Source organism: Pinus tabuliformis, chromosome 9 (assembly GCF_031772625.1).
Source record: "Pinus tabuliformis cultivar Carrire ecotype Pingquan chromosome 9, CPIR1, whole genome shotgun sequence".
Lineage (NCBI taxonomy): Eukaryota > Viridiplantae > Streptophyta > Pinopsida > Pinales > Pinaceae > Pinus > Pinus tabuliformis.
The window spans coordinates 1,222,892,182-1,222,964,270 of NC_142307.1; the positions used below are offsets into that span (position 1 = coordinate 1,222,892,182).

General features: G+C 37.2%; 1 protein-coding gene and 1 pseudogene across 3 annotated transcripts; one reads left to right on the forward strand and one right to left on the reverse strand.

Annotated features, from left to right (window-relative positions):
- Positions 1 to 22,874: 22,874 nt before the first annotated feature.
- Positions 22,875 to 52,505, reverse strand: LOC149152940 (uncharacterized; annotated as a pseudogene).
- A 15,406-nt stretch (positions 52,506 to 67,911) lies between these two features.
- On the forward strand, positions 67,912 to 70,329 carry LOC149152941 (uncharacterized). 3 transcript variants are annotated; one of them, XM_089439632.1, is made up of 4 exons: positions 67,912 to 68,398; positions 69,521 to 69,912; positions 70,068 to 70,183; positions 70,278 to 70,329. In XM_089439632.1, the coding sequence occupies exons 1-2, from the start codon at positions 68,187 to 68,189 to the stop codon at positions 69,729 to 69,731; spliced, it is 423 nt and encodes a 140-aa protein (XP_089295758.1). In that variant the 5' UTR covers positions 67,912 to 68,186; the 3' UTR covers positions 69,732 to 69,912; positions 70,068 to 70,183; positions 70,278 to 70,329. The 3 variants fall into 3 exon arrangements, with proteins under 3 accessions (XP_089295758.1, XP_089295759.1, XP_089295757.1); XM_089439633.1 differs by having other exon boundaries at positions 70,143 to 70,183; XM_089439631.1 differs by having other exon boundaries at positions 69,521 to 70,183.
- Positions 70,330 to 72,089: the final 1,760 nt, after the last annotated feature.

Genomic DNA, 72,089 nt, shown 5'->3' on the forward strand with positions numbered 1-72,089 from the left:
ACTGTTTGACTTCACATTGGGAAGCCCTTGTGCCACATGGAGAATTCAACCCTCATTAGGATTTCCACTGCTACGCCACTTGTTGGATCACTTCTTCATCGGTATTTACTCCCAAATATTAATAAATAAACCCAAGAGCTCTCATTGTCTCATGGTTGGGAAGCTAATGCTTGGGTATATGTTGTGATTTTATTATTGCACATGATAATAAAGAAAAGTCTTTGAAGGTCTTATCTTGGCATGGTGTTAGTGATCTTTTCTTGATGCAAGGTATATTTGTGTTTTTTGAATTATTTTTGTTGCATTTCTTTTTGTAGAGCAAGGCCCAAATAGGGGCACTATTTCCTAGAAAGAGGTAGACAAGTATTTTACTATCCTCTAATAGTTGTGAAAATTTGAATAGATTTCATTGTGTGTTTATGAATAACACAAGTTATTTTTTTCTCTTTTGCAAATCCATTCCTTGAGTTTATTAATTGTTGGATGCAAGTATATTAAGTGAAGCACAGGTTACTTTTGAAAGTTTGAAGGTTTGGGGAAATTGTTGGTCATATCAACCAACCTTCAAGAGCTAATGAAGTCATGATCATGCCATCATTAGGGGCAGCCAAACACATCCTAAAGGAGAACATTGAATCTAAAAAATTCTTCCCTCATTATTCTAAATATTTTCTCTTGGTTATATTATTTATGGATTCACTAAAAATTTAAGCTATTTGAAGGCTATTTAGTGGCTGATCTAAAGGCCACAAATCAGCCAAGAAGAGTTGGTTTAACCTAGCATTACATGGTTGCCACAGGGTATAGTTTTATTCAAGTTTTAGTATAGTTAATTTGTTAATTTTTTCTAATTGAGTTTGATCACTAATCTAGTGGGTGCCCAAGTAAGCTTGGCCTCTTTCACATTGGATTTTTCTAAAAAAAATTGCAAGTATCAAGTGTCTCCTAAAGTTGATTTGTCTCTCCTCTTTTGGACTAATATTGGGTAGCAAGGAACTTGCTTCTTGGCAGATTTCCTCTACCTAAGAAAGTTGATTTTCATCGCATTTGAGTGGCCACATTTGCCCTTTTTTGGATTGATATCTGGAAATTGTACTAGAAGACCTAAAACTTCATTTTGAGATGATTTTGGGGCATCTTTTGAAAGGGAAATAACATTTGTGGATTTGGACAACAAGGACAAGCAAACTGTTTAACTCTTAGACCCTTTCATTGTACCTTCTAGAGTGGTTCTACATTCCAAGGATTCTTCATGGATTCCCTATTTTGTAATTCATTTAGACTTCTCTTCTCATCCATAAAGGGAGTTCTAAGTTTCGTTGGGTTTTGATCTTATCATTGAGTGAAAGATCAAACCAAATTTTGTAACTATTTCGAATTTACATCTAGTTTGATTTTTTAATCACTTGTTACTATTGGAAGGAAGTATCTCTCCCTTTTGAGGGATCATGTGTAAAATTGCTCCAAAAACAACTTCCTTTCCATCCCTCATTTCATAAGAGGGATCTAATATAATACAGAGGCACTTGTTCTTGGGAGGTTGGTGACCTTTTCCCCTTGGCATCCCACTCTTCCTTGTTTGCGGAAGGTCTCCATGTGATTGATTGAGTGGTTTGTTTTTGTCACTTAACACTAACTTGATTAACAGAACACTAATTAATTTCATTTTCATTGTCTTTTTTTCTTCCATTTCATGCATTGTAGTTCATACGCTCTAAAATTTACATGCAAAATACTTAGATGAGTCTTGTAAACTGTTTTAATTTATTTTGAGCATTCCATTTTCTTATAGTTTGTATCTTGCTCTATTGCAATTCCATTTGCTTATTTGCATAATTTTCTCTTGTTCCCTTTCTTAAAGGCATAATTTATTTATAGAGACATCTTTATCACTAGTTTGGAAATTGCAAATCCTTTCATCTCCTTTTGAGCAATTAGCAGATTTGAATCTTTTTTGCACTTAGAGGAAATTAACCTCTAGCTTAATTGGTTGTATAGTTTTATAGGGATCCTCTTCACCCATTTCTTTTTCAAGCTTGGAAACGGTAAACACTTGACTTGCTAAATTAGTTTGGGCATGCCCAATGTTGGATCTAATTGCGACTGGGTTGACTTGAAAAAATAGTTAGATACTCATTAATGAAGCTAAGCTTCTCCATGTTGGATCTCCTTGCAACCATCCTTATCTTTGCTTGGATAAAGTTTTGGATCCTCCAACCTCAATTCAATTAAGAACCCTAAATAGCCAACCGAAAACTATGTCTAATGGGAGGCAAAACGTTCGAAGGTATTTTCCAATGTTAAGGGATACAATAACTGTCTCAGATAATCACCAATTTCTTCTGCTAGAAGTGGCTAGCTAACAGAGTGTCTACAATTCCCTTTCCCTAGGAAAAAATAATGCTAACCTAGCAATAGAAAGTTAGGGCTTATAATAATCCATTCATTAACAATACTGAAAAATAACTCTATGCACAGAAATTTTAGGGGATTCCATCAGTTGTTCACATAATGTGTATAAACAACACAGACAATGTCAAAGTTGGTGAGGGTAAGTTCAGATGGATCAACTAACCTCTGTGTTTCATCTTTCTAAGCCATGCAGATTTGTCCCACTACCTCCCCGACCCGTGCACTTTCCTTCTCTCCTGCCACCAATAGCTTCAATCTATAGATGATCTGGTATTGCTGGCCATTTTTCATTCCACCATGTCTTTTTCTATTTCTAGTTATCCTCCCAAGCCCCCTCGTTTCACCCTTTTTCCTATTCCAAATCAGGGTTTTCCCAGAGTGAATGATTTACGGTCATAATATTGAAGATGGGAGCGAGATCCATAGGTTCCAACATTGGCCCTTTTTCATTCCCACCGCATCATTTTCTAGTTATCCTCCCAATTCCCCTCCTTCTACCATTTTTCCTATTCGAAATCAGGGTTTTCTGGAGTGGATCGGGGTTTTCTGGAGTGAATAATCTATGATCAGCACATCGAAGATCGGAGTGAGGGTCATAGGTTCCACATTTTTTTGCTGAGTGAATGATCTATGGTCATGGAATTGAACGTGGGAGTGAGGGCCATAGGTTCCAACGTAGTTCGGGCAAGCAAAAAAAAAAACCTATTTATTGGCCATGTATATTTATTTCTTGAAATTACAATAATCCCTCATAAATTCATAAATAAATATATATACATATTCATCATCTCTAACTAAAAACTACATATTAAGCAAGTTCATGCACTCCTATATTGATAAACATGCATATTATCCTTCATGAGTTTCATCAAAGATTTAACATATTATTCATCAACTTTGGATATTCATCATCTCTAATTAACAACTATACATTAAGCAACTTCTTGCATTCTTATATCGATAAACATGCTTATTATCTTTTATGAGTTTCATTAAAGATTTAGCATATTATTCATCAACTTTAGATTGGGTGAGGATGAATTCTAGTCTATTACCAAGTGTATGTTTCTTTTCAATTGTAGTTTTTACTTTCACGATTACTTTGGTTGTAGTTTTTACTTCCATGATTAATTTAGTCTAAGTTCTCTAGGTAGTCATTAATGATTTATTCTGTGCTATTTGGGGATTTTACTTTTCAACAAATATGTAGTATCTATGTTGCGTTGGGATCTAGTGACCTTGTTGAAAAACCCTAGCAAACATCTTTGAAACCATCTACTAGCACTAGTTGAACTTGAGATTTCCCAAAAACTGAAAGGAACAAATAAGGGTTGCTTTTCCAATCCACTCATAACCTAATCCACTTTCGTGATGAAGGGAAACCAACTATAAGATATCAAACACCTTCCCTCATGCACAATGTGCATAGAGGGTCTACCCCTGTAAAGGTTTGAACATGTGTTGTTTACATTGTAGTGCCCATAGTTGTACCATTTATATTTTACTCCTATATCTTTGGGAGGAATATATCACTTAGGCATCATTTTAGGATTTATTGATTTATGCAATAATTATTTTAGTCATTATTGACTTAGGTGGGAAATGCCATAGTGTTTTTTTTTCCAATAAGAAAAAAATATCATCTGTGTATTAATATTAATGCAAAGGTGTAATTTAGATCATCTAACATATATTAAATATGATTCACATGTATGACATGGTATTATAATATGTGCAACATCTAATGTTCGGTAAATATCGAAATCTCCATAGGATTCAAACAATTTCATGAGAGTCTAGTACCGCTATGTTCCTAATGTACATTCAAACTAGATAAACAACTTGATATCCACGTTAAAAACTAGTATCCAAAATTCAATAGATATGACCCTAATAATTAGAAGTGTAGATATGCATGAAAAGTTAAGTCTTCAACTCGGGTTCAATCATTATCATAAGAGTGTCACAACAATGGTGGAGAATTTCATAACTGAAAATGCAAATAACTAACATGAAAATTAGAATGGTTAAAATAATGGAATAAGAAATAAGACTATAACAATTCCATAGATGACTTTAATAAAAATTGCTATCATTGTTGTGTATTGCAGGTGCTAGGAGAGGCCATGGAAACAAATGAATTTATTTGCAATGAAGACACACAACATGATTTAGGGTATCAAATACTTAAATATTACGTTAATTTATGAAATATAATAAAATGAAATTTAGTTTCCGATCGTTGTTTTCCTAAACCTAGTAATTTATATAGTTGATTATTCAAACTTGAAAAAACATAATGCATGTCGTTAATTATTTTAGGTGGAAAATGTGTTTGCAACAAATAAAATGTTGAACCCTTTTACTGTAAAATAAACAAAATATGTACGCAAGGGTGGACCCCATACTATAAAAGCACATCGCATGAGAAAGTGGGTGGAAGAAGATATGACAATTGAGTCTCCAAATACAATAGAAATTGGTGGCAATGAACAAGAGGTTAGTTAGGATGATAATACATGGAATGAATACTTTGATACATTTTTTGTAATTTTTGGGTGTTATAAATAAGTTCAGCTAGAAATTAACGGACAATATAAGTACATTATACAGTCCAATCTCTAACCTTGGAAAAAATAATGCATGTATCAATTAATTTAGGTTGGAAATGGAATCAAAACAAATGAGGAATTTAATCATTTTGATATACCAATACAAATACCTGCATATGGACATGGCCTATGCCATACAATTAAATCACGTGAAAAGAAATGGGTGGAAGAGGATATGGCAATGGAGTTTGTAAATGCAATAGAAAATCAGCACAATGAATAAGAGGTTGGTCATGATGATACTACATGCGTGGATGAATAATTTGAGACATTTGTTTTTTTTGGATGTTCCTAAGGTAGAAAATCTAAGAATATGAAATTGAAGTGGCTTGTTTTTAAAATATTGTGTTCAAAAATAACATTTTTAATTTATTGTATATATCTATAATATTTTTTTGTTGAGTAATTTATTGTGTATATCTTTGAAATGGATCCATGTTTTATATAGTAATTTCTATCTAACATTAAATAATGGTTTCATTTAATTATAGGTAAATGATGTTGATGATACACCTACTAATGATCAAGATCCAACTAGACCATTAAGAGTTCAATGAGATGATCCAATTCATCCTTTAAACCATACGATGAGAAGAAGAGAAGCATTGAAGAGATCACTACCATGTGAAAAATTTGAGGAATTGATGAAATTAGCATACATTGATGACATGCCATCCACTGCTCAGAGTAGAGATGTTGATGGAAAAGTAATGCATGAAGAAGGATTGAAAAAAATGCTCACAAGTTTCTTTGGGAATGGAAACAATGATGAGGGTGATGATCCTATGCATAATAACGATGATGTTGATATAGAGGGAAATGACCACCAACATAATTATGATGATATCAACATCAATGAATCAATTAAGCAAGCAACAAAGATAGTGGTGTTAAAATCGGGTGCAAGTACAACATCCAAGCTTTCATTCACATTAATATTATTGGAAATCAAGTAATTATTTGGTTGGTCAAAGAAGAGCTTGACTACCTTACTAAAGTAATTTGAACTATTTTTCTACTTTGGCACTGTCAATTGGTGTCCTCAATTAGAATATAAGTATTAACTTCATTTAATTTAATTTTAGGTGGATTTTACATTATGTTATGTAAACAACGTTATAAATGGCATTTCTAAACTGTGGGTATGAAAAAAAACTTATAGGGCTCTAAAGGATAAAATATTCCCTGAAGATAATGTGTTGCCATCAACTTGTACAAAGGCGCGTCAATTGTTAGTCAAGTTTGGGATTAAATATATGAAAATTCATGCATGTAAAAATGATTGCATATGATATAGATATGAATATAGAGACAATGAAGAATGCCTTGTTTTCAAAGAGAAAATATATCGTACGGATGTACAAGGTTCTACAATTCCAAATAAGGTTTTACGACACATGTCAATTATTCCTAGGGTACAACGGATGTTTCGTTGTAAACCTCTTGCACAATTGATGGATTGGCATGAAAAGAATAGGAGTAAATAGGGATTCATGTGAATTCCTATGGACTCCAAAGCAATGAAACATATAGAGGAAAAATGGCCAAGAAAATTCAAAGATGAACCTCGCAGTATTAGGTTAGGACTTGCAATGGATGGAGTGTTCCCTTTCTCTTTCCTAAGCTCAAATTATAGTGTTTGGCCAATTGGACTAATAGTATACAATATTCCCTCATGGATGAATGTTAGAAAGGAACACCTTATGCTAACTCTCATCATTCCAGGAAAACATCAAGTGAAAAAAATGGATGTTTACATTGCACCTTTTATTGATGAGATGCAATTGTTATGGAAAGGCATAAGCATGTATGACATATCATGTCCTCCATCAAATATGTCCTTCATGTTTTATGGCATACTATGTTGGAAAATTCAAGATTTCCTAGGACTTGGTGTTTGTTCTGGTAAGAGATCAAATAATTTGCATATTCGTAGTACATCATAATTTATTTTCAATTCAAGTTGTATATAAGTATTACATTATTATTGTTTTCTTATGTAAGCTAGTTATTGATTATAGGGCTACAAACAAAAGGGATTTTTGCATGTCCAAGATGTGCAGAACAATTTGAGGGGTGATATTCTAAAGATCTACACAAAGTTATTTATGCAAACAATAGGGTTTTTCTACCACCTAACCATAAGTTCAAAAACCGCCTAAAGAATCATTTTGATGGAAAAATTGAAAATAAATCTCCTCCCAAGGTTATTGGTCCAGCTAATTGGCTTAAAATGTATGGAGATGCTGAATCAAAAGATTGAAACCATTTTTTTCGTCCTGATCATTCAATTGAGTAACCAGAACAAGTTATGGTTGAAATGCCAAAAGGAATGAAAAGGAAATCCATATTTTATGATCTCACTTACTAGAAGAATCTATTAATATCTCATTTATTAGATCCTATGCATGTTTTAAAAAATGTCCCTGATTCTATTTTTTGACATATATCTAGCAAAGATAAAGACACTTTATCATCAAGGAGGAATATTTCTCTTTCATGTACCAAATTTGATAGAATACATTTGTGGCCAAGTAAGGAAAATGAATCATATGAAAAAGCTCCATGGATACTAAAAAGGAAAGAGTTAGATGAGCTAAAAAATGTGATTCGTTCAATAAGAACACCCACTGGATATGGATCATCATTGAATAAAGATGTTACAGTAGAGGGACATATCACATGATTCAAAACACATGATTATCACAATTTTATCAAGGTATTAACATAAATTAATTGTTATTCTTATCATTTACTTACTAAAAATTATTTTGATATATTATGATAAATCAATGCTAACGAACTATACTAATTTGGTTGGGTATCATATCATGCCACTAGTAATAAGAGGGGATTCATGCCTTACAACTAACTTAAGGAATGCCATATTTCTATTGTCAGCCTTTACGAGATATGTGGTCGCTCGATATTTACAAGGTTTTACGTGGTATGAAATGTCCTCTATATGATAAAATGATATATTATATCTCATTCTTAATTTCACTAAAAATTCATACTAACTTAATGACAATATCTAATTAGGTGGGTGACCTCTAAAGAGATCCATTGGTTTCAAGTGCGAATATGGAAGAAAGAAATCACAGAAATTGTATGTGTATTTGAAAAAGAGCTCCCTGCAAGTTTCATGGACCTACAGGTCCATTTACTTATACATCTAGTTGATGACATTGAAATGGCAGTTATCATTTCAATGAGATGGATGTTTTTCTTTGAGAGATACATGAAAACCCTAAAAAGATATGTCCAGCAAAAGGCACATCTAGAGGGTTGCATGGATGAAGGGTATGTACTAAATGAAGCATTTTTATTCCTATCTGAGTTACTTGGTAAATATTTTGAAGATGGGGCACAATTTTGGGATCAAGAATGTGCATCCGATATTATAGATGGAGAAAAGCCTCAAACTAGTGGTGTTCAAGAAGTAATTGGTATGTAAAATATTCATTATTATGGCTATTTTAGAATCATTTACTAAATAATTTTGTTCTTCCTGAGTTGAAAGAATAATATTTTAAGTTTGAATTATACATGTTGATTTTTAATAGGTGTTGATGAAAGTGTTGTGCTCAACAAGTTTGTCCTCTACCAATTGGAATTCATGAATAAATGGATTGATATGTATGATATAAAAAGGAAAGAAGTGTTATAAGCAAGGAAAAAATTTAAGATATCAATCCCAAGGAATGCCCCACTTCCCACTGATATTTCTAGTCAATGGGGAAAAGGATGCACAATAGAATAGGTTTCTAAACAAATTCAAAACCGAATAGATGAAGAAGGAATAGATGCAAACATAATAGAGATGAGATAAACATGTGCAGAGGATGTGAAGAAAAGGTAAATTTTGAATTACTACAAAATGTTGCTTGAATACATTAATCACATTGTTAACTAGTTAACTATGCACAATCATATTTATTTTCACTCAAGTAAATGACTTGTCACGGGTGAGGAAGTATCCTGCAATGTGGGCATACGATCATCATTACTGTGTAGAAAGAGTAGATGAAAAAAGATGATCCTCCGATTGTGGGGTCATGGTTGATTTCAAGCAATCAAGTCAAGCGGGTTCAAAATATAAAAATGCTATTGAAGGGAATCTTCAATACGTTGGAAAAATACAAGAAATTATTGAGTTAGATACCACTCTTTCAAATGTGTTATTTTTAAATGTAAATGGTATGAAGAATTTTACAAGACAAAGGGACATGATATCCATAGTGAATTGTTTTCTATAGATTCATCAAAATACCTACCACAGGATAAGGAGCCTTATGTTCTACAAATTCATTGTGAGCAGGTATTTTTTTCACTAAAACAATATAAGAAATATAAGAAATAATGGTCTTATGTAATTTTTTAAACCATTTTTTATTGTGGATATATACATTCTCATTGGTAATAAAAATTGATACCACTAGAGATCTAATATATTTATCTTCTTCACATGTAGGTTTCTTTGTATGTAGATATTTTGGATCCAAAATGGATATTTGTCATTCATTATGATCAAAGGTAAAGGCATATATTCGAAGATGCCTTAATCAATATAGAGAAAAGTAATGATGACCAACCAAATATAGTTCAAGATTCAGGGAACATAGAAAAAATTAGCATCAATGATGATGTTCAACCAGAAGACTATGAACTAGATGATGGTGACAACATTCCTTGAGCAGTATGGAGAAGCGGGACTAGAGGTGTATTTTTACAAAAGGATAAATTAGATGAGGCAATTCACCATGACAACCAACAATTTCCAAAGGCAAATGATCTTATAGAAGAAGGCAATATTGATGATATACAAAATGAAGATCAAATTAATAGATCTGGTAACATTGATATTCTTTATCTAGAAAGAACTTTTATTGATACAGAATATGATGAAGGTGAAGATGAGGATGATCACAATATTACTTTAGTAGAATGGTTTAGGAAGAGTAATACTAATTTCCTGCAAGAACATGTTAACATTGACAAGGAAGCATTCGAAGACATAGATGCAAATGATAACATAAATCAAGACTTCTAGATAATTTACAAGGTATGTAATTAATATTTAAAGAAGGAAAGTTATTATGTCTCATTTTGAAATGATTCATTTTTATTTTGTTGTAATAGTCATTTAATTACCATGTTTAGAACTCACAATCTAAATTGGTGTTTTTAATATTCTTATAGGTATACTCATTTATTGATGCAATTAATGTCATTAAAATGTATATTAGTTAATATGGTTTGTTGGTTGGAAATAACAAGCTCAATTAGTCATATAAGAGTTGTTTTTTTTTGGTAGGTAAGCACCCACGGGGGATTTGAACCAGTGACCTATTGTAAGGAGTGCCTAAATAGCGCACCCATTCATCATCAATCCAAAGCCCCGTGGGCTAGTTAGATAAGAGTTGTTATGGGTAGTTTCATCTATTAGTTGAAAATGTTTAGAAATGATATGAAGTTATGACCGAGACAAAATGAAAATAATTTATGTGTGTGTAAATTGTCACATATTGTGCATATAGAAAAATATAACTTAAGACACAAATATAACTTGTTAAGTTTAATTTATGGAATTAATTAACACAAATATATTAAACTACACTACAATAAAAATTCGAATTATTAAGGATCTTTGGATGGGTAATGAAGGTGAATTAAAATTGTCTAATGAGTTTATTCATTTTTGTAATCAATAATAACTTTCCCACATGCAGGTAATATTTTCCCCATATAGGGAATCCCTGATGGCATAGGGTCCCTATCATTGTATTGTTGTCATCGTTATCATCATTTAATCATCATCCTCATTTCCATTGTCATCGTCATCATATTCACCATCACCACCACTATCATAGGTCATTTTTTGATGAGGATTATCATCATATCTTCCTTGGCTTCTAATATATATCTATATATATATATATATATATATATATATATATATATATATATATATATATATATATATATATATATATATATATATATATATATATATATGATGCTGATGATGATGATGAGAAAAAAAAATCATTGGTCATAAAAGCTTACCATACATATAGTATCTTTAAAAGTAGATCAAATTATTTTTTTGCACATTTCCAAAACATATGGTTTCTATTCCAAGGTAGATCGTGAACACATTGATGAAGCCAACTTTGGCTTTGTCACACGGAATCAGTCAAGGGTGCGGACACAACTGACCTTCCTAGAAGTCTAAGACATTCTAATGACAAACAAAACAAACTGGAGCTATCCTTCTCTAAACATACATTATGATATGAGAAATCAAGTGTTTCGTTCTTACCTTTGTCCAAACGCTGTTGTAGAAGTCCAAGCTTTGTTGATCTAGATGAGCTCCTCCTTTTCTCCAAAACCTGCAATCACCAACAGTCAAACAATTAAATAGCACTTGATTATAACATAAAACAAAGCATATTCAACATATAGACCAAGGAGTACATGAAATAACCCATAAGCAACAAGTTATTGAGAAGAATGGACCAATTTGCATTAAAGGTAATCAAAAGGAACCATTACAACCTGAGCCTTGGTGTTGTGCAAGCTCCTTCCAGGGTCCACAAGAGTCTTCCTCTACTTTGACAAAGCTCACCCACTTCCAAATAGAACAAGTAAAGATGGCAATCTCTCCTCACAAGCTTCTAAATGGGAGTCCTAATTCCTGCAGCATTTACCCTTAGAAATGTATAGCTTTCAACCTCTCCTCCTTCTGGCCCAATGCCTGTATTTATAGTGCTCAAGAGGAGGTTAATCAGGTCCACCATCAATGGGATAATCCCCTCTTTGGGTGGGATAGCTCCCTTATTGATGGGATAAGTTCCTCTTTGATAGGAGTGCATGAACCATGTGGAGGCGCCCAATACACATCGAACAACCTTCTAGAATGCTCTAGAAATGACCACAAGTAACTTTTAAAGATGAAACTTGCGCATTCTAACCTTTACAGGGGGACGCACCTATCCCTTTGCATACAGAGCGTCTTTGGACGCAGCTTTTGTGAACATTGGGAGCGTCCCCGCAGGTAAGGTTGAGAGAACCTGCGTCCCCAGAGATAAATACATTTATACAAGACTTTCTCTCTTTTTTGAAGTTTGACATGGAGAGCAGAGGCATAAGACTTGCCTAAGAGGGTAGCATGATTGTTGATTGAGCCATACTAACTGTAAATAGTCATGGTGACATTTTTTAGTGTAACAGATTGCCCCCTAAAGTGCGAAGCCTGGAATAGATTAGGGTTTGTAATATCTAGGAAGCGTGAAGCGCTTTATCATTTCAAGGATTATCCCGTGGAGAGCCTGGTCAGAACCTGCAATTTTCAACACAAAATACATGTATAAGATTATATCATCACTGAGGTAGGCATTCCCATACTCAGATCAAAACTTTAACTAACAGACTAACTACTCTGATACAGGAATGATCTTGCAGTACATCACAATCATAGACTTTTGTAGACACAGTATGGACGCAGCCATCTGTTTATGATTAGTCTACTTAGATAATGAATACAAAACTCCTCGCAGCCTGGATGGTGGAAACTAGATCCAGGGTCTTCATTTCTACTTCCCGAATTGGTACGATTCTAGCCATGCGAATAAATGAGTTGATGTCGAACATGGTAGAAACCACTTGATTACCAGTCGATGATGTAAACTGTTAACAAGAATGAGAGAGACCACCAGTAACATCAATGGTTCTCAAAGTACCCAGTACAATCCATGAGATGTGAATGAATGAGTTGATGTCGAACATTTCACGGAATCCTTCGATCGAAAGTCAATGATGTAAACTAACGTCAAAGGCGAGAAACCTGCCATTGATGCATGCAGACTTCAAGGTACTGACGATTTCTAAGTCATCTCTCTAGATAATGTGCTGATGTCGATAGAAAGCGACCCGTTGCAGGCAAGCCCGCAACACGAAATCATTGTTCAAGTTGAAGAAATGTTGCTATAAGGACTGACTCAGGGATGGTCAAATGGATGACAAGTATTTTGCAGATGAAAGTTTTGCTTGCAGACCTCTTGAACACATAATGACACGACAGATGGCTTGGTGACGAATAACTCAAAGTTAATCCCCGGAACCCGGTTAAAGACTTTCAAAGTGGTTTGATCAACTGTGAGGTAAAAGATTTCCCAACCCAGGCGAATGAAAAGTGTCGTGTTCAAGAGTGGTAATAAAGTTTCTTTTGAGACAAAAGGTAACAAACAGGTTCATTCTTCTCTCTTTTCCCCCACCATTTCTGGCAAGTACCTCTTTATTTTTAACAAGCTTGAGGAGGATAACATATGCTTGATTATCAGCTCATCCTTCGGATGAGTCCAACCTAGTTTTGATTCGAACCCTAGGAAGGAGTGGTTCGTTCCTGTTTGTAATTGAACAGGTCCTTTACTGTGAAATGTTTAACGAGTCCAGTATAGGAGAAACTCGGTGTTTTTCAATTTTAGAGAGTCTGAAAAACTTAAGAAGACTCCAAGTTGAACTTTTTCGTAGATTTGTGTCCCTCAAGCCCGAAAAAGTATAAAATAATACCTGGGGGAACCGCTTGATCTTGCGACCAAGGAGTACTTTCATAGTTAGTGCCACTGACCTGAAAAGTAAAAAGCGATCAAGGACACGTCGTTTTATTTCCAGTTTCGAGTTTGAAACGACAAAAACCCGACAATCTTTTCCTGTTTTTCCGATCAGAAAAGGGCTATAAGGGGACCGTCTTTTAGTTCCGTTTTAACGAGTGTAAGAGAAACGCTCGGCAATCTTTTCATGTTTTAAGAGTCAAAAAAGGGCTTAAAAGATGACTCTAAGGTTTCACTTTTTCGTAAGTTTTAACGAGTTCAAAAAAATGATAAAAATGTACTCATAGTTTTCACTTTTTCGTAAATTTTAATGAGTTTGAAAAAGGGATAGAAATGTACTCATATGGCCGACTTTCAATTTAATTTACGAGCAGGAAAAGATGGAAAGAACTCGGTATTTTCATTTGTTTTACGAGAATGAAAAATAGCAAAATAATCTCGGGATTTTCATGAGTTTAACGAGTCTTGGAAATAACCGAAATTGACTCGAGATAGGTTTCATTTTTACAAAAGCTTGAAACAGAGAAAAACTATGCTTCCGAGTAGTTTCATTTTTACACAAGCTTGAAACAGAGATAAAATTGTGCTTGATGCCCCCTAAGCATAACTGCTAGAGCGCATGCCCCCCAACTTCATTTCATTCAACTAAGTACAAGCTGGATGGAATGAAGATTCATGAACGAGATCGTTTGAAAGATTCGACCTAAAACTGTAAGAAAATTATGCAAAAACTGAAATAACTAACCTAAAAATACAACTTAACATCTAAGATCTAGTCAAACTCTCGACTCAAGTAGAGGAGGATTTGTTTTATTTTTTAACGATCTTGACACAGGAAAAGAACTATGCTCAGACTCAGTTTCATGTTTATGCAAGCTTGAAACGAAAAACTATGCTTGTTATAAGTTCACATGCCCCCAGCATAATGACGCAAAACGAGGTTCATGCCCCCCAAGCTTCATTGCATTCAATGAGGTGGATGGAATGAAGCTTAACTTTCAAGATCATGGAAAGACTTGTGGGAGTTGTTTCATTTTTTAGTGAGGTTGACACAGGAAAAGAACTATCCTCAAAACCCTTGTTTCATTGTTTAAACGAGCTTGACACAAGATAAGGAACTGTGCTCATAACTACTCTCTACAATCTACCTAACAAAAACTCTACTCTAAAAACCGTGATTCATTTTTTAACGAGCTTGACACAAGACAAGGAACTGTGCTCTAAAATCCTTGATTCATTTTTTAATGAGCTTGACACAAGACAAGGAACTATGCTCATGACTACGCTCTACAATCTACCTATTTAACCTACCCTTGTTTCATTTTTTAAAGAGCTTGACACAAGACAAGGAACTATGCTCAAGAAGTTCACATGCCCTTAGCATAATGATGCAAAGCAAGGTACATGCCCCCCAGGCTTCATTGCATTCAACCGGCTGGATAAAATGAAGGTTTACTTTCAATATTTAACTTAAAAAGGGAGTTGTTTCATTTTTAAGGAGGTTGACACAAGAAAAGAACTATCCTCAAACCTGATTCATTTTTTAATGAGGTCGACCCAGTAACAGGAACTATCCTCAAACCTGATTCATTTTTTAACGAGGTCGACTCAGTAACAGGAACTATCCTCAAAACCCTACTTTTTACTGTCTACCTACATAACCTAAAATCTACCTGATTCATTTTTTAATGAGGTTGACTCAGTAAAAGAACTATCCTCATTACAGCCTATTTCATTTTTTAACGAGGTTGATACAGGAAAAAACTATCCTCGTACTCACTGATTCATTTTTTAACGAGGTCGACACAGTAAAAGGAACTTTCCTCGTACCATCCAGTTTCATTTTTTAACGAGGTTGAGAGAGGAACAAACTATCCTCGTACTCACTGATTCATTTTTTAACGAGGTCGACACAGTAAAAGGAACTTTCCTCATACCTGATTCATTTTTTAACGAGGTTGACTCAGTAACAGGAACTATCCTCATACCTGATTCATTTTTTAACGAGGTTGACTCAGTAACAGGAACTTTCCTCACCATCCAATTTCATTTTTTAACGAGGTTGAGAGAGGAACAAACTATCCTCGTAACTCCTTGTTTCATTTTTTAATGAGCTTGACACAAGACAAGGAACTATGCTCATGACTTCCAGTTTCATTTTTTAACGAGGTTGAGACTAGAAGAAACTATCCTCACACACACTGATCATGGCTTCCAACTGGAAGAAAGACATGTCAATGGACACACCTTGATCATGGCTTCCAAAAGGTCTTCATCAGAAGGAAGAATACTTCTTTGGAAGGAACACATGTCAAGGGACTCAAAAGGGATAAGAACATCGTGTTCCAGTAATCCCATAGAGTTTTCCATGTCAATTACCGGATCTAAATCAACAGTGAGAGGCTCACTTACATCGGTAACTGAAAACATGGGACCAGTTGCCACATAATTAACCCGTGGCAGGGTAGATACCACTTGAGAATCAGAAACATTTAGGGCTGTCATATTATTGGTAGTTGAAACAAGACTAGGGAACGAAAGCTGGTCTACAGTCACAATACTGCCATTGTGAGGGAAAGACATCACGCGAAAGAGTGTCGATACGACAGCTTTCATTGCATAAACATAGTCTCGCCCAAGGAGTAAATTGAAATCCAAGGGACCTCGAACTACCATAAGATCAATACAGACAGTTTTACCTTCCAAGGTAATAGAAAACTTAGGAAGGATCCCTAAAGGTTCACTAATGGTTCTGTTAAAAGCTTTCAGATTCTGCGTAATAGGCGCAAGCTGAGGGGAACCCAAAGCTTTCCAAACAGTTGAGGATAAAATACTAACAGAAGCACCTTCATCTACCTGAGTACGATGTATGTCCCTACCACCAGCCTTGACAATAATTTGGAAAGGGATGGAGGAAGGAAGACGAGGTTCTGTCAGTCGATTCCAATCAAAGGAAAAGACCTCAGTACTTGGAGGGGGTTCTGTAGAAACAGGTGAAATGCCCCCCGGCATAGAAGAATCTGATGTAACAAGAAGAACCTGAGCGGTATGAAGTTCACTCTCTAAATGGAAAGTGGGATCGACCGAATGTGAAATTGAATCGACCACTTGATCAACTAATCGATCATCAACCTGAGTGACATGAGTTTCACTCTCCAATGGAAGAGTGTGATTGACTGTACTTGAATTTAGATCAATCACTCTGTCATTTGACGGTAGGTTGGGAGAAGGTTTACGGTAACCAGTTGGAAATTCTTGCTGTGGAACAGTAAGTTTTTCCAACAATGTTGAGGCTTCATCCATGTGAGGGCAAATGTGAGTTTGATGACTCCCTTTGCATAACTTACAAGGAAACCTAACTTTACCCTTTTTCCCAGGAACCTTACTATCACTGGTTGATGGATCAACGGAAAGTTGATGAGATTTTTCTGACCATACTTCCAAGACCTTTGGAATGCCAGGACAATTGACAAGGAAGTGGTCACCCTTACAAAGCCTGCAAGGGTATTTGGGTTTACGATGCATGTCGGAATTTTCCTCAACACAACTAACACTTATAGCCGTGGTTGGTTGGTTGACTTCTTTCTTAGCTTGCTTCTTCTTCTTCTTCTTCTTCTTCCCTTTCTTCTTCTTCTTGGACTCCTGGTTACTAGCATCAAGGCTTTTACCAGGCGAAGAGGAAGAAATGGAGGAAGAAAAATTAGGCGAAGAGGGTAAAGGGTCAACAGAAGGTTGGTGATGTTGAGATGGTGAACTCTTTTGAGGTGAAGCATCCGGTTGAGGTGGAACAATTTGAGTATTTTGGGCCAACGAAGTTGAAAATAACCATATCGGTAAACCTATTGTAAATCCAGGTAATGACAAAGTAGCCATATAAGGAGGACCAACATTTCCAAAGTAAGGAAAAGTACTAGGATTCTCGTTAGGAGGGGTTCCTAGGTTGATAAATTCCGGAACATTTGCCATTATATTCAACTTCAGTGAATTTTATTAACAATTTAAAACTAAAATTAACAATTCACAATTCACACCTAACAATTAAAATTCACAATTCACACCTATGGTCTCTAAAAGTAAAAACAAACAAATTAACACGCGCTATCAAATCTAGGAGTCAAACCACACACAAACAGTAAGCTCTCCGGACCGAAATGGAGTCGCCAATTTGTCACACGGAATCTGTCAAGGGTGCGGACACAACTGACCTTCCTAGAAGTCAAGACATTCTAATGACAAACAAAACAAACTGGAGCTATCCTTCTCTAAACATACATTATGATATGAGAAATCAAGTGTTTCGTTCTTACCTTTGTCCAAACGTTGTTGTAGAAGTCCAAGCTTTGTTGATCTAGATGAGCTCCTCCTTTTCTCCAAAACCTGCAATCACCAACAGTCAAACAATTAAATAACACTTGATTATAACATAAAACAAAGCATATTCAACATATAGACCAAGGAGTACATGAAATAACCCATAAGCAACAAGTTATTGAGAAGAATGGACCAATTTGCATTAAAGGTAATCAAAAGGAACCATTACAACCTGAGCCTTGGTGTTGTGCAAGCTCCTTCCAGGGTCCACAAGAGTCTTCCTCTACTTTGACAAAGCTCACCCACTTCCAAATAGAACAAGTAAAGATGGCAATCTCTCCTCACAAGCTTCTAAATGGGAGTCCTAATTCCTGCAACATTTACCCTTAGAAATGTATAGCTTTCAACCTCTCCTCCTTCTGGCCCAATGCCTGTATTTATAGTGCTCAAGAGGAGGTTAATCAGGTCCACCATCAATGGGATAATCCCCTCTTTGGGTGGGATAGCTCCCTTATTGATGGGATAAGTTCCTCTTTGATAGGAGTGCATGAACCATGTGGAGGCGCCCAATACACATCGAACAACCTTCTAGAATGCTCTAGAAATGACCACAAGTAACTTTTTAAAGATGAAACTTGCGCATTCTAACCTTTACAGGGGGACGCACCTATCCCTTTGCATACAGAGCGTCTTTGGACACAGCTTTTGTGAACATTGGGAGAGTCCCCGCAGGTAAGGTTGAGAGAACCTGCGTCCCCAGAGATAAATACATTTATACAAGACTTTCTCTCTTTTTTGAAGTTTGACATGGAGAGCAGAGGCATAAGACTTGCCTAAGAGGGTAGCATGACTGTTGATTGAGCCATACTAACTATAAATAGTCATGGTGACATTTTTTAGTGTAACAGGCTTGGATGTATCATCCAGACATTTTGTATATTTACAAGTTCATCTCTCATTTTCATTGGTTTTTAACGTGTTAAATATTTTCACACGTGATATATTGAATAGTTAATGGAAAATACAAATAGTTTCCATGGTTGATATTATTATACTAATATTCTCTTTGTAACTGAACAAAATTATTAAATTTGTCTTCAGAATTAGACTTGCAGCACAAAGAACATGGTTGGGAATCATTTAATGGCTATAGCAATTCACAACTACTAACAATTTTTTTTGCTTTCTCCTTAAGTTTTGCAACCCAATTTGACTTAAACATGCTTAACATTGAAAAAAACCATTTGTCAATACTTCATGTTTTACAAAATTTCTATAAACAACTATCTCTACTTGGTATCCTAAAAAATATCAACAAATTCACAATCTCATATATTGGTCAGAAGAGGTTATCATCAAAGTGAATTAAATAACAAGAATGATCTATGCCTACTAAAACCTATAATAACATTGTTTCCCTAATAGTAACTAAAAACTTCTATACACAGCTGTTGAACTTTTGCAAACAATTATAAATATTCAACAAGAAGTTGTTTTCTGATTAGGATTATTGCCATATCTTCCTTGGTTTTACGAGGAAAAAGAAATAAAATTTCATTTATTATCGAAGGTAAACCAAATTAATTATTTGCATACTTCCAAAAACTATGGTTTCGTATCCAAAGTAGATCCTAAGCACATCAATGAAACCAATTTGTTTTTATGTATCATCCAAACATTATGTAAAATTACAGACTCACCTCTAATCCATTATTTCTAAAAATGTTGAATATTTTCACACATGATATCTGGAACAATTAGACAATACAAATAGTTTCCATTGCTATTCTTCCATTTATATGCTTTTTTCAACTTATTTGAAAGCTCAATTTTGTCCGAACAATTAGAATTGTAGTACAAAGAACATGGTTAATACATATGATTTGACCAACAACTAGTTACTACCAAAATTTAACCAACAAAATATTACTGCATAAAAATAGAATTAAAAAAAAAAACAAAAACAGAAAAACAAACAAAAACAAAAACAAAAATTTCGCAAATTAAAAAATAAATAAATAAATTATCAACTTTTTTTTTACCAGAATTTAATGATTTTTTTATTGCTAATACTAACATCACCATTACAACAACATATTTTTCTAGTGCTAATACTGCCATTACAACAAGATATAAGAGGGATATAATGCAAAAAGTTTAATAATAATATGTATGTAGAAGATGGTCTTCAAACAAGTGAATTCATGAAAATTAATGGGACTACAGTTAAAATAATCACATGTTATTTACTTTTTTACATAGATTGTCAAAATAATTGCATAAATCAATTTTTTTAAACCAAAATTTAACAAAAGCTTTTCTGTTTCTAACATTAGAACCACCATTACAACAAGATATCTTTCTAGTGTTGACAACACCATTATAGTAAGATACCTCAAGAGAGATGGAAAATGTAAAAATTATGATAGTAATACATATCCGGAAGATGATATTGAAACTAGTAATTGTTCACGAATCCATAAGACTGTAAGCTCATTCTCATTATCATAATCATTGTCATCATCATCACCATTGTCATTGTCATCATTATTGCCATCATTACATTATCATCATAATCACCATTCGTGCCATCATTATTAGCTCCTTCATCGTCATCGCCATCATCATCATTATAGACATTTTTTGCAATTGTTCATAATTATAGGTGTTGTAAGAAATATCGTCAACCCAAAAAATGTGATCAGTGCTAGAAAACGGTTGTTTAGGACACATTGATATACATAAGAGAAATAACAACTCTATTTTTGAGAGATGATCAATGATGATGATCATCACCACCATTATCATCATAATTATCATTTTTATCATCCCCAGCATCATCATTAATGTAATTTCTATCATCATTGTTGTCATCGTCATCATGGACTCATCATCATTCACGCCATTATTGTTTTTGATGATTACCTAGATGAAAATGATGATAATGATGATGATGACAAGGATGACGACACCAAAGATAATGTTTATGATTATGACAATGACAACATTTAAAAATTTGGAAGATTCACCAAGGTCATTAGCATTGTCATCATCATAATAATTGCCATCATCATCATTGTCATTGTAACCATTATTGTCTTTATCATCATAATCACAATTCATGTCATCGCCATCATCTTCATTTTCATCATTGTCCAGATTATTGACATTGTCATCAATTGCTCATAATTGTCAATGCCATAAGGAATACCATCAATTCAGAAAATATGATGAGCGTTGGAAAAAGGATGCAAAAGCGAACACATAAATGGGAGCAACAATAGAAGTAAAATTGGATGAAAAGTGGATGCAACATAAATAGATGCACAACAACATGCAAAACCTGACACAAAAGTGGATGCAAAAGCAGATGCCATTTTTAATGAAAAGTTGGATGCAAAAATGAATGAAAAAGTGAAAGAAAACATGGGTCCAATGGTAGGCGTAAAACTTGGTAAAAATTGTGGTGAAACAAATATCGATGCAACAACGGATGCAGAAAAGGGCAAAAACTTAAATGAAGAAAAGAGACAAACATGGATGCAAAATAAGATGAAAAATGGGATGTAAACATGGAAACAAACATGGGTGCAACAATGGACACAAAATTAGATTAAAAAATTGATGCAACAAAAGTGGATGCAAAAACATACACAATATTCGATGCAAACTTGAACACAAAAGAGGGTGCAAATGTGGACACAAAAGTGGAAGAAAATGTGGTTACAATGGTAGGCACAAGATATGGTGCAACAAAAGTGGATGTAACAATAGAAAAAAAAAAAAATAATAATAATAATAATAATATTCAAAATGAGATGTAAAAAGCGATGTAAAAGTGGAAGCAAACATTGATGCAACAGGCGAAACAAAATTGGATGTAAAAAATGGATACAATGGAAATAGATGCAAAAGTAGATACAAAATGAGATGCAAAATGAGATGCAAAACCCAATGCATAAACCTGACACAAAAGTGAGTGAAAAAAGAGATGCAATATTTGATGCAAAAGAGGATGTGAACATGGATGCAAAATTGGAAGCAAACGTGGGTACAATAGTAAGTGCAAAACATGGCTCAAATTGTGGCACAACAAAAGTGGATGTAATGATAGATGCAAAAAAATAATCAAACTATGATGCAAACGAAGATGTAAAAAGGGATGCAAAAAGTGGACTTTAAAATGGGTGCAACAGTGGATGCAATAGAAGTCGATGCAAAAGTAGATGCAAAACCAGACACAAAACCCAATGCAAATCCTGATCCAAAAGTGGATACAAAAAGGGATGCAAAAATAGATGTAAAATTTGATGAAAACCTAGACACAAATGAGGATGCAAACGTGGATGTAAAATTATAATCAAAAGTGGATGCAAAAGGAGGTGCCAAACTAGGTGCCAATTGTGGCACAAAAATATTAGATGCAATAGTGGGCATAATAATAGATGCAAAAGAGGATGTAAATATGGATGCAAAACAAGATGGAAAATTGCATGCAACAAAAGTAGATGCAAACTTATATGAAAAACTAGACACAAACCTTGATGTAAAACTTGGCACAAAGGGGATGCAAAAATGCATGCAAAAAAATATTTAAAAAAGGATGCAAAAGTTGATGCAAGTGTAGGAGCAAAATGTGGATGCAAATGAGGATACAAAAGTATGTCAAACAAAATTAGGTGCCAAACTTGATGCAAAACCTAGAACAAAACCTAGTTCAAAGGATGACACAAAACTTGGCATAAAATTTGGTGCGAAACCCAGCACGAAACCTATGCAAATTTTGTGTCAAGTTTTGCACCATATTTGATAAATGGGTGCAAATACCACCAAAAATGGTCTCTAGATGCAAAAAAATAAGTAAAAAGGGATGCCAATCACAGGGATTTATTGTAGTGGCTAAAATTTGAAATCATTATTTCACCTAAAAATTGGAATAAAAATTCACGTTGGTGACAATTAACCATTATTTAGCTCCCTTTGAATCGACAAGTTGTCGCTCTTTGATCTTCTTCCTCTTCCCATTCAATTGAAGCTTGAGGGCCTGTAGTCCATCATTGACCATAGACTCGATGGCCTCCATGGCCCTCAAAGCTTCGCTCATGTAATTCTCGACATTCCTAGCACCCTCGTTGGAGTGGCGGTCACTCTTCTTCATAATCTTCACCTTCCTCTTCAGGTAATCCTCTACAATCTTCTCAAGCTGCATTTCATGTGCCTCTTCCTTCTACTCCTCCAATTTCTTCTTGGCGTTCACATGATGGAGCCTCCTTCCACTCACGTGGTAGCAAGACTCGAAGTTGTTGGTCTTTCTCTAGCCAGCCTTGGTGGCGAGGCCCTCTAGAAGAGATCTGAAACCTCATTTTCCCCTCTCAGCTGAAAGAGGGGATGGACTTGTGGGTACAGACTATCATGGGTGATGACCAAATGGTCATCATCGATGATCTCGTGGGTTGTCGAAATGAGCCGATGAAACTGCAAATGGATTTTCATCATATCGAAGACCATGTGTTGATTTTAATCTACGCCTCACCAATAAAAAACTTAGCTTGGGTGATCATGTGTCGCATGCTGATGTCCGAAATGAACCTCTGGACATCGAGGACAAAAACATCATCTTTGACATAGTGAGTGTAACAAAGAACACCAGATACGTGTGCGTAAGTAGTTTTATTCCTATTTCCACATCATCATCCCCCCCATAATGTTTCGATACTTTATTAATATGAAGTGAAAATTCATATCCTAGGTTATGACAAAACTTGGAATTGCCTACAAGTCTTTGCTCTGGTATTCTTTAATACTCTTCGTCCCACATCAAATTTCTCAGTATAATTTAATAGTGCCAGGAACCTCCTAATCTAATATCCACATTAATCTCTACTCTGTAGAGGTTGACATTCCATTCTTTTCGACCTAAACATCTAAGCCCAAGTACCAGTCGACCACTTAGAGGAATCATGATTTTCTTTCCTTCTTTGGTGATGGTAAGCCTAAATATTGATATTAATGAGTTTCCTTCCCCAATATTGGGTCTCAAATTGTCGCCTTTTGGTGTGGTATAGACCTCCAACATCCAACATGATAGCTTTCATAATTTCAAGAAGAATGAATCTCATGACCCTATCACTCTTCCCTTCATGTGTGACTTCTTTAGTACCATATCTTTTCTGAGTATTAATTATTTTGAAGAGCCATTGGGTGCTTATGTTTTATACATTGGGGATTGAGTGGAAACCAGAACTGTAAGAATATGGCACTGCTCATATCTCCGCCAATGTGAATTGAAAATATCTTATCCATAAGCCAGTTGATATTTTCAAGAAACTTTTGGTACGGTGATTTTCCGTTTGATTATGTGAAAATCCAATTCCTATCAGTTCCCTAAGACTTTTTTCTTGGCTGACATCCAATATAAGATCGGAGCAGTCTACTATCAGACGTTTTTAGTTTCTTGGTGGGAATTCGATAATGAATTTTTTTCTTAGATGGTAAATTTTCACTGTTTGAAATTTGTTATATTTTTCAATGTATAAAGGTATAAGAAATTACAAAACACAGACTTACCATTACAAAAAATATTCACCCAAATGTACGTTTCCTTTGTATATCATCAATGATCTGGTGGGTGCTTGAAACTAGCCTCTGAAACTGCGGAGGGATTTTCATTAGATCAGAGAGTTTGTCCTTCAGATCATCATTGACGATCTAGTGGGTGCCTGAAATGAGCCTCTGAAACTGCAGAGGGATTTTCATCAGATCGAAGAGCCTTTCCTTTATAGATCTGATACCACGAGGTGGGGTGCAGACACCTTCAGGCATTTTGTTCTTCCATCCAAACCCTTGACAAAGATTTGATATATGACAATAGATGTTCTCAAGTTCGAACCCTGTAATGCTAAATTCAATATTTTTTTTCTATTGATGGGGAAGAAAACACAATGCAGATAGATCTTCTCAGAAATTATCTATGTTTCCATGGAAGTAGAGTCCTATTGCCGGTGATGGACCCACCAACCTATCACGGGATCTCCCTGTTAAAAAGTCTCAATTAGACCTCATACCATTTGGTGTAGGAGTCCCAGTAGTGGATCATATAGTATTGCCTTAACCACGGTTGTGCGCAGAGGCAAGTAATATGTCTCTGGTGGTAGCAAGGGTGAGACATGCACAACAATCCAAGGAAGGTGCATGAATGGTTCTAACACATGGAAAGTGAGGTGAGTGCACCCCTTGGAAACCTGTGAAAGCACGCGGCTTAGAAGGGAACTCGTGAGCAAATATGCATCACAAACTAGAAAGAAAGTAAGGTGACAATACAAAGTGATGGTTAAACCAACAACACATCTCAGTAAGATTCATACATAGTTATATAGAAATATTCCATACATGCATGCATAAGAAAACATATACATATATCATTAGAGTAAACAACATAGCTGAAATACAATAAAAACTTATGTATGAAATGTGTTGGCTCTGTTATATTAAGAAGTGAAAGTTCCAATCATATACTATGACCATATCCAACCACTAGTCCCCATAATGGAATGTTACAGTCACTATCGCCTGCTCCTCCTAAGCGATGTACTAGTTCTGTATTGTGGAGAAGCCAAGGCTGATTACAATACTCTTAAAGATTACTTAAGATACTCCTATCGGAAGCTTGGCTGACCAAAATCATATACAATGAGTTATGAGGGACTATATATAGCAAAGGGTGGGATGACCCTTCGCATTCCCCTTTGTGACTATTCATCTACCCTCATGACTCTTCAACTACTCTATGACTATTAGACTCAGCTATCGGCACATGAAATTCCACTTGACAAGACGTTACATACAATCTGCACATCTACCCATGTGAGACAAAAAAGGCTTGAGCAAGCCATGCAAGACATCACTATGAATTGGACAATTGTGGGAAGACCAACTTTTCAACATCCTCATGATGGGCAATGATGATGAACTGATGCCAACCTCGATAGTCTGTGATGGTGTCCATGTACTCTATGGTGACATCTTTTTGGAAATGAACTCTTGCTTCCATTGCATCCTCATACACTGCTCTGGCTACTATGTCCAAATCATCTCATAACATGTGCAACATTATCTTGAGCGCAACCGGACTAGTGACATACTGATGAATAGTTTCTGCATTGATTCTGTTAGGCCCCTATACTACTAGTGTAACCCCTTATTGTTATTAGTACAACCCCCTTATTATATTGTTGTACCCATGTAGTCCCCATATTGTTACTATTTTGCCCCATAGAAGCCCACTATTGTTATTATTATGCCCTTACATTATTATTGTTATGTTGGCTCTAATTATATTATGACCCCTTAGACTCCAATATATAGAAAGGAGGTCTTTTCATTTGTATCATCTAAGAATTATTTATTTGTGTAATGTAAAGGAGGTGCCCCCTTGAAAAGGTTGAATTCTAAGGCATTGATCTACCTTTTCTATCTTTTTGTGAGCTAGTTTCATAACATTTCATATCAGAGCTTTGGATTCTAGGGTTTCGCTGCTCCAAATAGGTCATCATGGCATTTTCGCTATAACTTTTTTTCTGCGATGTTTCAGAAGCGAAACAAAAAACTCATTTGAGATAAAATTGCACTGAACCTCGGGTCTGAATTTCATAGATTTTCATGCTATATTTGTGGAGATATGATCTGAGGAAGTTGGTCTTCTTGCAGACTCCTAAATTACATTCCAAACACGTGACCTAGGGAAATCATCATAACTTTCTCTCTGAGCATCGGATTGAAATTTCGTTAGAAAGTACAAAAAAGAGGATGGACAATAGTTTCTTGTATATATCTTTTAGAGCAAAAGGTCGAAATAGTGACACGTGGCATGTTTTACAAGTTCACTCTACTGAACCAGTCTATAATCAAGTCACTGTGGAAGATTTGGCATAACTCTTCCTTGGAGAATCCAATTCGGATTAGACTAGTGGCATTGGAAAGAGGACGCAGAGGGCTACTGCAGTTCGTGATTTCACAACTAGAAGAAACAAAACTACGAAGTCATAGTCATTTCATGATCGAGCTCCTAAAATCAAGAAAAGGTGATATGAGGAAGTTTGATGGCAAGGATCCGGTAAATTGGATACTTCAGATGGAGAAATATTTTGATCTACATGGTGTACCACTATTACAAAAGGTATGTAATGCATCTTCATATTTGGAACCAGATCAATTTTTATGGTATAAAGGGCTTTGCTCTTGTAAATAGCTTGTTACGTGGTCAATTCTCTTGGAGGAAATGATAGCACATTATGAGGATACAAAGAGCAACACCTTCTTTAGAGTAACACCACAATAATTGGAAAGAGTAAAAGGGCTTTGTGACATAGTGGAATGTAAAATTATGGCAACAAGGAAGTCTACCCCTCATAACTATAAAGATGGAAGTGTTGTTTCTCCTAGCCTTCCACAACCTACAAGGGTTACACCACAGCAATTGGAAAAAAAAAAGAGAAAAAGGGCTTTGTTACAATTGTGATAGCAAATGCACTAAAGGTCATAAGTGTGCTGAGAAGAAATTATTTTACATAGAGTATGAAGAGGAGGAAGAAAAGGATCAAGAAACATCAAAAGAAGAGGATATACGCTAGGACCCAACCCCAGAGAAAGAAGAAGTGAATCCGACCATATCTTGTAAAGCATTGGCAAGAATTACCATTCCTCAAATTATCAAGATAGAAGGACATATCAAGAAGAAAAATGTTCAAGAAGTGAAAGATCACATCGAGTATCAAGAAATGAATCCGACCATATCTTGTAAAGCATTGGAAGAAATTACCACTCCTCAAACTCTAAAGATAGAAGGACATATCAAGAAGAAAAAGGTTCAAGTAGTGAAAGATCACATCGAGCATCAACAACAAGTTCTCCAACTTTTAAAGGATAATGCCACTATGGTGCAAAATGGAATGAAACAACAGGTAGATCAACATTGTAGTGAAAAATGTTTTGATGTATGTGATTGGGTATTTTTACTGCTACATCTTAAGAAAGCTATTTATGATAAGGAAATGTTGGAAATACTACATGCAAAGAAGAAATGGTGACCTTACTGAATGGGAAGACAGTTCAAGGTAAAAATGGATCATGATAGTCTTCAATACATTTTAGAACAAATATTATCTATAAAAGAATAGAAAAAATGGGTCACAAATATATTGGGTTATGAGTTTGACATCATCTATAGAAAAGGGAAGCAAAATTTTGTTGCAGATGCACTCTCAAGAAAGGATGAGGATGTGCAAGCATTGTTCTGTGCTATTTCTATTATCCAACCAGATCAGATAAATGAAGGAAGGGATGAATGGAAGAAGGATGAAGAAGTATGGCCACTCATTCAAAGTTTGCAGAAGATCCCAATGCAAACAATATTGCTAGAACTTGAAGAGGAAGGAAAAATCATATTGGAACCTAGAGCAGTCACAGAAACAAGAACCCGACAGCTACGAAATTGATCAATTTTAGAGTATGTCATCAATTGGAATAACTTAGTCGCTGAAGATTCCACATGGGAGGACAAGAATTTTATACAGAAGCCTCAAGAACTACTCAAGCGTTGAGGACAACACTTTTTGAAGGAGAGGGGCATGTTAGACTCCTATACTACTAGTGTAACCCCTTATTGTTATTAGTACAACCCCCTTATTATATTGTTGTACCCATGTAGTCCCCATATTGTTACTATTTTTCCCCATAGAAGCCCACTATTGTTATTATTGTGCCCTTACATTATTATTGTTATGTCGGCTATGATTATATTATGACCCCTTAGACTCCTATATATAGAAAGGAGGTCTTTTCATTTGTATCATCTAAGAATTATTCATTTGTGTGATGTAAAGGAGGTTTCCCCCTCAAAGACTCTAAATTCTAAGGTGTTGATCTATGTTTTCTATCTTTTTGTGAGTTGGTTTCATAACAGATTCCCAAGTCTTCGCTAGTGGCTATGTGCATCAACTCGTCAAAGTACAAGTTGATCTCCAGTCAGACTTGTGCCTTTCTATTTTCCTCGATGAGTGTCCCAATAGATGGAATCACATGTGCGCACACAACAACATCAATACTTCTAAATACCCATGCATGGGAAGCCTGCAAATTAGTGATGAGTTGCGGGAGTTCTTCATAGTTCTAGATCTGACTCCGAATTCGTGGCTTCAAATCGACCGTTGTTGGCATCATCATCTTGGACAAGTGTAACGAGGCTCCCTTGTATCTCATTGTACATTTTTTCATGTGGTCAACAACCTATGAGAGTTTGAAAAAATACGTGCTCTCCTATCACATCGTTGTTGCCAACTGTTGAGATGGACAACTACCTTACGCATGGTACCAAATTTGGAATACAACAACCACATGACTATCCCAAGGGATGACACTTCATCCAGTATCACCTTCTTCAACTCTACTCAGGGGGATGTTGTAACCAGTTCTCCTCCTTGCTTCGTCCTCTATAACTCTTTAGCCATTCGATCATTCTCCACTACCAAGAAGCTAACACTCGAGCTAGGGGCTTCGGCATATTCTCTGACAGCATTGACCAATGCTGCTAGATGCTTTCACACATTAGATATGAGAAATCATTCTTCAAAATGCACAGGACATGTGTGGTCATCCGGAGTAGACACTCTGTGTGATTGTACAACTCTATGCTATGACTCGTCGAATGATATGTTGTGAATCTCTTCTTCTAGATTGTCTCCAAGTCTCTCAATATATCCTTCATCTCTGGGGACCTACTCTGCTTCTGAATCCGGTGAAGCCGCTGAATCGACCTCTTTGTGGTAAGGAATGAGGTTGATGTCTTGCTCTAGCTCTGGCTACTCCATCTTCATATCCATCTACTCAAGTACTTGTTCAATCTCTTGAGCAAAGTCCTCCTCCTACGACTTTCACCCTGTTTGCTTTGCACCAGCTACTCAGATGACTCTACCACCCGTATGGGCGTAGTTTCATCAATCCGTGCATGTTTCGCCTCCTGTTGTGTTTGTCCCTACTATGCTTCCTTCTCCTATCTGGACAGCTCCTATTATTTCCAGAGTTTCTCCTTAAACTCTTGCAACTCCTTCCCTTTTTCCTCCATCCTCTATTTTTCTCTCTACCTTTGCATGGTCCTCTGGTCATGATGTTGCCTCTTTGCCTCTACTTCCAAAGTTGTTTCTCCACAAGTGGGTATGGCTTGAACTTGTAGCTTTTTTATGTCTTTGTGTTATAGACAATATTTCTCCTTCCTTTGTTGCACATTGGTATGTTTACCTTCGCTGCTAGTGCTCTCCTGTATGTTGCTTCACTAGCCATTCCATGACAATACCGACCAGTTCATTGGGCTTGGAGAAACTATGACAATATCTCCATGGGTCTTCCTTTGCCCAATCGCATGCCCCCTGGATTCACATAAATCTCACTCTCATGTAGTGTTCCTTCACAAAGCAATGCGGGTCATAAGGATTGAAGATTATGGTACCAAAACTAAATTTCTTGAACTCCTCCGTTTCTGGATACACATGTTTGAGATTTCATATATCGTACACCTCGATCCACAATGGAAGAGTGGGCCAAGGTGCATTATTATTCCGTTTTAGCCTAGCTGATACTCCTCTCGAGATGTGGTATGACACTTCTTGCTTGACGAGCTTGTCCATGGAAAACTTTGGAAAAACATGCAAAGGCTACCCTGCACTGTACATCCATATGAAGGTGCCAAAAGGTGAGGCATACCAATCCACTATGTCAATTAGTGCCTCCATTGGATCCTTCTACATGCAAGGTGGATCATGCTCAAATATAATCTTGTACACTGTGGTGACAAAATGGTTTGACAACAATGTGATTTCCCCACGGAAGCTACATTCGGAAAAAAGTTTATAATTAGTGTTCACAGAGGTTTCCACTGATGTCCATTCACACTTCAAGCCCAGGAACTACTAACGGGCATAGATTGCATCCAATATGTAAGTGGATAGGTATATTTATGCTTGTTGATGCTTGGGTGGCTGCCAAGCTCCTGTTATCTATTCCTTCAGCCTGTGAGCCAACATGTCAGACCAGTGGCATGATTTTCCTTCCTTAGCCAGTTGGTCCAATGCGATCACCCAACCATATGAGAATGTCTCTGTGGTCTCTCAGCCATACAAGTGACATGCAAAGATGACCATCGTCTTGTAAATATGGTTGGGTGTCAACCCGAATTTGGTTGGCTCCTTCACCTAGTTCTTCAATATATCTGTGGACTTGGCATTCCTCCTAGGTATGCTAAAGGGTGTCTCCACAATGATCACTAGCTTCGGAAAGTGGTACATCTACTGATAATATTGTTCCTTGAAGGTATTAATCTCTCTCTTACTAACACTGCTTAAAATCATCATCTGAGGATCAGTGTACAAAACGATCTAATGTATCATGTCTACAAATGGGAAGGTAGGATACCTGCATGCAATCGAGTACAAGCTAGACTTGTGAATGTTACATCGACTTTTTGGTCTTTGAGATCCTCCCCAAATGTTCCTAAGAATGAATCATTGACCTCCTACCATTTCATCTTGTTTTCTTTGTCTACGGTCAACTTGTTTTCTTCGTATATCGGCAAACCCATAGACACTCGCTCAACTACTTCTGTAGTTGCACTTCCGTCGGTGTCCTTTGACCCTACTCTCTTGGAGGCCATTGATCCTGAATTACTAAGAGATGAATGAACACTTGCCATATCTAGAGGCATGGCGAGATGCATGGAAAGAAATATGTCAGTTAAAACCAAAGAAAACTTGCGGACTAACATGCAACATACCCGGGGAACTACTAGAGAGGATTTCACAATTTTCATTGGGAGGCCAGGAGACTGACTACCGACACTGCGCAAAAGGTAGTTTGGACTATTGGGAGGCTGGTTGACTACTGGAATTGTGCAATGCGTCATATAGAATGGCCTACTAGGTGCTTAGATTGTGTAATGCACAATTTCAACGCGGAAGTGATGCAAGCCCAGGGACTGCATTCCACAATTTTTTGGGCCAACAGACACTGCCTCTTAGAATTTCACAAAGAAAAACTAGAGGACATTGTTCGGCTAGATTTGTGCATTTTCTAGGAGGAAGGCAGATCCTTCCTTCTCATAATTGCACAATGTTCTCCGGGCAAGGCAGAGTTTGGGCCAAGGTTGCCCAGACCCGTCAATGGGCAACTAAAATCATATGAAGACATGAGTGCATGGCGATACTAAGTGTAAGAAGGAGGGACTGATCATGCATGAAAACAACAAATGTAAGATTCAGAAAATGGAAAAACATTCGTGTGTGTGAAACGAGTCACTAAATCAACCACTGTTCGTGAAAAACAATGTCACGCATGTGACAATAGCGAGATGGAAACAAAATCTAGAACAGTGCTCGTGTAGGCTAACGTGCTTGAAAACAATAGCAAGTGTTCATAAAGATCAAGTAGAAAACACTCACACAAGCCAAAACACAAAAAGCGACACAAATGTTGCAAAAGACAAGTAAAGAGGAATTACCCAAAAATAGTTGAGTTGGATGTGCCGAAGACTCCTAGATGTGTTGTGAGACGTGAGAGCTCCAAGATCGATGTGAAGAATTAGCTCTGAGGAATTGAATAAATAAGTTTGAGGTTTATGATGCGCATGCCACAAATCTAGGAAAATGCGACACATGGAGGAAAGTTTCTAAAACAATCTTTGCATGTAACCTCCAACTGATAAAAATAGATCCCTAAAATCTAGGGATTCTTTTTGCATGTTTCTTTTTGCTATTTTGGGAACAAATAGCCCATGCATGTAAGTCAAGTTTTCTAGGTCTCAGGTAGAAACATTAAACCTAATGGCACATGCCACAATCTGCTTGACTAAGGTTGAATTTTGCGCAATTTCTGGTAGGAGCTGGGTTGGCTATCTAGAGGGATGGTGCAATTTCTCAGAGGAGTAGTTGATTGCTACTGAGAATTGCACAATTTCTGGGTTGAGTTGCACTGCTATGTTAGACTTGACAATTTTCTTGAGGAAGGTTATTTGACTTCATTGCACAATTTCTAAGCCTAGCAGGTTGCCCAATAGATTTGTGCAATTTCTAGAGGGCAGGTTGGTTGACTGCATTGTGCAATTTCTGGGCCCAACGTATTTTTACAATTTATGGAGAGAAGGTTGATTCCCCTCCAAAATTGCATAATTTACTGAGGGAGCTTCTCAATGAGAAGCTAGCCCAAGTCAGGAGTGGCAGCCTGTGAGGGGAGTTAAGAAAACTATCATGCACAGGCTGGCAAGTTGTTGAAACTCTAATGAAGCTTATGTACTTGACAATGCAAGACATGCTGCAAAGAATGGTTGGTAGGTAGGCTCCAAAATGAAGCTAAGGCAAAATTTTGGAGGGTGGTTGTACCCACTAGAACACTTTGCAACATACTGGTAGAACTCCAACTCTATGAATGGACCTTGTTCATGAGAAGCAAGTCTAACACCTCTGGAAGTATTGTTCAGTTCTTTGTTCGTCTTGGTTTCCACACTTGCTTGATTGTAATATGTATCATCTGCCAAGCTCTTGGTCGATCGACACACATTCCAATCCAAGCCAACACAGTTCTTTCGATCAGGGATGAGGGGTATATTGGTGCACAAGAAGTATCGTCGTCGGAGTTTTATTTTCATCTCTATTTTTTTCCACTGCTAATAGGTGTGGACAATACCCCGGCGGCATCACACAGGAACACAAGCATCGCTCCGCTGCCAGAGAGCCTGGTTGGTACCCCGGTAGAGTTAAATTTCATCACCTCTCTACTCAGGCAGCCTTTGTCTTCTTTCACCTTATTCATTTTTCATTTTTTTGAAATTTCTCACTTTTTCATTTTTTCTTTTTTCATAACTGTCCGTAGGACTTATTCATTTCAGAGGCTGAAGATGGATCCCAACTTATTGAGAGAAAAAGACGTTGTTCCTTTGGAGCATTAGTTTATATATATATATATATATATATATATATATATATATATATATATATATATATATATGACGTGATTTTTAAGGTTTTCCCCCTCACCTTACTCTACTTGACTGAGCTAACAAGGATTAACCCGAAAACAACCAACTAGAGTAGGTGACACTAGTTAGCACACAATCGTTGTGTCTTCACCAAGGTTAACTTCGAACAGTACGTATTTTCCGTCGATGTATCATGGACTGAAGATCACTAGTTCTTCCTATAGAGGCAAGATGACAGATAACAAGGTATTGGTAAATTCACACGTTTTCTTGTACTTTACTGAGCTTGTTTCAAGAGTCATGCATGGTTTCATGCGAAACTAACCTACGAATGTAAACAAGAAAACAAACAAAAAATAAAGCAAAAGAAGAAGTAAATGTGTAAGCAAAGCGAGTAAGCAAACAAGAAAGCAAACAAACAAACATGAAAATTAAGAAGCAAACATACATGCAAGCAAACAAACTAAAATCAAACACTACTCCTACTCCTAAGCTAACGGTGCATGGGTCTGCTTGCGTGAAGTGATGCTTCCAATACAGCCACTGGTGCATTGGTAGAACCATGTTGGTGAAGGCATGGTTCACGAACAACACAGTTATGCGAACCAACAAACATGAAAGACATAACAATGAAGACAAACACACATCGAGTTTAAAATTGTCCACAAAATATAAGTGAGTGCAAGTGCATGACATGCAATCCATGAAATTACCATGGTGTTGTGTGACACTGTGTGCAGCTGTTATGCATATGCATACTCTTGATTGTGACATTCAAGAAACGAAAGAAACAAAGACAACTTGTGTCAAGCACATGTGTTTGCTATGTAAGATTCCTCCAATGAATGAGTGATGGGATCATGTAGTTCGAGTGGAGGAACCATGATCTGTGTGTGAGATTGATCTTCAATGCACACAGATGAGTGATGAGGAGCTTTGGATGATTCAACAATTTCCTAATCGGAAGTGAAACAAACCTCAAAATAGTGAGGGCTTTACATAATCATCAGCTCGGGATGAAGTACCTTAACGTCCCATGGGGTTTTGACTTCATCGACAAATAGATCATCATGAACATGTGGCTTGGAAAAATAAACTATAATAGAATCATCATTGAGATCATATATGGGGGTAAATATATCACAACAGCTACGATTATCAAAATCAATGATTTCATCAGCATCCTCATGATCTGATGAATCAAATAGAGGGGTAGATGGGAAGTGGAAAAATTCACCCTCTATGTTTCTAGAAAAAGAAGATGAAAAATTAAGTGGATTTTCAAAGAATGATTTGTCCTCTATATTGTCAAATAATGGACTTACATCCAATGTGTTGTGTGAATGATCAACAATGGGTGCATCCTTAGACGTAGATACACATGCAAAATCATGGATGATAGAAACACCAAAAATGTCAGGAAAAAATGGAGGAGACTCAGATGGAAGTGAGTCATCCTTCGCCAAGGATTGATGCTTAAGATCCCAGTCATACTCTTCTTGAATAATAGCGCAGGTCGGTTGCGTAACACCAACTTCGTCGATAGATTGATCTGTATTCACAACAAGTGTAGAGCCTGGAATGGAAGAACAGAAGACTATGCAATCTAGAGGATCATCAGAATACAAAGATGAAGGTTGAGGTAAAACAGACATGTGACAACCCACGGGATTTGGAACTAAATCTGTGTGAAAAATAAGAGAGGTGATGTTGGGAGGATGTGATAGTTGAACAAATGTGTGTGCATGTTATCCCACATTACTCTGCAGTGGTGGAGTTGTTTGATGAGGGGATGATGGACAATCACTTGTGAGGGTGACCGTGTCCATATGTGATTTCACACCTCCATCGTCGAAGTATGGTCAGCGGGGCTTGGTCTGGAACTTACATTTAGGACTAACAGATTTTGTAAGGTAGTACTCAAATCTATCCATCAGATACTGGAATTTCATCTGAATTTTCAGAGCTTGAATCTACAACACATGAAAGCAGTCCAAAAATTCCATAGGTGATTCGTGTGGGGCCTTCTGTTGTTGTAACATTTTTTTTCAAGAGGTTCTAGATCAAAATGATGGAAATTAGATTCAACAAGATCACAGAACTACTCAAGTGAGTGCATGCTGCCGGGAGGTAGACTCCAGCACCACCATAGTGGGGAATCACGAAGTGTGTATGCAAGGAGTAGGCCAGCCTCTTCATTAGAGAATTCATCTACCTTGTAAATCATGGAAATTAATTCTTTTAAGTGCATGGGCCAGGCCACTACACCTTCACCATCATATGTGAATTCAGAAAAGAGATCAGAAAACTCCCTCGTGATGTCGAGAGGTTTAGCATGCGACAAACATCGTGGAGGGGTAAGTGTAACATAATCCATGATAGATGTGTAAAGGTTCAAAATAAGATGAGAGGATAGAGCTTGTCATCTGGCCCTCCTTCTAGTGCTAGAAATGTAGACGGTGATGAACCTGACAACATGTCAGGGGATCTCCCTGGTAAGAAGTCCCAACTAGACCTCAGATTGTTTGGTGTAGGAGTTCGAGTAGTGGGTTGTACGGTATTTACTTTACCACAGTTGCATGTAGAGGCAGGTAAGATGTCCCTGTTGGTATCAAGAGTGTGACATGTGCAACAAGCAAAGGAAGGTACATGAATGGTTCTAATACACAGAGAGTGAGACGAGTGCGCCCCTTGGAAACCTTTGAAAGCATGTAGCTTGGAAGGGAACACACAATCAAAGATGCATCAAAAACTGGAATGAAATTAAGCTAACAATCTAACATGATGCTTAAACCAACAACACATCGTAGTAAGATTCATAAATACCTATACAGAAAGAGTCCATATATGCATGCATAAGAAAACAATACATATATCATCAGAGTAACCAAGATAATAGAAATACAATAACAACATATGCATGAAAAATGTTGGCTCTATTATATTAAGAAGTGAAAGTTCCAATCATATAGTACAACCATCACCAACCACTAGTCCCGATAGCGGAATGTTACAGTCACTACCGGTTGTTGCTCTAAAGAGATGTACTAGCCCTGCATTGTGGGGAAGACAAGGCTCGTTATAATACTCTCCAAGATTTCTCTAAGATACTCCTGTTAGAAGCTTGGTTGACCAAAAGCCTATACAATGAGTTATCAGGGACTATATATAGAAAAGGGTGGGTGACCCTTGGCATTCTTTGTGACTATTCATCTACCATCATGACTCTTCAACTACTCTATGACTGTTAGATTTAGCTATTGACACTTGAACTTCCACTTGACAAGACGTTACATACAATCTACACATGTACCCATGTGAGAAAAAAAAGGCTTGAGCAAGCCATGTAAGACATCACTCGACTCATACAACTGTGGGAATACCAACTCTTTGACATCCTCATGATGGGCAATGGTGGCGAACTGATTCCAAGCTCAGTAGTCCGTGATGGTGTTCATGTACTTTGTGGTGACAAATTTCTGGAAATAAACTCTTGCCTATTTTGCATCTAGGTACACTACTCTTGAAGCTCTTTCCAACTCATCTGATAACATGTGCAGCATTGTCTTGAGTACGGCCGGACTAGTGACATATTGATGCATAGCGTCTTCACGGATTGCCAAGTTTGCGCTGGTGGCTATGCGCTTCAACTCATCAAAGTATGAGTGAAGCTCCAGTCAGACTTGTGCCTTTGTCTTTGCCTTAATGAGTGTCCCAATAGATGGGATCGCATTTGCATGCACAACAACATCCATGCTTCTCAATGACCATGCATGGGAAGAATCCAAACTAGTGATGAGTTGTGCGAGCTCTTCATAGTTCCATATCTGACTCCGAATGCATGCCTTCAACTCAACCGCTCTTGGCATCATCGTCTTGGACAAGTGTAGTGGGGCTTTCTTGTATCTCATTGTCCATATTTGCATTTGGTCAATAGAAGTACGCAAGTTTGACAAGATACACGCTTTCCTAGCCCATCGTTATTTCTAATTGTTGAGATGAACAATTTCCTTGTGCACGGTACAAAATCTGGAATACACCACCCACATGACTGTCTCAATGGAGGATACTTCATCCAGTATTGCCTTCCTCAACTCTGCTCTGGTGAATGCTATAACCAGTTCTCCTCCCTGCTTGGTCGTCTGTAACTCCTTAGCCATTCGTTTTTCTCTGCTATCAAGAAGTGAACACACAATCTAGTGGCTTCGACAAATGCTCTTGTAGCATCATCCAATGTTTCTAGATTCTTGCGCATGTCAGATACGATCACTCGTTCCTCAAACTACGCAGGATATGTGTGGTGACATGGAGTAGACACTCTGCGTGATTACACAACTCTATGTTCCAACTCGTCTAATGATATGTTGTGCATCTCTTCTTCCCAGTTGTATCCAAGGATATTAGTATCTCCTTGGTCAATTGGGACCTACTCTACTTCTGGATCTGGTGAAGACGGTGGATTGAAATCTTGGTGGTAAGGCACGAGGTCGATGTCTTGGTCTAACCTTAGCTGCTCCATGTCCGTATCCATATGCTTAAGTACTCATTCAATCTGTTGAGTGAAGTCCTACTCCTACGACTGCTCACCCTATCTGCTTTGCACCAGCTGCTCAAATGAGACTACCACTTGTATAGGTGCAGTTTCATCAATATGTGCATGTCACAACCCCCTGCTATGTTTCTCCCTGTTGCCCTTCCTTCTCCTATCTATGAAACTCCTCTTCTTTTCGAAGTTTCTCCTTCAACTCTTGCAACTCCTTCACTATTTCCTACATCCTCTACTTTTCTCTCTGTCATTGCCCGGTCCCTTTTTCGCACTATTTCCTCCTTGCCTCTAATGCCAAAGTTTCTTTGTCCACAAGTGGGTCTTCTCAGAACTTGTAGCTTTTTTCTTCATTTGTGTTGTCGACAACCTTTCTCTTGCCTTTGTCGCATGGTGATATGTTTACCTCTGTTGTTTTTGTTGTTGGTGCTCTCCTGGATGCTGCTTCACTAACCATTCCACAATGATGCTGACTCGTTCATTGGGCCTGAAGAAGCTATGACAATATCTCCATGGGTCTTCCTCAACCCAATGACATCCCCCATCGATCCATAGAAATTGCACTCTCGCACAATGATGCTTCACAAAGCAATGTGGGTCATATTGATTGAAGCTTCTTGTGATGAAAGTAAATTTCTTGAACTCTTATGTTTCGGCATCCACATGCTTGAGATTCCATATCTCATAAAACTTGATCCGCAATGGAAGAGTGGGCCAAGGTTCCTTCTTCATCCTATGCACCCTAGCTGATAGAACTGCCAAGATGTGGTATGACACTTCTTCCATGATGAGCTTGTCCATGGAAAGCTTTGACAAAACATGCAGAGGCTACTCCACACTGCACATCCCTATGAAGGTGCCAAAATGTGAGGCATACCAATCCGCTATGTCGATCAATGCATCCAATGTTGCCTTCGACATGCAAGGTGGATCCTGCTCAAATATCATCTTGTACACCAGGGTGACAAAATGGTCTCACAACTTTGTGATGACCTCACAGAAGCTGCATTCAGAATTTTTTTTAAAATAAGTGTTCACAAAGGTTTCCGCTAATGTCCATGCACACTTCAAACCCATGAACTACTAACAGGCACAGATTTCATCCAAGATGTAAGCATACCTACAGATTTCTTCTTGCTAACCCTTGGGCAGTTGCCGAGCTCCTCTTACCTATTCTTTCAACTTGTGAGCCAATATTTCGGACCAGTTGCATACTTTGCCTTCATTGGCTAGTTGGGCCAATGCGATCACCCAACTCTGTGGAATGTCTTTGTTCTCTCTTGTTCATATAAGCGACATGCAAAGATGACCAAGTACTGATACACCTTCTGTAGTATCTTCGTCTTGTAAATTTGGTTGGATGTCATCCTGAATTTGGCTGGCTCCTTCACCCAGTTCTTCAATATATCCCTGGAGTTGGCATTGCTACTAGGTATGCTGAAGGTTGTCTCCATGGTGATCATTGGCTTTGGAAAGTGGTACATCTTCTCATAATCCTGTGCGCTGAAGGTAGCAATCTCTGTCCCATTGACACTACATAACACCATCATCTCAGGATTAGTCTGTGAGACGATCCAATAGATCATGTCCGCGCATGGGAACGTGGGATACCTCCACGCAATCCAATACAAGAAGGACTTGTGAATGTTATCATAAAATTTGTGGTCTTCAACATCTTCCCCAAATGTGCTTGAGAATGCATTATTGACCTCCTACCATTTCAGCTTGATGTCTTTGTCTATCACCAGCTTGGTGTATTTGTATATCACAAACTCATAGACACTTGCTCAACTACTTCTCCAGTTGCACTTCCATCAGTGTCCTTTGACTGTGCTCTCATGGAGGCCATCGACCCTAAAATGCTGAGAGACGAGCAAACACCTACTATATCTGCAGACATGGAAACATGCATGGAAATACACATGTTAGTTAAAACCAAAGAGAACTTGAGGACTGAGATGCAATATACCTGGCAAACTTCTAGCAAGGATTACGCAATTTTCATAGGGAGGCTAGGAGACTAACTACCCAAACTGTGCAAAAGGTTGTCTGAACTGTCATGAGGTTGCTTGACTAATGGAATTGTGCAATACATAATCTAGACTAGCCTATTGGGTGTTGAGATTGCACAATGCACAATTTCAGCTGGAAAGTGATGTAGGCCCAGGGACTACATTGCACGATTTTATGGGTCGACAAAAAATGCCTCTCAAAATTATGCAAGGAAATACTGGAGGACATAGTCTGGCCAAATTTGCACATTTTTTGGGAGGAAGGCAGAGTCTTCCTTCTCAGAATTGTGCAATGTTGTTAAGGCAAGGAATATTTTGGGCTAAGGTTGCCCAAACTCGTCAATGGGAAACTGAAAGTATATGAAGATGTGAATGTGGAGCACTGGAAAGGTATGTTTTTGACGAACAATTTAGTGACTTTTCAGTAACAATTGTAACCCTTTTTGCATCATGAACTTAAAGAAATAAAGAATATTAATAGAATGTGTGAGAATTAGTATGGAAAGCTCAATCACTGATAATTGTCATTTTTCTATGCAGGAAAAGGTGGAAACGAAGAGCTACCGTCCAAAAGGGAAAGACAAAGGAGGAATAACTGCTGTCCCTCTAGAAGGGAACCGGATGCAAATGAGATCGAACAGATCGAAGCAGAACGACCCAGGAAAGAAAGAAGGATTACCAATTCGGTAGAACAAGGAAAGAAAAGTAAAGGATTAATGGCTTGGTGAATCCCTCAGGATCTTTGATCCTGAGGGATCGCTGTTTTGCTTATTTTTGTTACCTAGATACCTCCGCCGTTACTTTTATAAAAAGGAGCAGCACTGTTAAGCAAAGAGACTTTTTTATGTAATTTTAAGTTTCAGACTAAACTTTGATCATCGACTCTCACTGAGACTTGGTTTGCGGTACGTTTGTTGATGTGTTAATATAAAAGACTTGGTGTTTATTTCATCTCTGTGTCTGGAGTAATCTAAGGCAGTGTACCGTTGGAAGCTAAGGGCCCGGCTCCGAAGGACACTTGCTTTTGTATCATTATAATTTGATTTCTGTGTGGTTTGCTTATCTTTATTGCTCGGCAATCTGACATGCTTTTTATATGCTATTCCATGCTCTGTTACGACTAATTCATTAATGGTTTCTTCAGGAGATTTATGTAGTGACTCTGTATCGTATGAGTGAATCCTTTCAGAGTTGATTGCATGTTATCAGTCTAAGCCAGCTATTTCTGTTACAGAGCATTTGTACTGAATATTACTGTTATTGGATTCGTGTGAAATCCCAATTATTGGAATCCGGAAGTAATGTTATTCTATTTGGAAACATAGTCATATTCTCTTTAACCATCAGATTGCTATATTAGCGTGGTGTGTGTATATATGGTTGATGCTTGTTGTTCCATAATTCATCAGTGAGTGTTGTTCCATAAAGTACATTCCATCCAATTTGCTTTAAGAGAGAAGATTGCTATTTTATTGCAGAATGTGAGTTTGGTTCAATAGAGCAAGTTTAGTTCTGACTCGCGAGACTTAGTTTATTTGATTGTTGTTCCATTTACTGTTGTTCCATTTACTGCTATTCCATTTCAGACTTGCTGTTCCATTTCCTGTTTGTTGTTCCATTTTACTTTCTGTCGTTCTATTTACTTGCAATTGCTGCTTTGGTGTGAGAGAAGGTCTAAGGCTGTAGAGAGCCTCAGCTGTCGCTGCCTAGCTCCCAGACCTATGGTCCATGATCTAATTTCCTTTCCATTAGTTTCTAGAGGGATGGGTTATCACTTCCGTACCCTTGACTGATAAGCTTCCTTGTGTGATTTTATGCCTTTAAAGTAATCTAGTCATAGTTTACCATCCGATTACTCTTGTATTTTCTGGACATTGTACTACGAAGCATTACTCTGACGAATAGCCTTGGATTGAGATACTCTTTGCAATAACGAAGCGTTCCCGGATTGACTTACTAATGTGGCATAACTAGAGGTGAAAGAGACCCTTGTTACAACTCTACATTTTGGTGCCATTGCCGGGGAAAAGAGTATAGCCATTTGTCTTTTACAGAGTAGTGTACGAGTCTGCTAGGGGAGAGTTGGATTTTAAAAACGGAAGGTAAGAACCTACGTACGGAGCATGTAAAAGCCCTGCTCCACCGTCCGCTTTCCTGGAAAAATTGTGGGTTGAATAGGATCTGGTAGCTTATAGAGTGCATGACTAAGCAGAAAAAGCCAGAAAAAAATATCAAACCTCCATTCAAACCCGAGAAAGCCAAAGGGTCGGTGACCCTTGGCCGAACAACCTTCATAGACGAAATCTATAAGAAAACTGAATCTCAGCCATCAGTAGGACCCAGGAAATCCAATTCTAAACAGCCTACTAGCTCCCTTCAGGCCGCAGGATCACCATCTGTAGCCTTTGCTGAGGTGCATAGTCAGACTGATGAACAGGACTTTCAAGAAATTGAAAATTCTATTCCAGAACGACTGCAGGAAGGGAATCTAAGCAATCTTTGTGAAGGAGAAGGGGAAACAGGAGAAGTTGAGGAGCCAAGATCTCCTCCTAGGATAATTCAGCCATTAAATAGCCCAGATAAAGGGAGCGCTGCAAAAATCATTGTTGGGGGGATTCAATCTCCTCAAACAACAGGGATTTTTATTATTCCAGACAAAGGAAGTGCTATTAAAACAATCCCTGTCAAGGCCATTCCTTCTCAGCCTAGGAATACCCTCCTAGAAATCCCGGAAGGTTATTGGCACATATTCGATCCCATGGCGTAGAATCAGCCAAATACTCAAACTTCTACATTACAATATCCTATAGTGGATTCCGCAGCAAATGCTCCTATGAAAGCAATTCCCCTTCAACACATTCCTACATTTCACGGACTTACATCAGAGGACCCTGATGCATTCTTATTTGAATTTGATGTGTTATGCAGGGGATATGATTACACCACTGACCCCCAGAAATTAAAATTGTTCCCCTCCACCTTGAAAGGGGCAGCTTTAAGATGGTTTATGGGTTTAGGTGGTGGAGTTATAAATAACTGGGAGCAAATGAAAGAATCTTTCCTAAAGAAATATCAAGATTACTGTAGGTCTAGAGAACTGAAAGATGAAATATTTCAGATGGTAGCTAGACCAAATGAAACATTAGAAGAATATGTAGAACGTTTTCAGTATAATTTACAAAGATCTCCATATGCATCACTACCTCTGCCTGATAATGTGTTAAAAACAACATTGATTAGAGGCATGAAGGAACAATGGATTGAAACATTAAATATCATGGGAAAAGGGGATATTTATCAAGATAATTTTGCTGACATCATCGACTTATGTATCAGGAGTTCGAGAGGCAACACAAGGATAAAACCAACAGAATATGATCGGTTTGTCAGAGATAACAAAATACCAACAGAAGGAGTAACACGTGTAGAACTTGGAAATTTATTAGAAAATTTTAAAACTGATATTCTGGGGACATTAACTACACAACTTGATATTGTGCAGGCTAAACAGAAGCAGATGGAGGCAGAACAGAATTTGGCGATCTTCTGCCCCCGATGTAGAAGAAAAAATAGTCACAAGGAATGTCCACTGGATGCAGTTCAAACATGTGCTATCTGTACAAAAGACCACCTTACTGAGAGCTTCCCCTCACTTCCTAGACTGAAGGCAGTATATAAGGAAGCAGAAGAAGAGCCAGAATCAGCATACTTCATTAACCAGCGTCGCCAATGGCAACCAAGGCAATCTGGTATGTTTTCAGACCCAACTTCTTCTTTCCAGCCTCCGCAGTATAATGCTCAGCAATATAGTATGTGGCAAAACCAATCTCAACCCCCATTTCCGAACTGGTCATCACAACCCTTTCCTTCTCCAAATCCGTGGATGAATCAGACAAGCCAATTTGGTTGGCCGAATTTTCCCTACGCTCCACCATATTGGCAGAATAACCCATATCCTCCACAATGGACACCCCCTACTTCACAAGGTTCACCCTAGCAGACAAACTGGCCAAAATCGACATATCAGCCAACAGGAACTATTCCACTCCCTCAACCGACTCTGCCAGCTTTACAACAAAATCCCCAGTCTAATCTAAGACCGCAACTCCCACCCCAACCCAATCCCAATCCAAATAATAGACCGGTCCAATCCCTCCAAATCATAGAATCATCAGAAATCGGACCTGATCTGAGGGAGTGCAATGATCTTCAGTTAAGATCTGGATGTATAATAGAAACAGAGGGAGATAAAATAGTTCACATTGAAGATCAGTTACCAACAGAACAGCCGTTACAACAAGAGGGTGTAAATAAGGAGTAGAATCATCATCAAGCAATTACATCCTCTCCTCCCTTCCCAGAACGATTAGTCATACCACAACCTGTACAATATCCAGACTTTGATATTCTGGGATAGTTACAAAATCTGTACATAAGAATTCCTTTCCTCCAAGCCATTCAAGACATCCCTATATATGCAAAAACTATAAAAAAATTGTGCATAAAAAAATCAAGGAGGAATGCAACCACTAACCCAAGAGTCCAAGTAGTCGGTACTTTATCTGCCCTGTTATCAGGAACAGCCATTAAATATGAAGATCCGGGAAATCCAATCGTAACTGTTCAAATCTATGGTCAGACCCTGACTAATGCTTTAGTTGATCTAGGAGCTGCAATTAATATTTTGACAACTTCTACTTGCCAAAAGCTCAGCATTACATCGGTAGAACCCACTTCTACTTTGTTAGAATTGGCCGACCGATCTGTAGTTGGACCAGAAGGTACTCTATACGATGTCATGGTTTCTATAGATTCCTGGGAATACCCAACTGATTTCCTGGTAATTAATCCAAAAACCGGACTGGATGGACACCCGCTAATTTTAGGTAGACCTTGGCTTGCTACCGCTGATGTTTACATTGGTTGCCGGCAGGGAAATATGACCATAACCAGAGGACCAGATATTAAAAATCTAGTTCTATACCCTCCAGCACAGCCAAGTCTTACAATGATAAAAACTAATCAGCACCCTGTATCATATCTTACTGACAATATCAGATCACCATTGACTATACAGAAGGCCCTAGACTTTAAAGACCAAACAGAAGACGATGCTATCAATAACTTCATTAGTCAAACTAAATCTAGATCTCACACGTAGTGTTTCATGATAGAAGTTGCATTCGATAGCGAACTAGAAGAAGATCCCTTGAAAGATGCGCATGACCAAACAATACCTGTGACTTCTGTTTCCAATAGTAAAGTAGTGGAAATTGAACCGGGAAAAACTCTAAACAGCAATGCCAACCTTACACCGGACCAAGAAATAAAACTCATCCATCTGTTACGGAAGTATCAAGAAGCATTTGTGTGGGATTACCCTGATATGAAAGGGATTGATCCCCAATTGTGCACCCACCATATTTATATAGAAAAAGATGCAAGACCTGTCCGTCAACCGCAAAGAAGACTCAACCCTCATCTAAAAGATGTTGTAAAAGCTGAACTTCAGAAACTTTTAGATGTTAATTTTATCTATCCTATTTCTGATAGTAAATGGGTCTCTCCGCTTGTGGTTGTACCCAAGAAAAATGGGAAATGGAGGATTTGTGTGGATTATAGGGAGTTAAACAAAGCCACACAAAAAGATCACTTCCCTCTCCCATTCATAGACCAAGTATTGGACACTTTAGCAGGAAAGAAATTCTTTTCTTTCCTGGACGGCTTCAGTGGATACAATCAGATCCAGATTGCCCCTGAAGACCAGGATAAAACTACCTTTACTTGTCCTTGGGGAACGTTTGCCTATAGAGTTCTACACTTTGGCCTATGTAATGCTCCTGCCACATTCCAAAGGGCTATTCTTAGCATCTTTGCAGATTTAATAAATGATGGACTTGAAGTGTACATGGATGACTTTACACCATATGGAGATGATTTTGATCCAGCTTTAGACACTCTAGAAAAAGTCCTACAGTGTTGCATTGCTACCAGGCTTTGCTTAAGCCACGAAAAATGTTATATGATGATGACTGAAGGGCTTATTCTAGGACATTTTGTCTCAGCAGCTGGCATTCAGGTAGATCCGGCCAAAATTCAAATACTTTTTCTTATCCCCACCCCCACTACTCAAACAGAGGTATGCAGCTTTCTTGGATTTTCTGGGTATTATAGACGATTTATAGAACATTATTCACACATTGCTGCACCTCTATATGCACTAACTGGTAATGTTGATTTCATGTGGACAGAAAAATGTGACCACGCTTTCCAGGAATTAAAGAAGCTTGTATCAACAGCTCCAGTCCTTCGAGGACCAGACTGGAATTTACCATTCCAAATCTCATATGATGCCTCAGATACAGCAATCGGTGCAGTCCTTGGGCAGGAAGAGGATAAAAAACCATATGCTATTTATTATATCGGAAAAAATTCATCCCCTGCTGAATTGAATTACATTGTCACGGAAAAAGAATTCCTCGATGTAATACATGCTGTCAATAAGTTTAGACATTATATTACAGGCTATCCCGTTATTTTATATACAGATCATTCTGCTATCAAATATTTAGCAAATAAGCCTGTCACAAATGCTAGAATAACTAGATGGTTGATCTTATTGCAGGAGTTCGATATCACAATCAAAGATCGAGCCGGCAAGGAAAACCCTGTAGCTGATTTTCTCTCACGAATACCAAAATCAATTGAGACAGCATCAGTGGAAGACCAATTTCCGGATGAACACCTGTTTGCTATTGCTGTTCAAACACCCTGGTATGCTGATGTTGCTAATTACCTTGCAGTAGGTAAGCTACCAAAGCACTTAACCCCTAATGAATGTAAGCAGATTGTTCAGAAGAGTACTCGATTTTCATGGATTGGGGGCTATTTGTTCCACACAGGAGTAGACATGCAAATTAGGAGATGTATTCGAGAGGATGAAATTTTCGACATCTTAAAAGCCTGTCATGACGGACCATGTGGGGGACACTTTGCTGAAAAAAGAACAGCACATAAAGTATTGCAGACAGGATACTACTGGCCTACAATTTTTAAGGATGCGAAGAAATTCGTTCAAGCTTGTGACAGCTGCCAGTGAGCAGGACGACCTGGTCAAGCCGACGAAATGCCTCTGAGGCCGCAATTAGTCATTGAACCATTTGAACGATGGGCTCTTGATTTCATTGGACCTATCAACCCATCATCAAATTAGAGAACATATATCTTGGTAGCCATGGAATATGTCACCAAATGGGTTGAGGCTGAAGCATTGCCTAGAGCTACAGAAGATTCTGTAATACAGTTCCTGTTCCATTTGTTTGTACGTTATGGCCTTCTAAGAGAAATAATTACATATGGAGGACCACAATTTGCCAGAAACAAATTAGCTGCAACACTTAACAATTATCACGTCCAGCATAAAATTACTAACCCATATCACCCGCAGGCGAATGGGCAAGTAGAAAGTAGCAATAAGGTAATAGAATCAATTTTAACAAAAACCATTGCTTCACATAGGCGTGATTGGGCCGCCCGACTACCTGAAGCACTCTGGGCTTATAGAACCACATGGAGAAGTACCACCGGTTATTCGCCCTATCAATTAGTGTTTGGAAAACAACCTATTTTCCCCATAGAATTCGAAATCCAAACATTACAAACTGCACAGGAAGTTGGCCTAGATTTAAGTGACGCACAAATTAATCGATTACAACAAATTAATGAATTGGACGAAATAAGGCTCTCTTCATTACAAAATACAACACTTATTCAACAACAGTGAGCTAAATGGCATGATGCACTTATCAAGAACAAAGTCTTTCACGAAGGAGACTGGGCTCTGTTATATGACTCTCGGTTTCAGGACTTCCCAGGGAAACTGCAGACTCGTTGGTTGGGACCATACGAAATCCAGAAAGTACATGATAATGGGACCCTTACTCTGATCACAATCGACGGTTCTGGATATGCATTCAAGGTAAATGGCCACCGAGTTCATCTCTATCACAGGCCACTCACTCGGGAATCCTTCTGTCAGCAGCTACGTCGAGACACTGATATGGAAATTTTAGGAGAGGAAGTAAAATCTTCCTCACCTGTAATTCAGTAAGGAATGCATTTTTTTCCTATAACTTGTACATAAGTTTTTGTATATACGTTTTCTTAACATTTTTTTGTTGATCTTTCTCTTTTTTTAATTTTGATTTTTGCATTCTGCGTGTCTTTGCTGTTCCTTTTCCAAAAGGAACAGAATTTGCTTGTTTTTGTGTTTCTGTTGTTCCTTTTCAAAAGGAACAGAATTTCTGAGTTTTTGAATTTGTAATTTTTTGCTGTTCCTTTTCAAAAGGAATAGCTTTTGTGAGTTTTTTTGCTGTTCCTTTTCAAAAGGAATAGCATTTGTGATGTTCTGCTATTCCTTTTGAAAAGGAACAACATTTGTGCGTCTTTGTTGTTCCTTTTCAAAAGGAACAGCATTTGTGAGTTTTTGCTGTTCCTTTTCAAAAGGAACAACATTTGTGAGTTTTTGTTGTTCCTTTTCAAAAGGAACAGCATTTGTGAGTCTTTGCTGTTCCTTTTCAAAAGGAACAACATTTGTGAGTTTTTGTTGTTCCTTTTCAAAAGGAACAACATTTGTGAGTTTTTGCTGTTCCTTTTCAAAAGGAACAGCATTTGTGAGTTTCTGTTGTTCCTTTTCAAAGGGGACAACATTCATGATCTTCGGCTGTTCCTTCTCAAAGAACGACATCTTAACTATTTGTTTTGCATGGATTCTTCTCTCCTGTTCCTTTTTCAAAAGGAACACCATAGCCATGTTTTTGCTCTCTGTGATGATTTATATTGAGGATGCTTTTAGCCATGTTCTCTCCAGTCTTTAAGATACAGCTATGCACTTATGCAATGAACATAAATTACGACATACCGAAGTCAGCAGATCATAGATCGCTATCTTTATAGGGCCTAGTATTGATAAGAGGACAAGAGGAGGGACATACTTACCTCTCATCTCCGTTGTCATTGACTTATTCCCATTGTTTTGGTTGGTTATCTTTATCATGGCGATTTCCCTAAAAATTTTCTTTGATTATTACTTAGGTATAAGAGCAGAGGATTCATATCTTCCTGTTGGGATGATAAGACTTCTTCCACCATTCCCACTCTTAAGGAGTTCTGAACCACCCTTATGTGTAAATAAATAAGAAAAAAGTGCTTTGCAAAAAGAAAAAATGAATATGGATTATTAATTTTCAAATGCAGGATAGGGGGTCTCATCACGAGCCAGCCTACCATGATCATCAGGATGGAAGCGAAGTGGCATTCCCAGTATGGCCACCACACCAGGGATATGGTCCAAAAGGTACACTAAATAAACAGACCTTGGAACAGGGGGTCTCATCACGAGCCGGCCTGTCCACGTTTCGCACCTTCCTTGTGAATGGCATTATGGCTACCTGGTTACCAAGCCAGCATAATGACCTGCATTTCAACAAAATATTTTTCAAAATACACATAAAGGATCATGGTTCCAAGGGTGAAATAAACAAATCTGCCAAGGTTATGAACACTTGTCCGCAGCAGAGCTCTGTTAATGGTATCAAAGTCATAATGCTTACACCAATAGGTATGATATTAATACTTCTTTGTCTCTTATATCCTATGAATAATTCATATGTTATGTCCCAATGAATATATCGCATGAACACTCATTACCACCAATCATGGCAAAGGAACTGACAATGACCTCTGGAGATTTCGTACGATTGACAGACGTCCCATCCCCCGGCCTCGCATCATATCACGCAGGCTCTTATGTAAAACGCGATCCACCTTTTTGCCTCGATTTCGGTATTTCGTTGTCCATCTAAAACATGGCGTAATTTTATATGTTGTTCCTTTATGACTGGTTACACGATGGCTGCTGCTCCTCTATTTGACGGCTGGGGCAGCCTATCACATCGCGGGGGGGAAGGTAATCTCATTACTCCACGAGTTACGTGTCAGCACACCATTCGAGGTAGATAGTGTACGAAGGTATGGCATGGTTTAACGGTATGATAATTCTATTTTACACAAAGTTGCCATCCACAATCCATTTTTGTTGCATACTCTGTTTTTTCTTGCGACGATCACCCTCTCTGTGTCTCAAAACAACATAGGCAGTTGCTGTTCCATTGGAAATTCTTAGTGGAACCATGGGAGGAAAGGCAATCCGAAGAGAACCTCAGGAATTGACAGTCTCCGCTGTTGCCCGGGAGATCCTGGAAAAGGCAGGATGGCTGAATTATTTTAGTCGCCTACAAGAATCAAACGAGACAGTGGCGTTGGAATTTCTGCAAAACTTGCAGGAGGACTACTCCATAGTAAGAGAAAGGCGGATAGCGGTCACTGATGATGTAATTGCAGAAGTCTCAGGACTACTAGCCGTCGGACCTGTATGGACGCTGAGGAAAGAAAGACTACAAAAGATTATGGAGATTTTCCAGGATGAAGGCCAAAGCTTGACAGTTAAGGGGAAGGGAGTTCTGCCAGCAACGTTAGGAGAACCCTGGACCGAATTAGCAAAGATAGTGCAGAGCTACATTACTTGTGAAGGAAGGAAAGACGTGGTAAGACCACGTCATCTTAAACTCTTAGTTGTTTTAAAAGAAAAATGTTCTGTAAATCTGCCTGCACTTTTAAATTCACTATTGCATGATGCGGCCCGAAGCCTGAAAAAGGCACAGCACGTAGAAACAGTTGTTAGCCACCATGGATTGATTTGATTGATAGTGAGCCATAGTCTCACTCAACAATAGAGTAGTTGGGAGGAGCTCATTGCATTGATTGAGGGGGGATTGGCTGCACCATCCCCAAAACCTAAACATTCCTCTAGCACACCGGAACGATCAGAGAAACGCAGAGAATTGGCAGTAGAAAAACATGTTGCTCCAAAACGTAAACATTCTTCAAGCACACTGGAATGACCAGAAAAATGCAGAGAATTGGTAGCAGAAAAACCTGTTGCCAGTACACCTGAACAACCTGAGAGACTAAGAAAATCAACCTGGCTAGCTCGAACAGGAGGGAGGCTGGAAAAGATTCGGGAAAGCACCAGCCAGCCAATCGAGATTACAGACGAACCTCCAAAACCAGAAGGAGGACCTTCCGAAGAAAATGCTAGACAATCTGGGGGTGAGGCTGAGCAAGCCGGAGAAGGAGGCGAGGAGGGAGAAGTGCATTCCGAAACAGAAACAGAAGCTAAACACTCCAAGGCAGTCCCTGAGCAGGACAATCAGGAGGAGGAAGTAGTGCAGCCAGAGAGCAGCCCGCTGCGAGACCCTGTGGGCGAAGATGAATTGGCCGCAATCCTGGCCAATATGGGGGAATATGGCCAACCCTCTAGCCCAGCAGGTCCTCCCGATGGACCTCCAGAGGAAGACATACCTGAGAAATCACATGCAGAAAAGGCAGGAGAAGAAAACCCGCCCGTTCATGAGGAAGAAATAAGGGACACCAATCGGGAACAATCTGTTCCCAAGGCACCAGAAGAAATTCTAGACGGAGTAGGAGCAGATTTAAGGGCCAGTCATAAGCCCTCTGCTGAGGCAAGGGAAATCAAGAAATTAAGGAGAAAACAGCAGAGGCTGCTGAACACTATAGCCCAGCTCCGACAACAAATTCGGATTCTGAAAGCCAATCTGAGGATACAAAGGACCACAAGGAAAAGAAAAAGGGCCACTGCAGTAAAATCTCGTAGAACAAGAAGACGAAGGACTTATAGCAGCCCTGTTGGTCAAAACCCTGCTGGAAGACCTACCGTTGTTCCAAATAACGTTGAAGAACAGATTGTTGTTCCAAACGACGTTGAAGAACAGACTGTTGTTCCAATTGACACTGAAGAACAGACGGCTGTTCAAAATAACGTTGAAGAACAGACTGCTGTTCCAATTGACACTGAAGAACGGACTGTCGTTCCAATTGAGGCAGAGGGACAGGATGATGTTCCATTAACAGGGGAACCACAGCAACCTTTCATTCGTGTTAAGAAAGAAAAGGAGAATAAAGAGATCCAAACAGAGGCACCACCCTCAGGGGTAATTCGGGTTCTAAACTCCAAACAATATAACAAAAAGGTTCAGGTAAAACTCCCGGCCTCTACGGCTCTATGGAAAAAGGATCCGAAAACAAGAACCTTGCATAAGATGATGAAGCAAGCTCAACAAGAAACTGAACAACTGAGAGAACAAACAGTCCCTTGGGAGAAATACGAAGAGTTGCAACAACAACTTCGGGATATGAGTCAGTCCGAGAGCCAGGCCTTCGAAGGCTGGAAAAAGGAGCAAGAAAAGGTTGCCAAGGTAACTCGTCGATTAGATATTGTTGTTAGGCAGATGGACACTGTGTGTTCTTTGTATAATGACATTCTGGCCTGTAGGGCCCCTGCTAAAAACTATGCTTTATTTTTGCTTGAAAGATATTTACGATTAAAGATAAAAGCTGTCAGGGTGGGTGCCCCTATACAAATCAATACTGTTAATGATTTTATAGATTGTTGCAAGCATTATGGAATTAAGGTTCAAAGATTATTGTGTGAATTTTACTTGCATAACCTCGTGCTAGACCAGGAAACTGATTTAAATCCTGGCCCTTTTGTTGGGGACATACAATTGCAAGCCTTCGTTTCATTCGGGGTTAATCAGCTAAAATGGCTCAGGGCTTATAACACTTTTCAGAGACAGGAAAATAGCCTAGACTTGTGGGTAAGAGCCGAGCCTAGAGACCCAGTGCTGCTATGGAGAGCACATAGGAACCTTATGAGAACCCCGGGTGTTATGGAGACATTAGGACCCATGCACGAGGACCTAATCCGACACAGTCTGGAATATTTTCTGACTATTAAAGACCTCGCCATCGATGCTGCAAAATTCCGATACCGGACTTCTAACCCAAACATCTAGCTCAGGGAACCGTTCAAATATGAAAATTTTGAGCTGGCTGCCAGCCGATTGAACCTTTATGGCGAGCGTATTTTTCAAGCAGGTCCATCTTGGTTAGGGTATCGATTTCGTAGTCCAATCATTTGGCACCCTGCACCCGGATATCAGGCCTTGTATGAAATGCCTGAAGGTCAAACAAATCAGTTCTTTGATGATCTAGTTGCTCATCACGGTTGTAGGCCTGCACACGAGGTTCCCTCTCCAGCCTATTCTCTTAGGGCATGAAACAGGGTAAGCAGGGGGGTGTGTGGAGCACTGGAAAGGTATGTTTTTGACGAACAATTTAGTGACTTTTCAGTAACAATTGTAACCCTTTTTGCATCATGAACTTAAAGAAATAAAGAATCTTAATAGAATGTGTGAGAATTAGTATGGAAAGCTCAATCGCTGATAATTGTCATTTTTCTATGCAGGAAAAGGTGGAAACGAAGAGCTACCATCCAAAAGGGAAAGACAAAGGAGGAATAACTGCTGTCCCTCTAGAAGGGAACCAGATGCAAATGAGATCGAACAGATCGAAGCAAAACGACCCAGGAAAGAAAGAAGGATTACCAATTCGGCGGAACAGGGAAAGAAAAGTAAAGGATTAACGGCTTGGCGAATCCCTCGGGATCTTTGATCCTGGGGGATCGCTGTTTTGCTTATTTTTGTTACCTAGATACCTCCGCCGTTACTTTTATAAAAAGGAACAACACTGTTAAGCAAAGAGACTTTTTTATGTAATTTTAAGTTGCAGACTAAACTTTGATCATCGACTCTCACTGAGACTTGGTTTGCGGTACGTTTGTTGATGCGTTAATATAAAAGACTTGGTGTTTATTTCATCTCTGCATCTGGAGTAATCTAAGGCGGTGTACCGTTGGAAGCTAAGGGCCCGGCTCCGAAGGACACTTGCTTTTGTATAATTATAATCAGATTTCTGCGTGGTTTGCTTATTTTTATTGCTCGGCAATCTGACATGCTTTTTATATGCTATTCCATGCTCTGTTACAACTAATTCATTAATGGTTTCTTCAGGAGATTTATGTAGTGACTCTGTATCGTATGAGTGAATCCTTCCAGAGTTGATTGCATGTTATCAGTCTAAGCCAGCTATTTCTGTCACAGAGCATTTGTACTGAATATTACTGTTATTGGATTCGTGTGAAATCCCAATTATTGGAATCCGGAAGTAATGTTATTCTATTTGGAAACATAGTCATATTCTCTTTAACCATCAGGTTGTTATATTAGCGTGGTGTGTGTATATATGGTTGATGCTTGCTGTTCCATAATTCATCAGTGAGTGTTGTTCCATAAAGTACATTCCATCCAATTTGCTTTAAGAGAGAAGATTGCTATTTTATTGCAGAATGTGAGTTTGGTTCAATAGAGCAAGTTTAGTTCTGACTCGCGAGACTTAGTTTATTTGATTGCTGTTCCATTTACTGTTGTTCCATTTACTGCTGTTCCATTTCAGACTTGTTGTTCCATTTCCTGTTTGCTATTCCATTTTACTTTCTGTCGTTCTATTTACTTGCAATTGCTGCTTTGGTGTGAGAGAAGGTCTAAGGCTGTAGAGAGCCTCAGCTGTCGCTGCCTAGCTCCCAGACCTATGGTCCATGCTCTAATTTCCTTTCCATCAGTTTCTAGAGGGATGGGTTATCGCTTCCGCACCCTTGACTGATAAGCTGCCTTGTGTGATTTTATGCCTTTAAAGTAATCTAGTCATAGTTTAGCATCTGATTACTCTTGTATTTTCTGGACACTGTACTACGAAGCATTACTCTGACGAATAGCCTCGGATTGAGATACTCTTTGCAATAACAAAGCGTTCCCGGATTGACTTACTAATGTGGCATAACTAGAGGTGAAAGAGACCCTTGTTACAGCTCTACAGTGAATACATGGTGATACTGAGTGTAAGCAGGAGTGAATGATCATGCATGCAAATAGTGAATGCGGGATTTAGAAAATGTAAAAACATGCATGTGTATGAAACGAGTCGTTGAATCAGTGACTGTTCATGCAAAACAATGTCATGCATGCAAGACTAGAGAGATGTAAACAAAAACTGAAATGGTGCTTATACAGGCTAACATGCATGCAAGCGACAAGAAGCATTCATAGAAATCAAGCACAGAGCACTCACACAAGCCAAAACACAAAAAAGTGACAGAAACTTTGCAAAAGACAAGCAAAGAAGACTTACCCAGAAATATCTAAGATGGATGTGCCAAAGACTCCAAGATGTGATGTGGGATTTCAGAGCTCCAAGATCAATGTGAAGAATGAGCTCTGAAGGGCCAAATAAATAAGTTTGAGTCTAATGATGTGGATGCCACAAATCTAGGAAAAAGCAACACGTGGAGGAAATTTTCTAAAATGATCTTTGCATGTAACCTCCAGCTGTTAAAAATATATCCCTAAAATCTAGGGATGCTTTTGCATGTTTCTTTTTTCTATTTTTGGAAAAATCAGCCCATGCATGCATCTCAAGTTTTTTGAGTCCCAAGTGGAAAGAGTTAACCTGAAGGAACATGTAAAAACCTTCTTGATTGAGGAAGAATTTTGTGCAATTTCTGGGAGGAGATGGGCTGGCAGTCCAGAGGGATTGCGCAATTTCTGGGAGGAGCAGCTGACTACTACCTAGAATTGTGCAATTTATGGGATGAGTTGCACAATTTCTGAGCTCAACACGCTGCCCAACAGATTTGTGCAATTTCTGGAGGGAAGGGTGGTTGACTACATTGCATAATTTCTAGGCCTAGTAGGCTACCTAGTAGATTTCCGCAAATTTTTGGAGGGAAGGCTGGCTCCCCTCCATAATTGTGCAATTTTATGCAGAAGCTGCTCAGCCAGTTGCTGGCCTAAGTCTGGAGTTGTAGCCTATGAGGGGAGTGAAGAAAAATATCATGCATAGGCTGGCAAGATGCTAAAAAACCAATGAATCTTATGTACATGACAATGCAAGACATGCTACGAAGAATTGTTTGTAGGGAGGTTGCAAAACGAAGTTAAGGCAAAAGTTTGGAGGGTGGTTGTCGCCGCTACAACAACTCGTCATCTACCAATATCCATATATCCATGTACATGTATCAGGTTGGTTGGGTCCACTGTGCTGTGATGAGTCGATCAGATTCGTAGAAATTTTTTTATGAAAGTGCCCATCAAAACTATTTATTTAGATAGAGAATGACTAAAATGTTCTAGTTAAGCCGATTAAAATATTTATAATAAATAATTTAATATGATAAATATAAATTTCTAAAATGATAATAATAATAACAATAGGATGCATTTATGTTGCCATTAAAATTAAAATGGTGTAAAAGAATTTTTATCTATTAACAATAGTGTTGGTGTAAAGTTTTATTTATTTATTTTGAAACCTGTAATTTTACAATTTGATTTCCATTTTCAAATTAATTTTAATAAAAAACAAATCCCATGCAAATTTATTAATTTATATTTTGTGAATAACTGGAAATCCTATTATAACTTAGTTTGCAAGCCAGAAGTGAGGACATCCATCTCCAACTACTATCTATGAATGAATCCTAACAAACCACTATTATTCAAGGAAAACCACATCGCCTAGAAAGACCCATTGGTGGTCTATAAAGGGGCAGGTTTTCATGCCTGCCAAATGCCTCTTTGTCTTGGCCCATTAACATGTTTCCTTATGTTTAACAAAGATGAGATCTTAGCCAAGAAAAAGTAGTTTTAGGGAATACTCCAGGCCTAATTGATTAATTTATATTTCAAATAATATATTAAAGCCATCAAAGATATATTTTAAATAGAGATCTAACATGAGCCAAAAGGATCTAATTTCTTCAACTGCATTTTTTTTATAAGCTGAAATTATTGGAATGTATTGTACAATTTTTTAATATTTTTTATTTTTATAGTTTTTAAGTTTTTTATTTTGACCGACATGAGCAATATTTCAACTTTGATGATAGATGGACAATGCTACACATCATACTAGACTGTAGAACAATCCTCTCAACTCAATTAGTATTTAATTAATTTATTTATTTATCAAATTCTATATTAATACGAGTTGTCTTTAGTGCAAGATTTGCTAGCCTTACATTGATGAAAAATCCTTTGATTATATTTTTATTGCCTTTTCATGTAATGTTTTCCTAGCTCTAGAAGGGCCATACACCAAAAAAATGGAGGACTGAGGAACTTGCACTGCCCAACCAAATTATGCCTCTGTAATGGAAGAATAACAAGCTCATAAATTTCCTATTTAACCTATTCTAACCCTCCAATTGAGTCAATGGTTACATCAATATTATCTATATTTCTAACATAACAAGCTATCACTACATGTAAGATAAAGGATTCACAATCCAAAAAGCACAATGCACAATTAAGATGAGTAACATAAATGACTAATTTGTATTATTGTAGTACTTTTTAAGTAGTCATTTTTATGTTCCTAAACTAAAGTAATCATTCATGTTAGTCATTTTTAGTTTCATTACTTACTATCTAGTCGTAATTCTTAACCCAAGACTAAAATAGTCATTTTTGTTAGTCATTTTTAGTTGGGCCACTTAAGATTTCTCATTTTTGTAGTATTTTACTTGGAACAGTTGTGGTGACTAACTTTTTTAGTCACCTGGTCACTAATTTCATCATTTTATACTAGTGTCTTATTGTGCAAAAGCTTTGGAAATAAGCCTTTCCTTGTACTTATCAATGTCTCCATATGGATTATACTTAATTCTGTAAACTCACTTGCATCCTATAGGTTTCACATTTTTAAGACAGTCAACAAGTTTCCAAGTGTTGTTCTCTATCACTGCCTTGTATTCTTTAACCATTTCCTTTTGATATTATATATGTTTTACTACCTCTTTTTATGTGGAGGGCTCCGTAAAATCATTTGTTATTGAGGCAAAATTTTCTTCATTTCTTTATGAACTTCGTGTTCCTATTTTGTTTTATTCATTTTTCCTAGCATCCTTCAAAAGTTGAATGGACCATTTAGGTAGATGATGTTCACTTGTTTGTGGATTTGAATAATCACCATCATTGTAAAGTGGATTGATACAGACAAATGTTATTTTATCATATGAAGGTTGAGGGGGTAGAGAGTCAGTTTTATATGAACTACTACTAGAAGATTCAGATGATCTTCCAGAAGATCGAGATGGTCCAGATGAAGTAGGTGAGCTGGATAAACATTTTCTGATGAAGACAATTCAATATCATACCAATGTTGTGTACTTTGTTTATTTTTCATTTTTATTTTCTTTTTGTCACCCTTAGTTTCCAATTTGTGTAGAAGACTTTCTATCTCTGTAGAACTTTTTCTTTCTCTTTCATCATATATAAAATCCCTGCTGACAATAAACTCGCCATTGGACAGAAGACGATATCCCTTCTTTTCTTATGAATACCCAATCAATGTACACTTCAAACTTCATGAATCAAACTTAGTTCATTTTTATTTTGTAGCTAAGCCATAACACATTGAACCAAAAACTCTAAGATGTTTGATTCAGGGTTTGAAACCAAACCATGCTTCATATGGTGTAATTCCATCGAAAGAAGTAGTAGGATACTTGTTTCTTAATTACATTGTTGTATGTATTTCTTCTGCCCAATATAAAGGACTTTAATTTTTGAAATTTAGCATGGATCTTTCCATCCCTAAGAAGGTGTGATTCATTCTCTCTTCTACTCCATTTTGTTGTGGAGTGTAGAAATTTGTAAGTTTTATTTTGGTACCATTGTCCCTATAATATGTTTGGAATTCATTAGAACCAAATTCCCCTCCATTGTCTTTCCTGAGAGTGCCAATTATTTCTTTAACTTCATTCTCAACAAGTTGGTGAAAATTCTTAAACTTTTCGAATGCTTCTTACTTTTGTTTCAAAAAATAAACCCAAGTCATTCTACTAAAATCATCAATGAGGAGTAAAATGTATCCACAACCTCCTAAAGAAGTCTGTAGAGGTCGACAAATGTCATTGTGAACTAATTACAAATGCTTGTTTTTACCCATGAACTTGTTGGAAAAGTCTATCGACTTTGTTTCCCATAAATGCAAGCTTCACATACTGCATGTTATTTCTTAAAGGTTTGATGTTGAGAGAGACTTTGAAAGTTTAAATGTCCATATCTGACATGCCACAACCTTATTGGTGAAATATGTGTACTTGTTCCTCCTGCAGAATCAAACTTTCATGGAATGATTGTTCCTTTCATCCTTAAAAGTTTTCCATCTTCATATCCTGTCATGATTGTGTTCATATTCTGTTTAATGGAAACGATTTTTTCTAATCCATCCTCCATAACAACTTGATGTCCTTCTTGTCGAATCTTGACTAATGACAACAAATTATTCTTGAAAGTTGGTACATACCAAAAATTTGAAATTAGTTTTTCTCCAAAGCCGGGAAGAGAAACATTTACTACATATGTTCCACAAGGATTGTGTCTTTTGTCATCTACGAGAAAGATTTAATTGAGTTGGTATTGTTGAAAAGTCCTAAAGAGGTCACGTCGAAAAGTCATATGTTGTGTTGCCCCTGTATCTAAGATCCAAACATCTTCATAATCACTTTTAAGATTTGTGGAGACCTGTGATTTTGTTGATTCTGAACTTTGAAGTGTAGTGAAGACATATTCTGAGCCATCATCTTTTTGCTCATTAGCAAACTATGCCAAATGTTGTTGAATCTATGGATTTTTTCAATAGAAGTTTGAAAATGTTCAAAACAATGACCAACTTTGTTATATCTTCTACAAACAACTTGATTGAAATTTTTTCTTTTGCCTTCACTTTGTCCTATGCCTCTGCTTTTTCCTCTACCTTAAAATTTTCCTTTGCCTTGACTTTGTCCTCTTCCTTGATTTATGCCTCTGTCTTGAATGTTGCCTCTACCAGAATTATTGCCTTTGTTGAAGTCGTTCCCTCTTAATCCTTGACTTCTACCACGACCTTGTCCTCTATATGCTCCTTGATTTTGATTGTTATGCCCTCTTCGTCTACATCTAGAACTTTCAATTGAAGATTTACTAGTGCTAGATTTTGTATAGAAGACATCTTCTCCAACATGTTTCTTCTTTCCAACAATTTTGTCATGTTGAGCTAGAATTTCACTAAATTCATCAAATTTTAACTTCTCTAGATTTCCAATTACTTTTAAAGTTTCTAAGAAATGTGTATATGGATAAGGAAAACCAACAATCAAAATAGTAGTCACGAAGCTATCATCAACTACTTGAAATCCAACCTTTACTATTTCGTGCTTAATGTTCTTAAGTCTAGAAAGGTAATCAAGTACATCTCCCCCTTTTGTCGATTTTTGTTGAACCAACTTCAATTGAAGATCAACTCTCTTAGATTCTGGTTTTGTATCAAATAAATATTTAAATATTTTCCAGGAAGACCATGAATCAGAAGCATTTCCAAGGTGAACATACATTTCATCATTAACTGAAGATTTAATTAATGCTAATTCTTTGGCATTTTTGATCTCCCATTTAGATAGTGATCCTGCATCTATAGGTTTGTTTGGTTTAACATCACCATCACATACATCTTGCCAAAGTTCATTGTAAATCAAAGTGCTTTCTATGTGCCTTTTCCATGTCTTGTAACTCTTTGAGCCTTCAAGTTTGTCAGAATCACAAAATAAATTTACCAACCTTGACTTTGTAAAAGTAAATGAATGCACCAAGATAGATCATGCACCACAAAAAGAAGATGGAAAACACAAGACACGCAGAACCACACACAAAGAAATGATCTATTGGGGCTTGGCCTTGGCCCTTGTATAGTTGTTTGGGGAGAAAAGTGATTGAGCTTTGAACTTGGCTATAGTCAAATTCTCTTAAATTTTACAATTAAACTTTCAAAATTTGACTTTTACAATGCTCTTGCAATTTGACTTCTTTGACTATAGCCTTCCTCAAAGTAAAAGTTACTTTAAGTTACAATGTCTTTCCCTAAAATAAAACATTACAACTTATTACTCAAAAATTACAAACTACAGAATTACACTTTATCACTCCAAAATTATAAAATCACACCTTATCACTCCAAATTTACAAAAAGAAATTACAATTTATTACTCTAAAAAAAATATACCAAAATAACGGAAAGAAAATGAACTTATTACTCCCAAAATATTACACATTAAAAAATGATAACTTATCCCACATTAAACATCTTATCCCTTCAAAAAAAAAGAGACTTTAGCTTCTGAAATCTATTCCTTTACACTTTTGACACTTTTCAAACCTGAAATAATGGATATATATACTAATATAAAAAGTTCCCACGTTAAAACATTAGATTATAAACTTCATGCGTTAAAAAATGATTTATGATTTGATGCAACCACGCCATAATATAATGTAATATGTTTATTACCCACAACTACAACTAATTAGTGGTCCTTCACGCAGATTTTCCTTACACTGGTTTTCTAGACTAACAACAGGTACTTCTCCACAGAAGTTGACTCCTCTACATTGCCACTTCCAAATTGGCTATGTCCCCACACTTCCGCGTAAAGATCCACAGGGTCTGGTATCTTCCACGCTTCTAGTCCCACACGTTGCACCATCCACTAATCAACGTTAAGGTCGACTCAGCTCCTCGCAAAATTTTTCACTGGATCAACAATTTTTCACGTGGGCTCTTTCATATTGATGGTATATCAAAGGTGTCATATTTATCACAAATATTTCAACCTTGTTATATGTTGGTGGCTATATACAGGTGGTCCAGAAGAGGTCTTTACGCAAGAAACATTGGTCTTTAATGTTGGTGTACTTCACGCAGCTTCTCTCACGTCAACTACGGTTGTGCACCTATGCGATCCATGGAGTCCAATGAGGTTGTGCCCACAATCTACAATTCTTGTGCAGGATGTACATACAGAGGCAACAAAGGATGATGGTTCCTTGAGAGGTTATGAAGATTGGAATTTGCAACCAGAGAAGCAGCCTTAAAAGAAAAATGAGCAGAACTTGCTTCGGCTAGATTTTTCCTCTGAGTGTAGTGCTCCCAGATTCAAACCAAGTTTCAAATCCATCAACATGCTCCCAGATTCAAACCAAGTTTCAAATCCATCAACAAAATCTAACTGTAATGGAGAAATCTGATTGTACTGGTTTTTTTCTCCTGTTAGGGAAACTAAAAAGAATGAAGAGGATAATATTCGAAATAGCAAAATCAAATTCTCAAGGAATACGAGTGGGTAAGGTGGTGAAGAAACTTTAATATAATAGAAAATTAAAAAAAAAATTATATCCAAATTTTAAAATCTGAAATTAACAAAAAGGTTGTAAAATTCCTTCTTTTAATAAAAGCTGAACACTTTCCATACCAATCAATAGGTGACCAATTTAATGGAATTTTCCAAAATCCTATAAAGCTAGAATGTCATTCTTCACACCATTTGCATCATTGAAGCTCTGATACCACAATAATAGGATAAGTGTCCTTAGGCACATAATTTTTATTAATAAGGAAAAGAAAACTTACATAAATTATGCAAGAGCTTACACACAATCACTCAACACTCATGAAGGTGGATAGAAACAAGTTTTAAATAAGCTAGTTTCCTAAATTAATTTTGTTGTGGATCACTTATTTCATTTATAAGTGTCCATTTACATTTAACAAACTTCTAACAACACTCCTAACTATTTTCCTAAATTAGTTCCTAAAAAACAAAACCTTTCTAAATGTCACAACTTGTATCAAAAAAAATATTCTAAAAAAACTATAAAACTCTAAATAATTAATATAAAATAACTATAAATAATTAAATATTAGTTTATGTACTTCAATTCATACATCTAACAATCAATGACCCTCCTCTAAACCAATATCCCAACGAACCAGCTGGCTAAGATTCCCTATTCCTACCTTCACCAAAATTATATCAATCATAAAAATACTAACATAATTCCTACACCTTTCACATTACTGGCCTTAATCCCCTTCTATCTAGTCAAGTAGTCCTCTTAAACACCAATAACAAATCAAAAAATGCACTAGAAATGTGTATTTTTACTCATCATTAGCAAAAACTCACACGTATAAAGTGAATATATAGCACTGGCTAGGGTCGCCATAGTCCTCCTAACTCTGCTTCTTGATATATTAAAGTTTGAATTATTCTTCACCTCAAAAATTATCTGCCATGCTTTATTTACTAATATGCAATGAAATCTTGAATTAATCTATTTTTAGTCTTCATCGAGTTAATTTATTATATATGTATTATCACATTTGTCATTTCGCATTGCTTGAGCATGTCTAGATGTTTAAAATTAGTGTGAGGTCACACATTCAAATAACTATGGAGTCCAAATCTACATGTCAACGTAAAAAAGAATGCCATGTGTAGTAAAAGGAAACTTTAAATATTACTTAAGTTAATTTAATTTTTGTATTTGGTTACATTCTTTAAGTATGCATAATTTTAATTATTATATACACATAGTTAGTGTATGACAATTGCAGTTATATTATTTATTGATAAGATTATATACATTATATATTACAACCACCCAAATAAGATTCATAGAACATTGAATTTCCTTCTATAACATTTTTTCATTTGCATATTAGTTTTCCCCCTCGTGTTTGCACAATCAATTAAAAAAGAATCACTCATACCCTCCAATTTTCCCTTCTGGTTTCTTTGAGCAATTCTACTTACCATGACAAGAGTCTCTTAATTGAGACTAGAATTCCATGATGGTATATTAACTCATCACATTAAATACAAATTGAAGGTTGTCATATTTAACCAAGGCTTCCTCAATTTCCAACATTTATAAGACAGGTATCCTTCCATTATTTATATAACTCTTTGGCCTAAAGTGTTACACCTAAGGCTATGTTAATTGGTCAAGGTTTCGTAGAGACATATTTTTGTCCTTAGTCTATATTTATAAAATCTTTTAATAATTTCCTCATGGGTTTGGGCTCTCATAAGGTACTCATATTTTCTATTTTCTCGGCCTATATGTATTAAAAATCCTTTGGTCCTACTGTGCATACACAGACTGAAAACACACAAACACATATACATAAATTATTTAAATATTGATTTAACATTGTACATGAATTATAACATTTTTTCAAGTATTATTTACTCTCATCGCAGGTTTTAATTAGGAAATAGTACATCATATTTCACATTTCAATTAAGCTGTCATTCAACAATCATCGATATGCATACTCATTTATTCTACATTTTGTAATCAATTTCCCATTAATAAACATTTAACCAATACCCATTTTATACTATAGGTCAATAAAATCAAAGTAAACAACATTTATTTTTATAAAATTACAAGAGACATCAATTATTAGGATAAAAGAAAATTGCATATCGCATGTAGGTGTTGAACCATAATATGAAGCATTAATCATCATCATGATAGTAATTTGTATGTCGCATATAGGTACTCAATATATGTCATAAATGTCTCAACAGTGTATGTTATCCAAGAAGACACATGTTTAAGCACACATATACTAGGAAAAAGTACATGTCTCAATATTGACTTCTAAACAAAATAATGGTGATTACATTTGTTCTCATTAGGGAAATTTCGAGGTATAAAATAGGCCTTCTAAAGAAAATAATAAAATAAGAGTTATGAATTGAAAAAAAAGATAGGAAACTACTTTTGTATTTGTATGTTTGACTTACCTTCTTATAGGTTTACTCAAAATTTAAGTCTAGACACTCATTAGATGTGAATTTAAATTTGACATCCAACGAGTACCCACTCTGCATACTTTTGAGTAGACTCACATATAAAAAAAACAAAAAAAAAATATGAAAATTCATGAAAAAAATGTGTGAACATGTTTTTTCATGTATTTTCAGTTTTTATTGATGCAGGTCATCTATAAAGTATGTATAATGGGTACTCGTTAGATTTTTAATTTAATTATCCATTTAACGAGTGTCTATACTTGGTATTTGAGTAAACTTGTAAGGAGACAAGGCAAAAATACAATAAAAAAAAACTAGTTTTTGTCTTTTCCCTCCAAAATATTCACCTATGGGGATGAAATCATCATCTTGAATCCTATTTGCTCTTTTAAAGTTAATTTTTCCAGTAAATTTTTTTTAGGCTCATTTTTTACGTCTAAATTCCCCTAATGAAGGACATTTTTTCTAAGTGATCATTCTCTCTTATGAACCTTCTATTGTTTTATGACAATATTCCTTTGTATCTTATCATCAATTCTCACCAAGTTTCATTGTTATTGTGATAGCCACCCTTTCATTTAAATTCTTTCCATGTATTGGTCTTGTTGTTTGTTTATTTATGCATGCATTATGTTTTTCTGAGAACATTAATGATTGTGTGCTCTTCTATCTTACATGTACAAAACCAATTGTCATTGATAGCTACAATATCGCATTTCTCATTCTTTGAAGTATTTTTTTTCCTCTACATATTTATCTACTCATCAAAACAATTTTGTATGATTTTTATTCCTTTTCACACTGCACACCTTCCACTAATTGCGTGGAATTATGGCCTTAACTCCTCTCTTGGCACATTTCCTTCAACCGATTTTTTTTTTATGAATGCTCCAAGCTAATTTCTCCTCTACTTTCAACATCAATTGATACACCTCCTTTGTTTAATGCACTTATGCAAACCTATGTCATATTGATTTATAATGTTTAACCCATTAACACCTTCAATCTTATAGGAATTTGTTCTCGTCATGATCAACACGAATCGATACTTGTAGATTTCTTCAATGTACTATTATACACACTACTACTTTTATCTCAAATCTTGTGACTATTTAAGAGACATTTACGTGCAATCGAAGGTAAGGAACTTCTATCTTAATATCATGAATATCATTTTCCACTGCATTTCTTGTCTTTATTCTTTCAAATTCTCTAGCATGCCATAGTATCCCACCAAATGGAAACATGTTATTTGAATACCTTTTTTGTTTTTGGTAGATTACATTCTTTAAGGGTCAACCATCTTTTCAAACTCAAAAATACATAGCTAATTCACTTAGCTATTCCATTAACTCTTTTTCTATTGAGCTTCAGCAACAAGAAAACTTCTATATCTTATGCTATTAAACTTCCATTACACCATAAATTTTATATATTATAAATCTATTTCTCCTCGACAAGCTCACAATTTTCATTGTGATATCACCTTCACCCACTTTGTTTGGATGTGTCACTCTATTTGGTCCAAGCAAAACCCTGCTTTTTTATCTTGGCCCCATAAACATCAAGGATCACCCATTTTATACAACAACCTTTTATGTTCAAACCACTCAAGATTTTTTTTATGTGGATTGACATCATTGAGACACATAAATCCCACCACAATGTACAAGATGTGGTTCCCTTAGTGACCTCTTATTACCATTGATGGGTGCAGGCACGGGGTATCATCCTCCATTCTCATAAGTCGTCCACAACATTCATAAAATTGAAATTATACTACACTTACCTAGTCTCACAATCCCAACAATATGTTTTCACACACCTTATCATCTCATGTTCACACCCTAACAATGTATATATGCTCACTTCAACACAGTTTCTCCATTTTATCATACTACACACACCTTACAGTGCCACGCGCATATATACATGTCAGAAGTATGTATGTCCATTGTGTGCCCCTCTATCCATTATTCACACCTCTGACATATATATGATATACAAACACACCCAAACTAAGAACCATACATAATATGGAAGAAAAAAACTAACCATCTTCAATTACTATACTAAATACCATTCAATAACTAAACACACAATAATTTCTATAATTGGAATATAATTCAATACATATAATATAAATTTTAACCAATAAAACATCTATGTTATATTTTAACTAATAATACCTCTTTTCTCTTTTACTCTAAAGTAGTAAATATCTCTCTTTTATTTTAGACTCCTAAAGTATAAAATAATATATAAAACTTTCATACAATAATACACATGGTTTAATTTTATATAACCATACACATATCCTATTCATTTATTTATGTCTCCGCTCATAATTGAGTACTCCACACACGTTTAAGTTGTCTCCCAAAGTAGACCTTGATATCGTTTAAGTTGTTTTCCAAAATTTATGTCTCCACTCATAATTTAATCCTCCCCACACGGTTTAAGTTGTTTTCCAAAGTAGACCTCGATATCGAATCAATTTTTAACTTCCTCGACTTACGTTTATTTTTGAACTCTTCTTTCTTTGAATAACATTTATAATTTCTTATTAGTCCCTGCCATCTGGCATCCGGCAGGGACTATTGTAATCGTTCAATGCCGACTTAGCATTAGTTGAGTGCTTTCCCCATCTGTTATACACCGCTTATACCAAAGTCGTGTGAGGTGTTCTGTGAACATAACCAAAGTCGCATTCCGCTTTAACGTTTCTCATCTTATTTGGCCTCTTCCCGAGGCGGAAGAGGCCCGAACATACCTTAACTTGGAAATTATGGCCCTGCATTCTCGCTAACCGTCAACGGGTTTGAACTAATGCTGGACTAATGCCAGCATTAAATCTGAGGCATTTTATGTTCTTATTGCATTTGAGCTATCAGAGGAGGCTGAACCGGTTGATATCGCTGTTGCAATGTGTCACTCTGCATGCAGAACAGATGCTGTCGGATAAAGACTAATAGCTGGAGCTGGACCGAATGAAAGCATGCTCGAATGAACCTGAGGCCTCAAATGACTGTGGCGGGATACCTGAGGACTCAAATGACTGTGGCGGGATTTCTGTGCAGAGGGCGCAGAACAGGCCTCAAATGCTGAGACTGTGGCGGGATTTCTGTGCAGAGGGCGCAGAACAGGCCTCAAATGCTGAGACTGTGGCGGGATTTCTGTGCAGAGGGCGCAGATCATTCAGGTAAATCAAACCCAGCAGTAATTTCACTTCCGTTCTCTTTCTTCACTGTAACCAGTCCTGCAGAATTCCATTTTCCTTTTTCTGGCCACCGCAACGCTTTCATTTCCATACTCGGTCACTCTTACAGTATTCCCTCCTACAGTGGCCAGTGCAGCCATTCCACCCCTATTCTCTACGTTTGTTGTGGCATTCATGTTCAAGCTAGCAGCCTCTGCCAGTCCTACGTAATTCCCTCTTCCTTCGTTAAACCATGTAGTGAATTCACTTCCATATTCTTGCTTCACTGTGACCAGTCCCACAGAATTCCCTTTTTCTTCTTCGTCCCCAGCAGTAATTTCACTTCCATGCTGTTTCTTCACTCTAACGAGTCCTACAGAATTCCCTTTTCTTTCGTTGGCCCCGTCCGTGCTTTCACTTCCACACTCTGTCTTCACTGTAACGGGGAACTCTGTTTAATACCGGCTTTGTTAGACTTCATAGTCAATATCAGTTACAGATTATGTTCAGTATAGAGCCCTTAGAGTAGTATGTATATATTGCCTTTTGGACTAATTGCCAATTTAGTAGGAATCTGAGAGTACAAAGAGTGATGAAGGGCAAAACAGAACTTCCATAATAACTGATGAAATTAATTTAGTTTTTAGTAAGTCTGCAAAATTGCTAAGTTGCATCCTAAAATAGTAAATATCACTGATAAATTAGTCATCGCAGACTTGGGATTTCAGTCTCTTGAAATCTAGGCATCATGTTCATACAAGCACAAAAGTGAAATGGTTTGCATTGAGGATATGATGAGGGTTTTATTTGCTGAGACAATCTAAGTTATTTCAAGTGTTTTTGCATTTTTTTTAATGCTTTTTGAACAGTATGCATAATTATGCATTATCTGTTACCTGCTTAAGAGATGGCTGTTCATTCTAATGGCGTGCAGGTATAGTACCTAAAAACAAAATAATATTGATTGGGAAATAATTAACCCTGAGAAAATGTTATGCAAGCAGTTATTCGTCAAGTAGATCATCCTGATATACTGCAATTTAAACTCGTATCTCTGATTTGAATTTTAAAAGACATGTAGCAGCATGTACCTCATGGGAAAATCGTTTCTACATGTAATTGCAGGCATGGAGTGCGCCAAGATGGACCTGAATTCATAACACAATGCCCCATTCGCCCAGGTCGAAGTTATACATATAGATTTACTATCGCTGGTCAAGAAGGGACTCTCTGGTGGCACGCACACAGTTCATGGCTTCCAGCTATTGACCCTGTTTGCATTCGCAGGAAACCCGAACAGGAGCTGCCCCCAACATTTCAGATGCATTCGCTATAAATGGACAACCGGGAAACCTATTTAAATGTTCAAGTTCACTGGCCCCAACATTTCAGATGCATTCGCTATAAATGGACAACCGGGAAACCTATTTAAATGTTCAAGTTCACTGGCCCCAACATTTCAGATGCATTCGCTATAAATGGACAACCGGGAAACCTATTTAAATGTTCAAGTTCAGGTACATCTACGCCTGCGTTAATTCATCCAATAAGCTGAATTTCTCTGGTTATTTCCCAATCTAGCGTTGGCAAGAATCGTCTGGCAAGAATCGTTAAGCAGAGGCGAAGGTTGAATAACCAGCCTCATAATGGCTGGAATGATATAATGTCACAGATCACCTCTCTGCTGCCAAGCACATGGCTTGCATGCAATGCACGTGGTAAGGACTAATCTTCTAATCGCTTGCAGTAACGAATCCGAGGCACTCATGTCTAGCTACCGTGCTCTAGGTAATTAATCCCCTTTAGTTGTGCCCCAGGTTTCCATTTATTTCTGTCTTTTAGAATTTTTGTTGTCCCTATACTTATTTACACGTTTTTACAGGTTATATTGCAGGTATTGATCCGACCATACTTTTCTATTGAGCTACCTTAAATATTTGAATGAGAAACTAATCAGTTCTCCAACCACACAGGTCGGTGGATTTGTTTTTCCTAATCTATCTACGAGGTACTGATTGCTGCATTTGTTTTGTCTATCATGCATGTGGACGCGTGTTCTTCCTACAATCCTTTCTTAGCTGGATTTTATTGTATTCGTATTACCTCAGGATGGTCATTGTTGTCAGTCGAGTGTGCTCTTTAGGCGCACCCCAACCTAGAACTTCCTATTTCTGGGTCTTTCCCATTTCCCAGTTTAGCTATTTAGATTAGACATTATGTATCCTATGTTATTTTTCTACAGGACTACCATCTTTTTTTGCATGAATTGCTCTCAATCCAGACTCGCCTAGAACATAAACTACGCTGTAAAACTAGTCCCGGGGTTTTCCTGTATACATTAATAATACAAATTTTAAAATAGTAAATAAAGCATAGACACTGGATCCTTTCTAAAAGTCGTATAATGTACAGAAACAACTAGCTAAACATTCTTGCAGACCTAATGAAGATTTAGAGCCCTCACAGTCATTACTTTCAATATATAACGTTAATAGGATCTGTATTGAGCACCTGAAAATTCACTGTATCTGCAGACTCACTGATTCTTTGGTATCATTTTATTTTTCAAAATGTCTGACTATGAGCTTGGTGCTTTTTTGTGTCGCAGGAAAATCCACTCTCACTGATTCTTTGGTAGCAGCAGCGGGTATCATTGCTCAAGAAGTTGCTGCTGGAGATGTCCGTTGGTATCATTGCTCAAGAAGTTGCTGGAGATGGCAGATGAAGCTGAACCGTTCCCTTCGTTTCTGCAAGAGTTTTTGCTATTTTTTGCTTTCGTTTCTGCAAGAGTTTTTGCTATTTTTTGCATTCGCAGGGACTCGCTGCTTCGCAGCCGGTCTTGTTTATTATGGTTTCAATATATCTTCTTTCCTTTTTTTGGTAACACCTTTTCCTTATTCTATGAGAACTGGCCTTTACTTAAGTTTCTATTTTCCAACGCAACCTTACTTCAATATCAAATAGAACCTAAGAGTTCATAGTGTTCTTACTCTCTGCTTTGCCACACAACGCCAAACAAACCTACTGTCACAGACAAAACAATTCTACTATTCTACAAACAATGCGCTAATCTTTGATTACCCAAATTACAATAATGCTCTAGCATTTGATTACCCAAATTACAGATATACAATTTGGCAGTTTCAATGCATAAACTATATATACGACTTAGAGGCTCTCAAGTTTTTACTCGATAACTCAACTATTGGTGGATTCTCTCTCACTTGAACATTGCAAATTCCTATATATTTTGAAAATTTGATGGAGATAAACGAGGCCAAATAACGGACATTACTCAGGTCTATTAAATTTTGAAATATTCTAAAACGAAAGGTAAAATAACTCTCTTTACTCATCATTAATCAAATTTGCAAGTTAAGAATTAAAATGGAGAAATTTTAATTTAGCTTCATGCTACTTATTATCGTCCATCCTCATCAATGTTATGCCTATTCCTTTCACTTATTTGACTGTTTAACGTCACAATCGGTCATCACCATATTATGCTATGTCTCTTTTTTAGTTGATCCAAGTTGTGAAATCAACTTCGTTCTGTGCTTCCCTCCTACTTCTAAAGTTCTATGCCCTTTAATGCTTTAGCAGTGTCACGTTGCGTATGCCATTCTATGTGCTTCACCTTTAATTGTTACGGCCTTTCTTGCCTTCTACCAAATCTGTGTACTGCAACTTATTG

Coding starts and splice junctions, on each gene's coding strand:
- LOC149152941 (XM_089439631.1), top strand. CDS start 68,187: ATGAAAGCATGCTCGAATGAACCTGAGGCCTCAAATGACTGTGGCGGG. Junction 68,399..69,520: donor AGAGGGCGCAGATCATTCAG/GTAAATCAAACC, acceptor ATGTAATTGCAG/GCATGGAGTGCGCCAAGATG.